Raw genomic sequence first — 72,089 nt, 5'->3', positions numbered from 1 at the left:
ACTCATGAGACAGAAACAAGGGTTGCTTTCAGAAAACGTGACATGGTGCATTTACTGAAAAGCACCTCCAACTCATGAATATTCCAGAATTTTGACCCTTTCAAAATTTCCTGTATTGATGAAAAAATGCCCCTTTTTTATGGGCTGCTTTGTTTTGACATGTGATGCTTAGATGACAGAGAAGCACAGCAACACACACAGTATTAACTGCTGATGGCACTGATGACATAAATAGGCAAGTACCTGACTTATTCATTTATTTTTCAACCTTTTTTCTATTCTAAGGTATCCAAACATATTCAAATGTTCTCAGCACTTATATAAAATAGAGATAATACAAAGTAATGACTAGTGCCTAAAGAGTTGAAAAATAGTTCTAATACTTCTTTTAACTGCAGGAAAGGTTCAGATTACACTGTTAGATTGAAAAAGATCTTATTGGGACAACCATGAAGAATTGACAGTTAAAATAAATATTTGAATTAAGTGAAGACACTTCATATTTTATTATGGCATGAAGGGGATACACTGTGAATGGCTGAGATTTATGGTCCCAGATAAAGGAGGGAAAATGCTTACTCAGTTTCCCTAGAATCTTACAATAGAAATACAAATTTACTGGCAAGATGGAACTTATCTTTTGCTTTAAGTCTTCCCAAAATAAAAAAGAAAAAATTCTTAAGTGTCTTCCTTGCAATGAGGATAACAACATGCAAAAATACCTGAACACTCAGCTCAGACATAGACCCTTGGTACTTTCTACAAAATCCTGGCCAGCCTTTGTAATACATAAGCATCAGTTCCAAGAGAACATCAGAAAAGCAAAAGCTTTATGTGCTGTTCTAGAATCCAGGAAAAAATGCATAGCCTTAGGCATTGTATTTAAATGAGCCATCCAAGATCCTCAGGAATGTTCACTCAGACACAGTTTATCTACCAGGGGGAAACCAGAGATTCAGTTTCTCTGCCAACTTTCTTAATAAACATGAGCCACTGGCATTGTCCAAAATAGAGCAGATAAGCAGAAGTTGCACATCCCACTCATTACTATGCTATATTAAAGCTTAGCACAGCTGAGGGAACAACATTTCAGAAGTTATTTACAATGATGGGAACAATTTAGTTTATAAACAAATGAGCAATAAATGTCCTTAACCAGGAGATTTAAAAAAAAAAAAAAAAAAAAGATAGTTTTTACAAAAAAGTCAAAACACATTTATTTCAAGCATTGGTTATCAAAGAAATGTTAGTGCTTTGGGTGTGTTCAGTGGGGTTATTTATTGATTTGTATTTTAATTAACTAGTGATCCATGTGAAAGACTGCTGCTCTTAGATGATACAATACCTGACCAATATCCCAGGTGATGTGAGCTCCTAAAAGCACTTGGATGCAATAGAAATGTTGAAATTTTCTTGGTTTTTACCCTTTCCACAGCACCAGTTAACACCATTCCCATCTTGTGGCAGCACAAAGTTATCATTATTCATTGCAATCTTTTCCTAAAGCAGCATTTCTAGTGTCAGACACCCTGAGCTCAGAGTGCAGATCTTTGATAGGACACTCAGAACCTCAAAGTCTTGTTGGGTTCCCCAGCAAAGTGTCTGCTCAAAGCCTGGGCTGTTAAACCAGCTGTGGATCTGGGTGGAGATGTGCAGTCAGATTCACCACGTCCTCCCCACTGACACCAGCTGGGGAAGGGCACCTCCAGGACCCCTCAGAAGGGGTTCAGAAGCATTTCTGTTGGTGACAACTGCTATAAAATCAAAGGCTGTGGCATTGTTGTCCTAGACATTTGTCCTAGAGTGCTTTTTACTTACCTTATACTACTGTATATTACTTTGTTACTTTAAATTCATGAGTTACACAGCAAAGATTTTAAAAGGCTCTGAGAACCTGAGAGAAACAACAGGACTGAGTTGATTTAAGGTTGCTTTAGTAAACACAGGATTTTGTGGGAAGGAAGTTTCCCTGTGTGGCAGTGGGTGATCTGGGTTTTATGGCATATGAGCCCAATTCTTTCCTCAGACACAGTCCTCTCTCACTGACTGTCAGGCATGATCTCCATTGCCTCCAACTCCTTGGAGGAAACCCAAGAAAAAAAACCACAAGGAAAACCCACAAGAAATCTGAGGAAACCCAAGGAAAACCCACAGGCAATCAATCACATAACGATGCAGAGCAGCATCTACAGAGCCCACCCCTTTGTGGCTCTCCAGATTTCATGTCACATCTGACAGCTCTGTCCTTCAGTGCCACACCCAATTTATCACTTACTGCCTCCAGCACCTCCTCCAGCAGTTCACTCACTTCCTTCTGCAGGTAAAATTAAAAAATTGCAGATTGCCTTGGAACTCCCTCGTGTCTGTGAAACACCTGTGTGACTTGTAAACCTTGTCTTTAGGTCTGCTACACCCCAAAAATCAGCTTTCATGGAATCATAGAATCATTGGGACTGGGAGAGACCTCCAAGGTCATCGAGTCCAACCTTTGACCAAAGACCACCATCTCCTCTCTTGACAGCCTGAAACAAAAGACTTCTCAGGTCTTGGAGGTCCTGCTTAGCCTGCAGAGAGTAATGAGGCCCTTTCTCCTGCTGATCTCCTGCTCTCCCACCAGCTGGATATATTTTGGAAGAGACAGGCATTCTGAACCTCCCTTTATTACCTTGAATGAGCATGATTGCCTGTGCAGCTATACCAATGGTACATATAAATAACCACAAGTACTTTTCCTCTTAGATCCAGAAAATTAGGCTGTAATAAACATCAGCATTTTAAAAACCCTGTTATGTGGCACATCATCCCCTTCCGACTCAGAATATTCTGTGCTTCTGTGATCAGCTCAGTATTTGCACCTCACCCAATCCATCACAGATGCCACCAACCCTGTAGTTTCCTATATAGTTTAAAGAAGTGTGTAGGGGTGCATTTTCAAATATATTATTTTTTTCTTGTCCACGCAAACTTCCAGGAAAACAACACTTCTTTGATTTATATGTTTATACACATCAAAATAAACCTGCAGTGTTTATTTCTGCACAGAAAGCTGAGTGGGTAGAGTTTCAGGAGGCAGTTATTTAGCAGACCTGAAATACCTTGATGTAATGCTAAGAAAGTGATATATTTTGGCAGCAAAAGCATATTCGTGACTTTGTGAAAATCCTGAAAACAGTAACAGAAAGAATATTGCTTTTCTGATCTTTACTCCTACGGAGTCTCTTAATTTTTCATGTAAAATATATCTGGCTTCTTTAAAACCATCAAGCTATCTATTTTCCTGAGAGGGGACTCTAACCTGAATCCTCTGATCACTGCTAATTCTATTTTTTTTTCCTCAATGAGAAAACAAATGACAAAAGGAAATGAGACAAATCTGAAATTTTGTAAAAATCCAACAGGCATTACTATTTTCCTATTTCTTAGCTTTGCTGGATATCTTTTTCATCTACCCACTAATCTAACTTTCTTTACATTTTGTTTTTACTTAAATAAACATTAAACATACTTGCCTACAGTAAGCTCTCTTGTTTTATTCTCTTTGCTCTCCTTTCCTGTACAATAAGCCCATTAATTTTTAATACTTTATTTTCTGAGTTTCTCTTTTGTTATTTGATTCTTAATGAATTCTCTCTTAAGCTTACAATATCAATGCTTATTTATTATGGATGTATTGTACAGAAACATTTTTACTGTGATTTGATTTTTCATCGGAAGACCTTGAAGTTCACTTTATATAGAAGAAATGACAAAAAAAAAATCCTTGGGGAATAATCCACGCAAAATAAATATTGATAATGCAGGAGAGAGGAAAGAAACCCCAAACAAAAAAACAAAAAACAACAATGGCAGTAAACTGGGAAAATATTATTGTAAATAAAATAAATCTATTGTAAAAGACAACCAGACATTCTTACACTTTCTTTTTCTCCTGTTGGATCCCAAGACAAGTTGTTTAAACTTTTTTAAGCCAAAGTTTTGGACTAGTTTTCATGGAGATTGTGTCAAGCAAAAGAAAGCAATTTTCTACATTTACAGTTACACCAGTAAAACAGACAAGATGTCTTGGTCAGTAGGACTGTAGGGCATCACCCCCAGTATCTGTTTCATTTGTGTTCAGTTAGGAATGTAATTAATAAAAACTATAAGGAGCAATAGACAGTGATCTCTACTCGTCCAGGAAACAGGGTAAGTGTTGTTTTGAGACACAGATGAGTAAGTCAAAAGTCTAGAGTGCTCCTTTAGTGCCTGGTCTCAATAATACTGCTCTTTTTTCCATGTTTTCTGGCTGCGTGTGGTTAAGTGGGTATAAAAAGAGATGTAGTTTTCCTCCTGGTGATCAGCCAGCTATTCTGATCAGAAGATTATTTTTTGGGAAATTTTAATGTTGATATACTTTTAAGCTTCTATAATTATTGTAAAATCATTAATGTTAAATACACCAGTGATTCCAGGTGCTGTCTGGCAGAAAGAGTTTCTTAAATAACTATTTACTCCTGGTTTGTAAATGAAATTTCTTTGGTTTATCCAAGCAACAATTCCAGCCTAGGCAGTGTAGGTTTGATTTTATATGATCTTGGACAAGTTGTGCAGCTATTCTTAGCTCCTGTACTTTCCCAGCTAACTGAGGGATTGTCAGGATGAATCCATTGATTAGGATCACAAAAAGGAGGCTGTATAGCTGGATTTTAGTCAGATTTATGGGCTGCAATAGTTTTCAGAACAGTAATGGTAACGTTAAAACATGTCAGCGGTGTTTCAGGGCATAACTGGACCATGGAATAAACACAATGAGTAAAGAAAGAGTTGGAAAACACTTGAAGAAGCTTAATGATTTTTACCAGAAAATTACCTGCTGCTCTATAGGAAGATAAGATTACAGACTTTCATAGAATCATGGAACATTTGGGGTTAGAAGGGACCTTAAATCCAGTTCCACCCCCCTGCCATGGGCAGGGACACTTTCCACTATCCCAGATTGCTCCATGCCCTGTCCAACCAGGGATGGGGCAACCACAGCTTCTTTTTGCTGCACTTTATAAATCAATCAGGTTCCCCTCTATTATACTTTCTTCCTCTTTCACAACTCTGAGTATAACCCAAAATCTTCCTTTATGTTTTCTGAATAATGGGCAGAACACACCCATGCTGTAAGCAATTAATACATTGATTTTTAATTTTTGACAGGATCAGCATTTTTTAAATACCAGTGTGAATAACTGCTTGCCTGATTTTCTAAAACAGTATTTGGTGTTTCAGAGATGCTCTGATGGAAACAAACCTTCTATTTGTTTCTTACTAGAAATTGGAAACAAACCTTCTATTTGTTTCTTACTAGAAATTGGAAACAAACCTTCTATTTGTTTCTTACTAGAAATCAGGAAAGCATAGATGTTTTCATGTGGTGAAGCTGTTATTTTAACTGGAATGGATTCCAATTCTCCTGAGTATCAGCCTGAGATCTGGATGAAGAAAGCTCAGGAGAGAACTCAGCTGAAGTTCTCCAGCCCTTTTATAGTTTCAGCTAGAAATTCACCCTGGGTCACAGTCACACCTTGCTCAGAACACAGAGCCAGCACATCTGTGCTGTTCGTGCCCCTTCACCAGCCTGTCACTGGATTTTCAGTTTGCAACACAATTCCACATGAGAGGAATTCCATTTGGATTTGAGCATCCATGTGACAGCCGAGCTGAGCACTAGTCAATAATTAGTGTGGGTAATTTTACCAGTGAAGTGGGAGGTAACTGTGCATCCTTTGGATCTTATTTATAACACACTATTTGTGTTCTTTGTACTCACCCTGGAGAGTCAGGATAAAAATTGGGTTATTTATACAAACCTGCCCTGAAGGAAGAATATTTGAAGAGGCTGTTCCATTCCTCTGTCTCAGCAGTCATTCTTTGTCACTTCTCCGTAATTTCTGGGAGTTAATTGTAACCAATCCAGTCTAGATATGAGAGAGACAAAAATCTGGACTGAGTAAATAAAACTGTTTTTCTAAACTTATGTTTCTCTTGCATGTTGCTTTGTTGTCTCCTAAAAAAAGCCTCTCAAAGTATACATATGTTAAATTTCATATAAAGACAGAGGTACTTCGTGTAAATATGTCTGATTGTTCTGTTGCAGGTGTGATTTTTCACATTTGATGTGTGTCTTGTCTGCTCTCTCATGAAGGCAACTGAGAGAGGAGAAAGGATGTCCTAAAAATTAAAGAATTTGTTTGAATCTTGAGCGAGCTGAGCACTAATCTCAGCCTGGCTAAAACTTTCCATGTAGCTGGAAGCCACACCAGGGCTGCTGTGCCACAACTGCAGGTTTGTCAGCCTGTTCTTGTTCCTTCTCCCCTGTGACTCACAGGATAATTTTTAGCTACGATTTCCAGCTGCCTTTGCAAACCCTTTGTGCCAAACTGTGCTTTCAATTAAAGCCTTCCTGTGCCATAACTTCTCATTCATACATATACACACCTACTGTTGCTGCAGATTTTTACAAGGATGGAGTCAATATACAGTCAGAAATTATCAAAATTATTCTTCATGCCTTGTGAGCACCAATAAAGACGTGCTCCTTTCAGAATCTGCTCTTTGTTAATGCAAGAGTATGGAATTTAGTGCCTGTGTAGGCTGACATTTTGTACAATTTACGTTCAATTGCTGAAAATGTTTCTTACCTCTTGGGTAAACATTATCAGCGATATACCGTGGTTTTCCTGCAGACAAGGTCATTGATGAGAAATGAACAGAAATGCTGTCAGCCCCTGAATCCATGTAACAGTTTTGACTAGTTGTTTTATAACATGCTGCTTTGCCACACAACAAGACAACTCCTTTGCCAAATAGGAGAGAGCGTAACAGTTGTTACCTTTCAACAACTCTTCATTTCTGATCAAAAGATAAGGAGGTAATTTTTTGAAATCTGTTAATCCGAAGAAGCTTAGCTGCTAATAGTTCCCAGGATCCTTTCGGTGTTGCATGCCATGTTCAGTCTTTGCAATGATCAAAAGTGAGGGAACTCTGCTGATCAAAAATAAAGGAACATGTTATTTTGACACTTCCAGATAAACTTTGCTTTCCCCGCTGATGAGAATTCAGAAATTGTGCATCACCCTACAACAATTCAGAAAGTCTGTTAAAGAATGCAAATCTTCCACCTTGTAAAACATCCTCGGGGAGAGAGGACTTGGCATTCTCCTTCAGGAGGAGAACAGGACTTCGATGCTGTATATTATGTATAGCCAGACAGGATGTAAGAAAAATATTTAATGTTTACACTTAATGTGAAAAAAGTAGAAATGTGAACCTTGCCTCTGGTAAACAGTAGCTCTTGACAGAATGAATTTCCCAGGCACAGGCAGAGTTCATGTTTGCCTTTTAAGTTTTGGTGGGGAGTGAGGTAGATTGAAATAATCACTGAAGAATGACTACTTGTTTGCAGAAAAGAGGATTTCCCTTCAGCCACTTCAAGAAGAGCAGTAGGTCTATACCTACTGTGGCTGGAATTTGTGCTGTATAAGCCAAAGACACCCTCAGTAACACCTCTGCTCACACATGGCTTTGCAGTGAGATTTTTCTGCTCATACCTACACAGGCCGACCACAAGTACTGCACTTACATGGTTCCGTTCATACACAGCATAGTGGATATTAAATTCATTTTTTTTAATTCCCACAAACCCATTAGAAATATCTGACAGAAAATGCCTGTGTGAAAAAGGCCTGTGACATTCCAGGGGTATGAGGAAACCGGGCCTGACCTTTCCCTTCGCGTCGGTCGATCAAGGTGAAAAGCAGCTCCATTTATATCAGATCTCCCACAGATACCAACTGTATGTTGTCCTATGGAGCTTCTGTGTTAAAAGACCAGTTAATTTGGCCAAATTTCTGAAGTTAGCCTGGCACCAGCTTCTGTTCACCTTTGCATTTATTTATCTGTCTTGGAGGAGAGAATAAAGGTCCCTCACAACATGATGATTGCTATCATGGCTTGGTGGTGGCCCTTTAGCTTCTAATCACTGGAGGGGGCTCTTCCCGTTTGCTGTGGTAGATATATGGATCTGACAGAGCACAAAAAGGGATTTTTCTTTTTAGTGTATATTTTTTTTTCCAGATCAGCAAGTAGAACTGGTAAAATGTTTATGTCAGAGTTTGTATTTCTCTGTGGGCTGACCAGAGCTGTTCATGAAATTACAGCCATTTCATACATCCATTTCTGAAAATATTAAAAAAAAAAATCACTTATGCCCTCTTCTTTATGTTTGAAACATCTATCACTTACTTCATCATGGAAACCCTTCTAAATTAAACTGTCCTCATTTCTGCTCTTAGGAATTGCTGTTGTGGATATGTGTTGCTGACATCCAGCAGAGCTACACTTAGGAGTGACTGCAGAGCTGTGTGCAATTTTGTCTCTAGTAGCTCGGCACTATCATGTTCTCTCCTGCCTCCTGTCCCTCTGCTCTTTCCAAACCTGTAATCACATTCTCTTGATTTTCAGTTCTGTGTGCCTGGAACTATCCTTCTGATCTCGTATGCAGACACCCTCTCTCTTCCTTTGAATTCCTTGCTGAAACATTTTTTCAGACAATTATTTCTACCCTTTATTTATAATCAGTGATCTCTCCTGAACTGTTGCCTCTTGTCTTGTCTTGTTTTTATCTCACATCAGATTATAAGATCTTTGAGTAAGGGAATATGTCTAGCTATGTCTTTGTAAAACACTTTATAAACTTACAGTGACAGCCACGATAATTCATGGTGTATTTCCACTCACATCAAGGAATCCCTGCTTACTGATTCTGGGCAGCACACGCTCCCATGGGCTAGTGAATTCAGGTTTATCCGGGCACTAGACTATCCTGATAATTAGAATTTGCTATTGTGATGATCAGGAGTGGTGTGGCTCCTCCTTGCATTAATTCACCCACGTTCCTCCTGACCTGAATCCGTCTGTCACTGATTCAGCAGGGCGGTGCTGGGGGAAGAAGACAAGAGGGAAGAGAGGAGGCTACTGCCTCTGCATGATTGTTAAACTTGCCTTTTCTTTCCTTTTTTTTTTTTTCTGCTTTTTCATTGTACTTGAAAAATAATTCCCGTCAGATGTTAAGAAAGGCAAGGCTGAGGAGCTCTTGCCTTCCATCTCCAGCTCCGTGGTGAGGGAGCTGCACAGAAGCAACCAAAACTTCCTCCTAAGGCATCATTTTCTTTAGGAAAATGCAGAAAGGCCAATTGTTCTCTGGGAATGAAAAGTTGAAGAGATATCCTGCTGTACAATTTTAATGGCTGTATATGCTGCTTGTTTTATGCTATTTATCAGAAATTCCAGCCTCATGCAAAGACATTTCAGTGCCTTGCCAGAGCGTATTCAAGTCACAGTGGCACTACAGTTCCAAAGAGGGAGGCTAATAAATTACAATAAAACATTGTATTGTACCTCCAAGTTGTCAGTGACTGAATGTTTAAATTGTACTAACTAGCAAGTGATATTTTTCTTGGTGGAAAACAATGGAATTTTTCTCCCCAGTATTGCACTTTGAGGTTTATAGCAAATCATGGGACACATTCAGTACTATAAATATAATCTGCTAGTAATACATATTACAGTCCTCATTAAACTTTTAAGAATAGCTGCAATATTTGCTGTGGAAACAGCTCTCTCCCCTCTACCAGTTTCATCTTATATCCATCAGCAGAAAACCAAGCTGACTCTCTTCATAAAATGAATTTACTCCTTCCCCTCTCCCTCCCTTGTCACCATTCTTCGTTTGCTATTCAGAAATGGAGATGGGTCACTAATTTAAGAAACTCTACATGTATTACTGATTTTCAAAAGGTTTTCTAGAGTGCAATAGAGACAAGGGTACCTTCTGAGCCACATTTGGCCCACTAGAAACTCATATCAAGAATTTCCTTGCAAACCCATTAGTAGTGATTTGCAATAGTCCAATTTAGAGGTCACTTAAGCATGAAAACAGTGTACAAGAAAATGCATAATGAAACAATATCAGTAATAGCATATTTAAATGAACAATATCAGTAATAGCATTTTTTAAATGTTTCATTAAGTCTGAATTGTTATATTGTAGTACTGCTGTGAAATAGCTGCTACTTTCTCTAAGATTTCTTTTATATCCATATTATTGAGGCACAGAAACCAAAAGATGATAAAAGTCAAAATATTTTTATTAATCATGTGGTTTAGAACATTTGTATACTGGATGACTTGTTTTATATGTCTTTATATAGTCCATAATCCTAGATTAGATCCAATTAATATAAATTCAGTGTCTTTTTTATGGAGGCAGTGTGAGACTGAACATTTTGTAGTCTTGCATATTAAATTAAAACAATTAAAATACTTTTTTGTTGCTTTCAGAAAACTATTATCCTAACAACATAGATTTTCAGTGTCCTGATTTGAAGGCATGAAATAAACAAAAATATCCCATTATAATGTATCTATTAATTTTTTTCTTGCTAAGCAAAGCTGTCCAATTTACTGGGGCTGTGCTTTCAATGTTGCTTGTTGCAATGTTGATCCTCTCCAGGTCAGTCACTCCCTGGAGAAAACTTGGCAGTGGGACATGGTGAAGACACATGTGGTGGTTAAAGTGAGTATTGACTTGGGACAGTTCTTCCAAACTCACTACATGGAGGTCTTCAGTTCTTTCCAACCTCTCTTTAGCTGAAGTAAGCTAGCAGGACAACACTCAAGCCAATAGTTAAAACCAAAATATGGCCTAAGTGGCACTCTCTCTTTTACAGCAATACTCAAGTTAGCAATTAGCTGGATTTAATTGTTGAACCACATAAATTGATCTAGTTCCATTTATACAATATAGCTAGGGATGATTCTACTAGTTGAGAATCTGGTCTAGTATGTCTTTCACTCTGCAAGTAAAAACATAAGTTTATTCAAGAACACTTTAGCAGTGAGACCTGGTTTAAAACTGTGTGGGTGGTTGGTTTGGTTTTTTGGGTTTTTTCCCTTTTCTTCAGCAAAATCCAGTGCAACAAAACCCCTGAAAACTGATTTGGCTTTTGGAAGCAGCAGTTTTTAATCTGGGAGCTTCTGAAAACTAAAGTGATTTTGGCTGAAAGCTGCTTCAAAGGAAGAACACTGTCCAAAGCTCTGGACTACATATGTTTCTATTTTTATCTCATAAGTAATAAATGCAGGGTAGCTGGGAAGATGTGCACTCTCAGAATGAACAGAGAGGCTGAACCTTGTCCTGGCTACCTGGACTGGCTCCAGCCCCACAGCAATGTTTGTGTGGCTCCTCACCAGCTGAGTTCCCAGCTGAGGTCAGCGGTGGCTCAGGCAGTTCTGTCCTCACTCCATCACGAGGTGACACAGCTTTATAAAGAGAACAGAAACCTTCATGAAGTAATGGAGATTTTACTATCTCACCTAATAAAAATACGTGTCACAGCACTGTCAGTTTACCCTTTGCTGGCTCCAGCTTCCACATCATCAGATCAATTTTGCTTTCAGCTTCCAGGACAGAGTAATCTCATAAGCACTGTCTCGACTGCACGGCAAGTGCATGCTGAGCTTTCTTGTCTTCTGATCATCTATTGCAGGCAATCAATCAATTCAATCTGCCTGAATTGCTCTGATTTTATTTAGGTCTGGAGCTCTGCATTTCCTTCCCGAGGGAACCATGGGGATGAAATGCCAGGAGGTTTGTGTGTGAAGTCACAATGTTCCTGCTCGGGTTTTAGTCTCACCAGTCAGAGATAACTGTAGTTGATCTTCGCTTCTTGTGTAGCCGATTAAGCTATAAAATACTAGCATGGAAGAGAAATAATTAAATCAACTGATGCCTATCAATATACATTTCAACAGTCATTTCAGGTTGTAAGACTCATTTTGTCCTTTTATCAATATTTGTGTGAAATATGAGCTCTTTAGAGGGTCTAAATCAAACAGGAGGATCACCCACCCAGTGCCTTCAATTTTTAAAGAATTAACTTTTGTGATTATGTGGTTGAAATGTAAAGATACAAAACATTCATATGGGTATTTCTTGTGGTTTTTAGCCCACAAAATTGACTAGCATGGGAGGAAAAAAGTATCAAACATAATAGCTTTTTGGAGCTGTTTGCTTCATTGGACATATCTTTTATCATGCGCCTCTGACAAGCAAGGTTAAAAAAAGCAATACTGAAACTGTAAAACATCTCTGCTCTTATTCACACCTAATTATACTATCTGTTCATTGTACTCAGTACCTCAAAGGACCATGGATATTATTGGTCATTTTTCATCACCTCATTGACAGTGCCATGGCATTGCTGCAGAAAATTCAACCTTCAGGTTATACCTCCTGAAATTGTGTACTGGTTAGAATCAGTCTAATGGACCTGTTTATGACACAATAATTCCTTTCCATTTGGGCTATATCTGCTCAACTTATCAAATATTTTTTGAGGACTTAGTGCTTTATGTGGTTTAGTCCCCAGGAGCAGAAGCACAGAACAGCACTGTCAACTGAAGATTACTGTAGGGAGATACTAAAAAAATAGGATGTTTTTCTCTTCTGAGGGTGAAAGGAAATAATGTCAGTGGCAGGCTGGAAAGGGGTGGATATATTTGTAAACTGTGACAATAAAAGTTAACACTGTGGCAGGAATAAATCAAGCATTCAAGCAGCAACTCTGGCAAATACACACTCTAGCAGTGCTGCACCAGAAGAGTGCACTTCACATGGCAATATCCAGCGCCAAATCTAGAGGCTAAGGAGCCTTTTGTTCCACCTGTCTGTATAAGACCAAGACATAATATTTATTGCTTGTATTGAACTGCTTCTACACATCTCCAGTAGGAAACTTCCCAATCCCCTTTTTTAAATAACAGATTGCCTAAAGAGGCACAACAGAGGTCGAAGGCATGACATGAATTCATATGCTTCAGAAATGAATAAATTAATTCAATGTTTTAACGGAAGCTGGCACAAAATAAGTGCCACAGGTTGTAACTAGATTATTTGTTTTTTGCATCCAGAAATTTTGTTTGGGCAAAGTTTGAAGATTTTGTGCAGTTTTCTAAGATTTCAGAGCACCTGGCCCGGCCGCTCCCAGAACAGAAATCCCAGACGTGTTTCCAGGGACTCCGTGTGGCACAGCTCTGTGGCAAGTCAGAAAGTTCAGCGAGCAAGCATCATATTTTTGTGTCCATGCTGCACAGATGGTTCTGCCTCTCTCTGCTCAGCCTGACGGATCCTGAGAGCAGCAGGCCGGGGGCACACGCCCAGCCCATCTGTGCGGAGCATCCCGAGCGCAGCAGACGCTTTCCAGGAACACTGGGCTCGATATTCCTACACGTGCACAGCACAAGGGCACGTTTCTGTTAGGAAAATCCTGTGCAGAAAGATGCTTTGAGTATATCTAAGTGAGGCAATGAGTTTTACTAGAAGTTGGAGGCAGAGGAATGAAGTGCAAGTCTAGGTCCGCCACAGTCACAACACAAATACACAGTTTTCTGACACAACTTCTAACAGGCTGATTCCATTCCGAGGTCAGAATGGATTTAATCTTTTTCTCCCTTACATCAGACCTTTCCCTGATCATTTTTATGGCTCCCACTCTGCTACTGCACAGTCACGAAATCCTATTTGTTTCTTTCTTTTCCCTTGTCACCTGCCATGCTTCGATCTGGTTCCTCCTGAGAGGCCTCCAGGGGTGTCCTTACAAAGGACCTTACAAAGCCTTTGCAGCCTGGCTGAGACTTCACACTCAAGGCCCTTCACCTCAAAATGCTTGGTCAGACTAAACAGCAACGAGGCAACACTTGCTAGATATGCATGTCCTGCCACTAATGATGGGGGGGAGCTATTATGTGGAGGGTCCTCTCTCTGATGCCCTTGATACATATATGGCAGGAGTCATTTTCACTGCCAGCTTATCTTTACAGTGTCAGACTTTCAGCTTTAATAGGCTCATTAATCATCTGTGTCACTCACTTTCCATTCCTTCCCTGAAGCTGCTCAGCAAAACTTCTGCTGCTGTGTTTTGCCAGTGCCTCTGTGTTTTGACAAGGGAATGTAAATGCCACTGTCTGGCGGCCGCTGAACCAGGGAAAGGTTTAATTGGGTTCAATAAGCATCGTGGTCTTGGGATGCTTATGAAGAGCAGGAACGTGTTTGCCTCGGAGATGGACCCAGGGGAGAGCAGGGTCTGTTTATCATCTGAACTTCCCCTTTCTGAACATGCAGTGCTGGATCAGGCCTTGTCTTGGCCTGTCTGCTGGGGATATTTCACCCTGAGCACCTTTCATTTCCCTCTGAGTCAGCTGCCTGCACTATTTCATCCCAGTTTGACTAGACTCATATATGGTAGGGTCTGACTCTCTCAAGATTGATGTTCATAGATTTCTACCTCTAATTTTCATTCCTGTCTTCACATTTGACCTAACAAAAATATATTTACTGGTTCTCAGTTTTCTTTTCACATTTGTAATCAATCATACTTGATGTACTACTTAATCCTGAGTTTAGTACTACTGACTCACTTTGTGGTGGAGCCATATACTAATAGTCTTATGTCAGAGCAGAAATCAAATCAGCAATATTAACATTTCCAACCTACCTCAATCAACATTTTTAGGAGATTTTAAGAATGCCAATACTTTTACCCCCTTGTTGAACTATTTTAATCTCATTTATCTTGTTTTATACTCTAGCTATTTAAAATTCCCCTCTTTGATTTTTTTTTGTTAATATTCTATTGCACTTTTATTTTTTAATATGTGTCTTAAACAACTGATGAAGAATAAAAGCTACCTTTTAAGCTTCACATTCACCTTCTTAGTTCTCCTCCTAATCCTTCTTCCTAACTCTTAAGGACAAAAACTCAAAATAAAGAGAATATTACATTGAAAAATACTCCATTAGAAATAATTGATCGATTTTACAGCATCAGGTCTCTTGAATTAGTGCCCACAGGTACTGAAATCTGAATGAGGACTGAAGATCCTTAAAGTTAGGCTTGGGAGTATTTTTTGTTATCGTTTGAATTTTAGTTACTGATCCCAGGACTGGAGTACAGATTTAAATGCCTCAGTTCACAACCATGTCTTCACATAGGACACAGGGTGACAGAAAACTTTGGGTGCTATCCAAGACAGCCAGAACAAACTTCAGATACCCACAGGAACCTACAGGATAACCCTGAGCACAGGGAGTCTGTTAAAGGCTTTAGGGAGGCGCCTTCATCTCTGTAGGATCTGGAGCACAGAAACTGCTCCTGAACAAAAATATCTGTATCTCTTTCCTTCCCTGTATTCCTCCTCCCTTCCCAGAGATATAATAGCAGGAGGAGCCCTCCCACATACTTAGTTGCAAAGGCAGCCAGATAAACATAGTGCTTCCCCAAGAGAGGTCACTCAGGGTCCTGCTCTTAGAAGAGTGTCCCAGCTACCAACTAAGGCTGCTCAGGGTAGTGACAGCCTGTAAAAATACATATCTGAATAGAAAATGCTTCTAAATGCAGCAGCTTAAGGACAAAGGAAACGAATATTTGAGTGTATATCACAGCTTTTAGGGCATTTCTTTAGAAGACAGAAATTCCCATTACATTTCTAGTTAAGGCTAAAGCCTCAAATGAACAAGTGAAGAGAACCAGAGCAACTAAAATCAACCCCAAGTAGCTCTTATATCCTTGTACCAAACAAAGATCTGGGTCTTGCAGGTTCTGAGTTTAAGCTCTGATTGCAGTAAGATCAGCAGGAAAAAAACCCCAAACTCTAGCTTAGCTAACTGATCTGTTCTAACCAGACAACCAGGTAATAAGCCTTTGGAAAACAACACCAATCTACTCCACTTGGTCTTGAGAATTCTGTGCTATATCAGCTCATTCATCTTCCAGAGGATTTTTAATTCATGCCTTCTAAAGATGTCATTTGGTTCTACCAAAAACATCCTAAACTCACTGCATTTTGAGTGGGTTGAAGTTTCTGCTGAAGCTGATGAATTTTTAAGCAATGCTCACTGTCTCTACATGCATTCAAATAAGTGTTAGTAGCAGTGTAAAGCTGAAGTGTCAAACACTTCTAAGCAGTGAATGCTTCATTTCAGCCATAAATATATGTTGTCAAAGGTCATTAACTTTCCTATTGTAATAGATTAGGCAGTTTTTCCCATACTCTGTCAGCTGGCAGCATCTTTTTAATCTCTGTGGGGCTCTGAAGTCCTCATAGGGATTTAAGGAACTACTGAAGGACCAGGGGGGTCCACAGGCACCTCAATCTTTAGTCCAGGATTTCCATGCTTCATTTTAAAACAAGAGCTTTACCACCATGACATGGAAGAGCTGTGAACTGCTCTTTCTTGGTGTTCTCCAATTTTCAAACATTTAAAAACTCCCTTCCCATTCATCTTTCTTTTCATGACTGTTGACAGGCTTAAGAACTATCACTTTTCCTAAAAGTTGAAAGATGAGTTTATTCAGTGCCCAGAAGTCATCTCACTGTGGATATGGGTTTGCTGAGGAAATGTGTGACAGCAGAGGCCCAGGGATAAACAAGACCCCAAACAGGAATGATAAATTTCCACAGATCTGTTAAAGAAAACATTGTAACACACACACAACACCGTGTTGATAATGGGTATTTGTAATAAACATGAGTTATAATGGCCTTGGTTTCACACACAAGAAAGCAAATATAAAGTAAAAGCTAATTAAAAAAAAAAAAAAAAAAAGAAAAGGATAATTAAAAACAAACCAGTCAGATTCAGTTTGTTCTCATCAGCCTTCAGTGTTTTCCCAAACCACCACTAATTCAAGGATTCCTTGGGGAGAGCTGGGAGTTTAGAGTATTCAAGACAAATTCCCTCTCCTAATGCCTTCCACTGTGTTCAGAAGGAATTGGGACCCCCAAAATATACAGATCACAGAATGTATTTTTCACCACTGAGAAAATTTAGAGGCATGAGAGAAAGACACAGTGACTGTTCAATGGACAGCTAAGAAAGGGACAAAGTAGTCAGGGGAAAAACTTCCAGATTGGGTCAGGTTTTGAATCGTTGTTAAAGAGCTGGCAAAAGAGCAGCAGGAAGAATAAGATGAATATCTACTAGAATGTGTTCTAATAAATATTCTTTTGATTTATTTTTTAATTCAAGTTCAGTCTTTTACAGCTGCATGAACTATTTTGTTTGACTGAGCTTGACATGACCTGTGTGGTTAATGATGCATATTTTCATCAAAGGTGTGTCTTAATGTGTGCTGTGATGGAAAGAATTGAGAAAGTTGCTTTATGTTTTCTCAAATTCTTAAATAGGAGGGATGTGAGCTTCCCCTAAGTGACTCCAAATTCATTCCAAAAGTTTTACAAGCCATTTACAGTAGCTAATAAATATCTGCCATGGTGGGAATATAACACCTGGCCAGCTTTTTATTCCAAAAGGCCCTATACCATATAAATATCCTCAGTGAAGGGTGGTAAGACTGCGCAGCATCAAGATGGAATAATTCACCTTATTTAATTACACTGACAGCAGAAAGTAAAGTTGAAATGAAAGCTGGTGTCTTAACTTTGTCAGGACAAACTTGAAAGACCCAGCAGATGCTGATGTCAGGGCAAATTTCTAGTAAATTAAAACCAATCCTTAGAGTAGCTGGAACTTGGTATAGCAAAAAAAGAAAGCAACCTCCCTTTTTTTATTGTAATTTGAATTCCAAATAAAATGGCTAGTGAGGCAAGTGCCATACCAGTTTCCCATTCTGAAATGGTAAATATTTAGTTTTCTGTTAAAGGTAGTGCTAATTTTTTTTTTTGTTAAAGAAAATAGAGGTATTCTTTCAGCTGTCCATTCCTGCTAGGCTCCTCCCCTGAAAAGCAGAGCTGTGGTGCTAATCAGATAATCCTGGGGAATAACTGGAGCAATGTGTCAGCCACGAGAGGAAATAAAATGAACAGCTGCAATTGGATTATGCATTCTTCTCATTATCCAGATTCAAATGCCTGATGAACGCTGTGTGTGCAATGAAAGGAATGTCAGTGTTGCATATAAAGTAGCAAATCAAAGTGTCTGCAATTCAGATAATGCTAGACTGTGCCTTGAGGCACAGCCCCGAGCGAGGGGTGCTCAGGAAGCTGCCTCGTTCCTCCACAAGCCCAGGGAGCCCTCCTGCCTCCAAGCCACGCTCCCCCCAGGCCGGCACTGCTCCTCTCCTGCTCCGGGGAAGGGAATAAATGATTGCAGCTGACATCCCTCTTCATGCCTGGCCAGCTCTTCTGATCATTAGTAAGCAGTGGTGTGGAGCCAATTCTATGCCCATTCCCTGCCAATTCCTTCGCAGGGGGAAATATCTGGGAAGCGGAGCCGGAGTGTTACACCACTGCTGAGTCCAAGATCGGGCAGGCATTAGCCAGTGGAGGAGAAACTCTGCCTGACTGGATAAGGGAATAATATCTAGAGCAGCTGATAGTAGAGGGCATGTCATTGCCATCTGAATTGCCATTTGTATCTCGGAGTTACAGATCTCCGTGAGGTGAGGCAATAACAGGAGAGTGCTTCTGCCTGGGGTGTGTATGAGAATATTCTAATTTATGTCCCCAGATTATCATCTGTGTGTCAGTGTGGCTAATCCAGACGTCTGAGAAGGATTTTACCCAATCTGCCTGCCCTTAGGGTGCAGCTCTGAATTTGGATCTCTTGGTCCTTGACAGAGAGATATCATTACAACATTCTTGTCATTGAGAAGATTCTTGATGAGTATTTCCTAGGGCTCAAAAGCACTCCTGAGGAAGGAACAAATTCTGTTCTTACATTAGGAGTAAAGGCAAGCTGCTGTTGTTGCAAAACTCAACTTTATTTCTATTAAAAAATTAATACAAAAAACCTCAGCAACGACAATTTGCTCTGCTTTATTAGTTTAATGTAGAGAAAGAATGCATGTGCCATAAAGCAACTTTCTGCTATGGTAGCATGTAACTTGTAGCACTGTTTCTATCTACTTGAACATACTGTCACATATAGAAACAAATAGCTGTTTTCTCTCTTTTATTCTGCAGGTGTGTGCTGAAGCTTCAGGAGTGTTTTGAAACTGGAAATAATACACAATAATATACTGCAGCCAACAGAAGTCTTTTATATTAGAAGACACAAGGTGAGAGTCTAACAATATGTGCACAGAGAAAAACAAATGCCCTAAATATTAAGACATAAAAATTAAGTGACATTAACTGGCCTTACCACAATAGCATCTCAGACTTTTGCACATGCACATGGTGCACAAGCTCATTAGGTCTCATGAAAAATGTCATCTAGTTAACAAAATTCTCCTTCTCCTTCATGAGAAGTGAGGAAAGTGACCTCACATCGTGAGCAAGGAATAAACAGACATTTTCTAATAAATGCAGCTGTTTTCTATTGTGAGATAATAAGAGAATTTGGGGTAATTACCAACCCTTACTGGCACATATTTATGATATTGAAGGCTACACCCCCACCGGTTTGCTTATTATTAGTTTCTACTGGTCATCTTTCGAGAAATAGTAAATTAATGCGTTTTCTCTATGTATTTCAGTGGAAGAACTGTCAGATTTTGAGACTATAACATGTGCTCCCACACCCCATGGAAGCCAACTGAAGTGGAGCTCTTTTTATGAAACACTGTATTTCTGCTCAACCTTGTTTACTGTTTTCTGACACTCAGTAGAAAAAGGCAGCCAGCCTGGAAATACCTCTTTGCTGTTTGTCTGTACAATGGTGCCATTGGATCTTTTATATTCTTCTCAATATGCAGATCAATATACAGATAATGCTGTCTGGTTTGGGCTGGGTTTTAAATCCAACATAAACAGCTTAAAACTTTGCTGCCAAGTGGCTCGTTACTATAGAGAAACAACATGCAGGAGCAGGAGACCGCACTGAGAACGGTGGAGCCTGACTAATAAGTGAATGTTTAAGAATATATCTTTTACAGAGTTTGTTCTTGCTAAAATGTACAGTACTTCTTTGTTTTAGTTCTTTTCCTCACTGAATGATGCCCAAATCTTCCAGCTACAGACATAAATCACTGCAGTCAGCAGTCTTGAGCCTGTCTCGAATTTTTGGACTGATTAAATATTTGGTAGCTTAAGTTAACAGTGAAGAACCTGTGCTGGATTAGAGCTTAATATCAAACACGTAGACGTGGTCAGTGAGAAGTTTCTCCACAGGATGAAAGGAGAAGAAAAACCTTTGTGTACTGGTGCTGGTCGTAATCCTGATGTACTCAGGAAGCAACAGAAGTGAATAAACTTTCAAAACTTGCAGAGAAATATCCACATGCAAAAAGAATTCTCTTTATGAGGCCCAAGAGACTTGCTTTTATGGGTAAGCATTCGCTAAGCAAATTGCCAGCTACTTTATACAGGTGCACAGAGCAGCCATATAAAGGAAGAGAATTGTTTTATGGAAGCCAAAGAGAGATGCTGAAATCATGCCAAACAAGGAAGGGGCAACCCCATCCAGCAGACTAAGCAAGTGATGCTAAGGATCCATAAGCAAGTAACTAAGCCACCCACACTGCTGCAGAGCCTGCCAAGAAGACAGATGGTGCTGCTTGTGAAATATCTTCAGACGTTCCTCATAGTTTACAGCATATATTTTATGGTGGAAATAAATGGGAAAAAAAGTAGGCTTTTATTCCTTACATTTTATTGGCTACAAATGTTACGTTATGTCCTTTTAAATCAACCTACAGAAGGATCTGCTCTTAATTAAAGTCTTTAAATAATTGGTAGATTTTAGCTTGCCTGTGGAGGTTTGATCTCCATACTCACAATTCAATCACAAAGGCTCAATCCACATTTAGTTTAGTTCATCCTTTGTGTAGGCAAATGCCCGATTAGGAACCCTCCAGACCTTTTGGGCCTGCTCAGGCTCAAAATACCTGTGCTAAATAAAAACACTTTTACAAAAACTGGGGTTTTTTTAAACTGCACTAATGGTGTTTGACATCCTGCCTCTAAAAGGTGATGTTCTGGCATTTATATTATAGATTTCACTGGAACAGCTACCTGTGTTTGCCTTCACAGTTTGGGGATAACAGTAAGTAGGGCAGTGGGTTCTGCAGATCACTTTGAAGATTTAGAATATTATCTTCACTGTAACGAACTGAGTTTCTCTACTACCGATTGCTTGTGCTGTGCATTCATTTTTAAAATAATTTAGTTTAAATATCAGGTCACTGGCATCCATGTGGCTAAGTTTTATAGGCACAAAAGAAAATATATGACTCTTTTATATTATCTGGTTGTGGTTTTTTCCAAGAAAATGTAATACTTATCAAGTATACCACTATCAAGTGTACAATACAAAAGAGGATTTCACACAGACAGGCTCTCAGCTTCAACAGCTCTCAGCTTCTTCTTTGTTTACAAGACAATCAGTAGAAACTTAAAGGAACCCCCCAACCCAACAAGCACCAAAAGGCAGGTGAAACATTGCTCATGTCCTGCCTCCCAGCCTGGATGGAAGTGATGTCCACACTTCTGTGCACGGAGGGCAGGCACTGAGCTGGGATCAGGATGCAGGGCAGCAGCTGGGTCGATCCCGTGGGAATGCAGGGTAACCCCCAGCTCAATCACAGAATCGCAGAGTCCTGAGGACTCCACCACCGGGACACAAAAAGGGCTGTGCTGGAGCTCTCTCAGCACAGACCAGTTTCTGTAGGTGATGTGAAGGACTGGTCAGACCTGACAAGAAACCATTACTGATCCAAAATGCTTTTAAATTGTTTTCCTTGTTTTCATTCACATTTTTTTCACATTATAATCTCTTCCCATCTCTCCTTTTGTCAGCACTGAATTCAAGTCATTAGTAGCATTCAGAAGAGGAAAAAAGGGCATGTGGCTCATCACTTCATCTTGGCACTATCATTATATACGAGTTATTTTGTTTTAGGAACCCATACACATTCATCACAATCACACTCATTTTTCCACCAAAACGAGGTATGCAGGTAGCTACTATTTTTCAACCTCTGTGCACTAAACCTGCATGTACTGTGTACTAAAGTAACAGGTTTTAATCTCATAATCACTGATGAACAGTCTGCAAGCTTTATATCAACAGACTTTGATGAAAAATATGTATATAGAGAAAGATACTCTCATGTCAGGGCTTTTTGTTCCTGTTTGTCTCCCACATCTCCCATACTGAACAGTTATGGATATATTTAAGTGCTGAAAACTGACATTTCAAAGTTCAGCTTAGTCAGCTTTTAATCCATCCAAAGAACATAATTTTCTCTGGTTCCCATTTTGGGGAGGCTGTAGTTTTTTTTAAACGGTCCTTTTTATTTTTTTTTTTTTAAGGCATTGTAATTTAAAAACCAACAGCACTATATTATTCTACTGTATATTTATGAGAAATCTGACATGAGAGGAGCTCTGTGACACAATCTGCTTTTGTGTTTCCATCCCTCTGGAGCCCACTGAAGTCCTGTCCCAAGGAGCCTCCAGTGACCAGCCACCACAGAGCCCCTGTCCAGCACAAGGGTGTCCTGGCCTTCCTCCCCAGACATTCTTTAGTCCCACCTTCGTCTGAGCAATCAGAGTTCAAAAATAAGATAAGTCAAACGAATTAAAATACAGTCATCCAGCAAGTATTTTTAAAGGACAAGTCCCAAGCCCCAATTTCTATTTAATGGTTCTTTAGCCTGTCTCCCCAGAGCTCACAGAACCATCCAGCTGTTTCCAGTCCCCAGCTACAACGGGAACCTTTTTCTTTGTCCTCCTTTCCAGCAGGCAGCTGAGCTAAAGTCTCACCAGGCTTGATGCCTGTAGCAAGACAGGGTTAATTGGTCCTCGTTAACCTGCTCTGAGCCCACGTGGCATTTGGAGGACTCTGTCTCCATGGGCCTTTCTCTGCCTCACCACCAAAAAAGTCTGCACAAGTTTCACCTTTACAAATCTCCTGGCAGTGCCTGCACCTCCCCTGCCACAGTCAGCCAGCCATAAAAGTGCTAATCAGGTGTTATAACACGACTCATTAGAATATTGGGCGCTGGTTTTATTTACTTCCAAGGGGTAGAGATGCTGGAGGCTCAGGAGTCATATTGAGCCCCTGCTTAATAATTTCTCTTCATGAAGGACAGGTATTAGGAAGCAATTCCTCTGCTGGGGTATAAATCCACTGTCCTGAGCACTCTGTTATTTCACTTTCAGAAGAGAAAGTATTCAATCCACAAGTCAGATTTCAACTTAACTTTCACTCTCTCCCCTCCCTCTGAGATTCAGTCTGTTATATTTTGTATATCCTTGTATATCTTCTTTTCTAAATAGCATATGGAACTTTACCCACCAGCATGTGCATGTTTGCATGCACTTTGTTTGCCATGTGCTTCAGTTTAAACTAGCCTTGAAAAATTCCTTACTTTAGGTGCAGTGATTAGGACTGTTTATAAGTCCTAATAAACAGGGAAAATGAAATGTTCCTGCCAAATAGTGTAGCACAAAGGCAAGGTCCCTCTCTCCCTGTGCAGGGTCACAAATGTGCACCCCGGGGCTGACACAATTTGCCCCTGGGAATTCTTCAATATGTTAACTAACCAAACATTTAACCTAATTAATTCAGACATTATAGCTTGGAAAAAATCAAACATTCCTTATTGCAGAAGAGTGGATCTTGGAGCTGTAGAGGTTGGCAAACCCAAATAATGTTGTATCTTTAAATGGTACTGAAAAGGGCAAATTGACAGCCTGGACTTGTCCCTTCATCTGCAGAAAGAGATGCGAAAGATTCCCTGTGATCTGACTGACACCAGAGCCAGCATAAAAGGACACTGAGTCATTTTTCAAGGTAGGAACAAATCAGCTGTGTTCTGCTTATATTTATTATCTCCCTGCTCATATCCAGGCCTTCTCGGAACTGGCCTTGCTTTTGCCGGGGCCATTTGCTCACAGATGTTTTCCCTCACATTTTAGGTTCTTTCTCTCACTTCCTTAGAAAAATTATTAGTTAATTACTGCCCAAATTACTCTATTGATTTCAGCAACTGTCTAAGCAAAAACCCAACAAGCAGCCTCAGGAACACGGAGTCTCCTCAGTGCCCTGATTGTCCAGACAGTATTTCCTCAGCCTTTTGTCTCCTGACAGTCTTGATGAAATTGTTCCTTTTGATTTGTTTGGAGGTATGAGCAATATCACCTGTTTTCGGGGCAGCTTCTACAAGGTAGGATGCAGGAAGCTTCTCCCAGTAATAATCACTCTGATGTCACATCCCTTTATCCAAATTCAAAACAGTAAATTCAGGAAAAGGCTGTTAAATGTAGACTCTACCAAGGGCTGAATTTTCCTGCCTACTGTGCCTTCATAAATCCATGGCAGAACTGGCAGGAAGAACAGACAGTGAACCTTCTCCTCAGAGCAGTGAGAACCACACAAAAATCTGCAAAAGAAAGGAGGCTTATTAAAGATTTAAAGAAGTAAAAAATACTCTTTATATCCTAAAAGGCCAAATGTTGTTTCTGTGAAGAATCTTAGTTAATTTTCATATAAACCAGCCCCAAATCTTTAAAAGTAGGGAAGGAATATCTGTTTCAGCAGACACACGCTTTCAGTAGACTACTTCTCTCTGTCTCAGAGATATAACTTTTATTTTGCCAAAGTCTTGTAACACATGGTGAGGAAAAATAATTTTACCTTTCAGTTTTAGTCACAGAGCATTATAACTGTGTCTTGAGATAATTTTGAAACATTATGTCTTTTTTTCAGGCCTTTGGTAACACAAGTTGCAAAGATTCGGATTTGGAATGTATTTTACTATATTTTGTAATTATGCAAATGAGGTGGCACATCAGCATTAATCACACTAAATGAAGCTATCTGTTTCAGTTTGAAATACTGAATAATTATTCATTAACAATGATGGACGAAGAAGCTTAAATCAAATAAACTTGCACTTTAGAGAAGCAGCTTGCAAAAATATTCTTTGGGAGGGCTGATTTTATTTATTTTGGGGAAGTGTGTAGGCACAAATATTTAAAACCAGATATTATTGGTGAGAAGTAATAATGTCTTTCAAATGCATTCATATTTAAAAATCCAGTGTCTGGAGTTATGAAGAAGAAGCTAAAGTGTAAATATCACTTATTTTCTATATTTTTAAAGAAAGCAGACTAATTGGCATCTGTCTCCTTTCCTAGTAAATAAGTTACTTCTAATTAATTCATCTGTGAAGGAAATCTCTAAACAAGCATCCTGCAAAGCAGACATGCCACAAAAGGAGGTTGCTCCTGCGAGTGCAGCTCTCAGTGTATTGCAGGCTCAGAGCTGCACTCTCTCAGCACACAGCTCATCAGGTCACTGGGATCTGAGGCACTCGCTGTGCCAGCTTTGGTTTGTGTGTCTTTCTCAAAATGAACTCTGTGGCTCAGTTCAAATGGTTCAGCAGCAAATTGATCTCTCCAAGTTCACACGAACCCAAACTCCTGGAAGAATTTCCTCCTTTCCTTAGACCCTGTGCCTTCTTCATTAACTTTGATATAGGCTCCCTGCCTCACTTCTGCTGTTTCTTGTGCTTATCTTTTTACAGGGTAGTCAGCAGCTTCACCCTTTTAGCAGGCTTATCCAAGCTTACACTGTAAAAGCTGTTCTCATCCCCAGCTAGGAAGAATCGCTCTGTATCAAAGGTGAGGAACGATGCAGTCAACTTCCAGTGGCCAGTCAAGCTCAGGGAGCTGGGAACTACTGCTGCTGAGTGGGGATGTGGACCTGGTCTGGGCTACAAAGTCCCTGCAAGTCTCCTCCAGTCAACATGTATTTTATGCTGACAAGTGAAGGGGGGTTTGGCACTAAGGCTCCTAAACGCTCTCTTGTTGTCTGAATAAGGAACATTTTCATTTCCCTATTCCCTGAATAGGGAAATTAAAGGTTGGATACTAGGAAAAGGTTCTTCCTCCAGAGGGTGGTTGGGCACTGACCAGGCTCCCCAGGGCAGTGGGCACAGCCCCAAGGCTGCCAGAGCTCCAGGGAGGTTTGGACAACGCTCTGAGGGACAAGGTGGGATTGTTGAGGTGTCTGTGTAGGGCCAGGAGTGGGAATGGATGATCCTTGTGGGTCCCTTCCAGCTCAGGATATTCTACTTTTCTATGAATAAAACAAGCTGCATCAGCAGTGAGATGGGGTTCCTTTGTCTTTAGAGGTCATTTTCCTCAGGGAGTAGTTCCCTGTTTTGCCAGGTTGGTAAGCACTTTCCATAAGAGTTACAGGTCTGACAGAAGGAACCTTTTGTAGTCACTAAAAAAAGCGAAGACCATCTCAAATCAGGTTCATCTCATTCAAACACTAATGGCTAGTTCTGGAGTGAGTGAATTCCTCTCTGGAATGCCATTCCCTCTCCCCAGACAGAAGGGCACAGACATCTAATTTTGGATAGACATGTTAAGTCGGCTCAGCCAATTATTCTTCAGGTACTGTGAGAGGCACAGCCATGCTCACACCCTTCTGAGTGTGCCACCCTTCCTGAACAAACCTCAGCAGGCTGCTCCACGTGCCTCTCAGCACTGCAGCCAGAGAGCTCTGACATGAGGGGGGTTTAGACCCAGATCAAAAGCCCTCTGTGATTTTAAGTTGGCTGCTTTGACTTGGCACTCAAATGGAGAGGAGGAGATGGTCTTAAACTGCTCTGAACAGGGAAGCAGCAAGGAGCAGCACAGGCTTTGTGCTGCATACCAGAGCAGCTCTTCTCTAGCACATTGTTCCTCTGGTGTTTTCCAGGCTCAGTTGGAGCAGCCAGAGGAAAGTTCCACACCCTGTTATTCCACACCCGTGTCACAAACTGTGGGTCAGGGCCGAGTTCTCCCACGTGCTGTACAAACAGCCACAAAAGGTATCACTAACCAGCCTGGAGCCTGGGGATCCTGCCAGGGAAGTGAGGGAATGTCAGTGGCTGAGAAACAATGGAGGATGAAAGCTGGGGCCAAAGGAAGCACCAGAGCTGAGAAATGATCAGAGTCCGAGGTACAAACATACTATGAACTCTGTTTCTCTTCTAATCATCTGGCTTGGATTTTTCTCTTCTCCCTCTGCCCACATTAACGTTTCCTTGTGGACAGGACTCTTTCTGATTTATTTTTCTGGGTTTGTTTTGGTTTGGGGTTTCTTTTCTTATTATTTGCAACTGTGTTTCCTGCTTGCAGACTTTGGGAACTCAACTCATTTATCTTTGCTAAATGATTCAGGACCCTACAGGATCCAACTTCAGTTATTTGACTTCTATTTTAATACTGGAAATAAATGTTATTAAATAATAAATTTGATTGTCTTCTTAGAAGTGTTTGTCTCCTCGAGCCTAATGCTAATTTCTTGTTTTCTTAAATCTTTCTTGCTAATAATATGACATGTATCATGGGAAATTGCTCACTAAACCAGAAGCAGATTTAATAAAAATGTTTCCACGCTCTCAACACCAACTGCTTTAAATCTATGCAAGCAAAAATTAAGAACCATCATTCAGATTTGTGTTTTCAAACACATGAGGGAGTTTTCTTAAAAAAGTTTCCTGATTTTAAACATACACAGATTGTATTTCTCTGTTTCACTACTTGGGTTTCAGAAGTAATAGAATTTTGATACAGCTAAGTTAGTACAAGGATTACAAAAACATTTTCGGTCATAAGACAAGAGGTTTACTTCTGGTATGTTGTGAAAAAAAATGGAATCAATAAAAGCCTTTACAATGCATTACTGGGAAGAAAAAATAATTCGTATAGAAGTTACAGTGAGCTTAAGACTAATGGTCATAACTGTAAATTATATTGAAAAACAGATAAAATTAAATAAAGACTTGCAAAGTATAAATTTGCTGCTGGCAATCTGAAAAGGATTTTCTTGTTACTCACCCATGGGATTTGGGGTTCTATCAAGAAAGCTTTCCTACTTGTCATACATCATTTCAAAGAGACATATATAGCCTGGAAACTGCTTTAAGGCAGCTGCAAGCAAGTGTCACTTTGAGTTAAATGCATTATTAAACTGTTGGGAAATTTCACATCATGGGTCATTTATCTATGCTAAATGGGTCAAAAGCCTCTACACATGCCTAGATAAATGAGAGAGAAGAGCAAAATTCTCCCTTGGGAAGTAATACGTTGACAAGCTTTTGGAGTTCATGTTGTTATTTTTAGTAGATAAGAGGAAAAACTACTTGCTAAGTATACTAATTCATAAAACTGGGTGCCAAACGCTCACAAGGAAAGGTTACCAGACATCCCCATATTTTGGTGCTGCTTTGTGCAAGTCATCAGCAAAATGAGGTATAATATGCTTGGGGGCTTTGATGGCTGGTTGTAAGGTCTCTAAAGACGCCCACTGAATAATGGTTATATATCAAAGAATCCCAGAATGGTTTGTTTTGGGAGGGACTTTATAAAGGCCATCCAGTTCCAGCCCCTGCCATGGGCAGGGACACCTTGCACTAGCCCAGGTTGCTCAGAGCTCCATCGAAGCTCCCTGGTTTGGGTGCTTGGAGAGTTCACTTTGATCAGGGCTTGGAGGTACCGACAAGAGGGCAAGGCAAACTTTCTAAAACTTCGATGTGTTGCTAATATGTGATTTAATTTAGTCACAGAAAGGCCTTTGGTTTAGTAAACCCTGCCCTGGGCGTTCCCAGGCACCGTGATGTGCGTCATCAAACAAACTGGAAGCCGACCAGTTTTAGGAAATTAGCAGCAATGTAAATCCACATGAGAGGAGAAGTGAGCTAGAAGCAGTTCTTCACAGTGCACTGGCATTCTTTCATGTTGAAAGATTATATTTTCCATTTCCTTGCACATTTGCCCATCAAGCAGACCAGTCAGAAAAATAGTTGAGCAAACAATTGCAAAGGGAGGGTCGTGCTTTTGATTAGAAGTGATTTCACTTTCTCCATAGCTGATAGAGGGGAAAAAATATTTGGTGTTGGTATCAGTTGATAGCTGTGAGCCAGCTGGGTTTACATGGAGCTCAGCATGTGCTCCTGGCTCAGAGACACCAAGAGCACAGCCCCCTCTTCTGCCAGGAGACCTCTGCAGATGGAGGTGTCAGAAAAGTCTCCTTCTCAGCCAGATTATGGGGTTGTTTATTAATTACATTCTAGATGTTGGGGAAGGATGCTTCATTTTAACACAAGAAGCTGATTTATACAACTGCCAATGTTGATGACTAGATCTTTAAGTACCCAACACATGAATTTTTAAAAAGCTTTCATTTTCAGTGAAGAAAAGTTTTCTTGTTTTGAAGTTTAGTTGATTTATGGGTTAAAACCATTGAAAAAATTAAAAGGCTGAAAAATATAAAGGATTTGTGTGTAGTCAAAATCGTTACTTCTTTCAGTTGATGTAACATGTAAAAAGGGATCTTAGCCTCCCAAAAGGCACTGAGAGTTTCAGCTTTTACTAATCAATATTGACTCAGGACAAAGATGAACTTATGCTATTGCACTGCTCACCTAGAAAATGTTCAGTCCATAGCATCTGTTGTAACTGTAAAAATCAAGTGCAATTTAAAGTTACATCAGTGTAAGTTTTCTCTTTAACTATTTTTCATATTTAGAATTTTTAAAATTCTTATCATACAAGACAGAATTATTAAAACTCCAGTACATTAAAAAACTGATGAATCAAAGAAGGCAAAACGCAGTAAGATGTTTGGCTGATGAACCAAGCAAGGCAATGCTGATCTGCTGAAGCCAGCTGACACTGTTGGCATTATCCCAAAATGTACAAACACATAGCCTGACCTATCAGTGCTTTTTATTAAGATGTCACTGAGAACAGAATTAAAACATCTCATTAAAAATTTTCTCAGACATAAAATTAATGTATATATCAAAGCCATGACACGGGTTCTCAATTAATTAATTAACCTACTTTAAAGTACAAAATCTCTGTGCTCAGGTATTCTGTCTATTGAAAGTTTCTCACGTGGTCCCCAGCTATCCTGATAGGCTTTTAAGCTAAATTGTCTTAATACTTCAAGGATAACTTATATCACCATTAATTCCTTACTTTACTCCTCTTTATAAATTTACCATGATGAGATTAGAAACAGATATTATAAAACAGCTTCATAGATCAGAAAATATTCCTGATAGTGTTCATCATGCAATGTGAATGCGGTTTCTTTGCAGAGAATTTAGCTATTTTTGTTTGTGTACAATGTTTGTTGTCATAACCTACATCAGGACATTTGCAGTATCAACAGTGGCTCTAAATTAAATAAGCCACATTTACTTAATTTGCTCCATAATAACAATATTACATTGTTTTAGCCAAACGTCGATGTCAAACTGAACAGAAATAAGAGGAAAGCAGTAATTAGTCTAGGTTAAAATATATCCTCAAAGGATATTAAATATGCAAGAGCTCATCCATGAAAATTAGACTGCAAGAGGTTACGCCATGTATTGGCTTATTTTGTTACATATCAAATTATCTCTCATGAATAAATATATCTAATAATGTTTAACTCTATAATTTAATAGTGCCCTATTAAAAATACTTTCTGAATCAACCAAGCTGTGTATTTGATTTTCTATGATTATCAGATTTTAAGTACATAATAATTAAATGTGCAATTTGTACTGACTTCTGCAAGCACATTTAGAAAGACTGCCCTTCTATCCCTTTAGTGGTTAACTTCAATAAATATGAATACCAGGACAAGATACTTCAGTTGGAAAATATTATAAGTTAAAAATCACAACAAGATGTGAAGTTTCCTAACAGAAGAAAATAAAAATTTTTGTGTATTTAAAGCAAAAGAAACAATCCCTGAACTATGAAAGGTATGTTTGATGTGCTTTACGACATGAGCACTGCTGTGTTGCCTTTCCCACACATACCACAGGTTTCCTAAAGGACTTGAAACCACATCTGATCTGGTGTAAAATCCTCACCTTGCTCATCATTAGGCAGTGACACAATTTCCCTGTCAAACAGCTCTGACTTTGACTGACCCTCCAAACCCTCTCAGAGTCACCCATAGCTGAAGCTGAGGTAACCCCAGTGCCATTTGCTGCCACAGAGCACCCAGGGATGCTCTGAAAAATGAACCTGGTTAACAGGTGCTGAGGAGAACAGGTGAGTTACAAGTGCCCCTGTGCAGCATTAACCCAGAACCATCCCTGCTTCCTTAGAGGAGCAAGGATTGCAAGGACTGCTCGAGTTGCCATGGTGAACTCTGCTCAAACACCAGATCTCTTGCTCCCCTTTTTTCCCCGAGAGGATGAAGATTTTCACAGAGTTCCCTTTTCCAGTGGTCCCTGCCCAGCACCAACCCCAAACCACTGATGCTGGGCTGAACAGAGATTTGGTGCTATTTGCTAATTCTGAAAACTCATGAAGATAAATTAATCTCCTTCCTACCATATTCCCTCCACCTCAAGAAATGAAGATGAAGAGTGGAGCAATCAGCTAATTAACCCTCTTCTCCAGGCACAAAGAGCTGCATTACAATGTGACATTGCTCTGCCCTTTTCTTTTCGAGATGTTTTCATGGCCTATCCGAGTCTGCTCTGTGAAAAGACCCTCTGCATCTGCTCTTGGAACCTGCTAATTACAATACTGTAATTAAACGTACACAGAAGCAATTACCTTCATATATCACTGTGTCTGACAAGCAGAGAGCAACTTCCAGTTGCAACACGCTCGGCTCCCCCCTCAGAAAGGTGGTGATTTGGGTTTGGCTCACCTGGTTTGACTGCTGCCTGAGGGTACTGAAAATCCTAAATGACCTACAGTTCTGTGAAAAACCCAAGCACACATCCATGCACACAAACAGGCCCAGGGCTCCAGGGGTAGGTGGTGAAGCCCAAGTGAAGTTACTGGATTTGGATGGTTCATAGAGGCCAAAGAGACTCCAGTTGGTTGTTTCCCAATTGCTGTTGCTGGTTCCTGAGTCTCTGAAAAGATTCAAAGTTACAACAATATCCTGGGTTTTCCCTGATGTTGTTTGATTCTTCATCCCTTTTGTGGTTTCAGCATTACCAACATCCTTTTCTCTGTAACAACAATAGAGCTTAGTTGTGGGGTGGTTTTTTTGCGAGTAGCACTTCAGCCTCAAGGAGAGCAGAGTTTAAGATTTTATTTTGCTTGGTAAGGAACAAATAAATGGATTTTTTGAATGATTCAGACTTTGCTGTTTACTCTACAGTACACTTGGAGCCTGCGGCTGAGCTACACTTGGTTGAGCTCCACACCCAGGATACTCAGACCTGTGCTCAGCTGTGGGATACAGAGAAAGTTCTGCAAATCACAGGCTGGCACAGTAAGAAACCACACAGAAAAAGGCCAGACAGTGAGGGGAAAAGCACCTGACCACTGCCAGCAGGTATCTGTAGGAAAGCAAGGGGCACTGAAGAAAAAGCAGGGGACTTGACAGTCCCCCCAGACACTATCCCACTCTGCTTCTGTATTCTGCCCTGATGGTGTCACATCATTATCTGAGGGGAGAAGAAGAAAAAGAACTGCTATAAAATGTCAGTACTTTTGAATTATAGACAAAATGCAGACACATCAAAATGTATTTTCCTTTTCTATACCTTTTCTTAAATGAAATATAATGGTCAGCTCCAGGCTAGGTGCTGCCACGGGTTGCCAATGGGAAGTGAGAAACAACAGCAACAAATCCATCTTTCTTCCTGAAGTACTGCTTGCAGCATGAGGCAGCACTAATCAAAGACAAATCACAAAGGTTTGGAATTCTTCTGTTCAGGACTAATACCTAGGGGCAAGGTGGAGAACAGAACTGTTTGATACTGAGCAGCCATACTCCCTACACACTTTACCACCCAATTTAATGAAAGTTCAGAAGGTTTATTCTGAAAGAAATTAGGACTAGTATTAAATCATAGCAAACCCTATTATTTGATGGCAATTCTGCAGCAGCATAGAAGAGCTGGGAGAGTTTATACCCAATACTACCCATATGCATAAAAAGTGATTTTTTTTTCCCCACTGCTGAAACAAAGAGTTTACACCTGTGAGTAAGTGTCTACAGGACCTATGAGGCTAAGAACAAAATAAGAGGAAACAAACAGCAGGGATACCCTAAGAATGGAGCAGCCTGTGCACAGCCTTTCTTTGAAGTATAATTACAGCCCCACTGAAGCATGACTGGAGCCTCACGTATTTGCAACCACTGTAATCAGTGTAATCATGCTGCCATTTCATTTCCCCTCACACATTCTGTTAAGGCATTAGGACTGCTGTGGAGACTGCTGGAATGATACAGTTAATACTGTCCATTTATTTCACTCATGCTGATAAATCGTGTTGTTATTCTGCTGTATTCATACTTCTTTTCTATGACTTTAAGGCTAAAGCAGCCCAGTTCATAGCAGCGCAAAAATGCTGTTTGTAAAATAAGAATAGAAGGTGAAACCAGGTTTTGCTAGATTTTTTAAAACCCTTTCACAGGATCTTTCATAGCTGCTGTTAATTAGCAGTATTGGGATCAAATAAAAATAACAGATAACTCCCCCTTGTAAAATTATTCCTTCCAGTTGTTATCATTTAGTTGCAGTGAAGGGAATGGAGAAAAGGAAACAGAAAAAGACACCATGAAGCGTAATCTCACTGCCATTTTACCCTTTCCTGAGTTCCCTGCTTACAGTTTTCTTTCTTTAAACAGATGCATTAGCAAAATAAAATAATACATGGGAATTGCCTTGAAGGTATAGAAGGTAATTAAAATAATATACATAGCTAGGTGAAGCGAGAGTAGGTGAAAGTAATGGGCAAGGTGTAACATCTGCTCTAGCACACAAAGCCCTTGGAAAGAAGACACAAACTGACTTAGAATAGATTATGTTGTTGATTTTTCTTACTAATTATAACCCTCCTTTCTTTCAGATGGTCCTTCAATACAGTTTGCACAAAGAATGGCCTGAAGTAAAATCACACTAGAGAAAGGGCAGTGCCTGCTGATAAAGGTGCTGGTGTCATTGTTGCTTTTCTTTTACTTAACTATTTCTGAATGTTGTATTTGCCTAATTTTTAAGGAAATATTTTCTGTGGTTCTTCCCGTATCAGATCATTTAAAAAAGGTTGTGGAGAATGGTAGAATGAATGTTTCATGACAATTCTGCACCTTGACATCTATCTAGGAATTTAAACAACTATTTAATAATCAGACTCATAAGAATGAAATCTATATAACAATTAAAATAATAATGCTTTTCTAATCACTTAAGCACCTAGAGTATGTATCAAGGTAATCACAGTCATTTTGAATTTATATGCTATGCATATCCTTGTAAGCATTTTAAAAGAAAGTGGTGCAGAAGACACAGGTGCCTAAATTAATAAACATTAGAAAATCAGCAAGAGATTTAACTACACTGGTTATTGTTTTCAATTACTAAATAATTAGTTTGAACATCTTCGTACACCTGGTCCCAAATCCTGGGATTCAATTACCTTGAATGGCTCTGGGCTGCTATTTGATCACTTAATACTAAATCTGCAAAGTGCTGGGCATTAGGAAGAATATCTGGTGGAAGACATGGAGATTTCCCAGAAGTTTTGTGAAAAAGTTCACTAATCAGAACATTTTAGTTTGCAGAGTCAAGTCTATAATTAATAATGGAAAAGCTTTATTAAGATTTTTTTTTTTTTAAGTTAACTAAGGAAAGAGGTGGCAGACAAAAGACTGAACCAGAGCATTTCAGTGTTCTCACAAAGAACCGTGTATTTTTCCAGGACGGGTACATTTGATAGAATAATTTAAGAAATGTCATGTGCTCCTCCACCTTTCCCACCCTTTTTGCTCTCCATTCTGAGCAGCCCAAGTACCCTGTCCTGTTCAGTTTCAAGAGCACTGAATTTATCTTTTACTGCAGCTCCAATAGCTGCCTTCTGAGAATTTCTATGCAATAGAAAATTCAGAAAAGCTTTATTGGAATTAAAGTCCTCCAAGAGGCTCTTAAGCAATGCACCCAGCCTCTAGTTATGTGTCTTGAATTCTCTTACTCATTTAAGCAACACACTGAAACGATTCGATATAAAATTTCAGATTAAAGAAAACATTTCATTAAAAGTTTTAGGAAAAGTTTCTCGTTTAATGTCAATGTGTTTTGCCTGATGTTCATAACGTGCAACCATTTTCCTGTAGAAATTGAGGAATGAAAGATATACTCCTATAACACTCTCTTTTAATGGCTCCAGTAGGATAAATAGGAAGTAAATAAATCTAGTCTTAGGAGGAATCCAGTATATCCCTTATTTTTTCAGAAAGACATTAAATAGCCAAATGCACATTTCTGCACACATCCCTAAGTAATGAATATAATTCCAACAGAAGTTGCAACAGGTCAAAGCATCCTTTTCCTTTCCAGTTTTTGAGCATTCATTGATTGCAAAACCCTGTAATTTCACTAGCAAAATACAGAGCAAACTTATTTTTTTTTTCTCTGCCTAAAAGCTCACTCAAACACTCTACAGAACTGTAAATTTTATCTGCAGCACTAAATGATTTCAGCAAGGAAAGTCTACAAGCATGGCTGAGCCTCTTTGTCACAATAAATATGGCACTGAAAAACTCATCAGAGACTGTCATTGGTGCTTACTGTGAGTTTTCAGCTTTCCACTGATCTCCAGCCCTTGGCCTTGGGATGTCCCAGATCAGTCATCCAAGCACAGCCAACCTACTTTGTAACCTGCTGATTTATACAAACACCCAAGGAATTACTGGGGTCATTTTATACCAAAATAATGTTAGTCCTGCTTCCCAACATCACTGCTCATTTAATACAGAATAATTGCCCAGGTGACCATCCTCTACAGACACACACTGGGATCACAGTGCCCATAAAAGTGAGATTTCTCTAATCTGTCTGGGCATTAATTAGGACAGTGAAGGTGATGGGGTATTTTCTGCAGGCGGTAGACATTGGTTTTGCTAGGCCCCAGACTTGTCCTTTATACAAGTAAAATTAAGGTGTTGGGGTTTTTAAAATGCATTCTTTGGAATGTCTTTTGGGACAACCTTTTTAGTTGGAGTTTGCAGAGATAGGCCTTGGTGAGGAGGCATTTGCTGCCAGACTGAGAAGCACATGGTGGCATTAAACTCCCATTAAAATTAGGTCAGACTCCATTCAAGTTGTATTTTCTTCCTCTGAAGTTTATTCCAAGTTCTCAAAAGCCACTTGTTGTTTTGATAAGAATGGAAGAGGAAGGGGTAAGGACTTGTTAACCCCAATGTCTTCACGGGGTTAATCTCATGCTGTAGCAAACCCCCTCCTTTGAGGCTGACACCAGAAACCCCAAGCTGATCTGGTTTTATATGGAACTCTACACCAATCTAATTAAAATGTGTATGAGGAGATGCCAGAGAAAACCCAAGACTTAATATTTTAATGTGGAAAACGTGATATAAAGATTAAATGTTGTTAAGGTCAAGATGAAATACAACTACAATCTAGTGCTGAACCTTTTTTATTCATGACATTTTCATTTTGCAGGTTATTTCTTTTATTCCTGTTCTTTTTGATCCTTTGAATTTAGGATACAGCATCATCTTATGAGATATCCCACTTAAAGGGCTTCTTCTGTAGTTATAATCATCCCAAAGATACTTGGATAAATGACTCCATCTCTTAAAATGCTTTAAGATACAATAACTCTCTCAGAATAGGCAACCATAACTAAATATCTGTCAGCTAGGCTGACTACATGCCATAAATTTTGTATCAAACCTTGATTATCTGCGAAGACTTGAGGGAACAAACTGGAATCCTGTCTGTTTTCATGTGGAAATCCTATAAGGGAATCTGAACACCGTGAAAGTTTACAGTCTGTGCAAATTCAGATGGCCAGAGTCAAATACCAAGATAAGGGTGTAAGAAATAAATTGATTCATTCTTGGGGGTTACAGGTTTGGTTAATGTAGTCCTGTCTCTGCTGGGATTAATAAGCGAGGTCACTTCTTTTTTTTCCCCATCTTCTGTCACAAATTGACTTGCTGTTTTGGTTTGCTACATCAGCAGAATCAAATACAAACCAATTTTCTCAGTACAAGGGGGGGTGTACCAGCCAGAGAGTGGGGGGTGGTATATTACCATTCTCCCCTATCACCTCTCTCCAGTACTTTCCCGAATGAGATTTTGCCTCCTCCATTTCCAGAGCACCCTTCTCGTGCCAGGTTAGCACTGAGAGAGAGGAAAAGCGAGGAGCTTTAGGATTTCCCCATGTTGATTTTGCTCCACCTGCCTCGAGCTGCACCTCAGGTATAAGAAAGGCAGATGTGACATGAGAGCTGTTATGGTAAATGCTGGACACTGCTGGAGGAGTGGCTGATACCCGTGTGTCACAACGTGTCCTAGAGGTAACAGGCTGGGAAAGCTGCATCTAAAGCCAGTCATGACTCCTTCAGTAGTAGGTTGCTGGCAGCATCCACTGGCAGAAAGTGAAAGATGCAGAAAGGGAACAGCAGTCCCTCTTCTTTATATACAGTCCTGCTGGATGTTTGATGTTTCTGATAGATTCCGGGGAAGAGTAAAAATGTGGGAATCTGTGGTGCTTCCTATGACTAAAATAAACTCTCTGTGTGTCTCTGCACTGGTGAAATGAGGGTAGTGGTTCTGCCACTTTGAACTTTCACGTCAAAGAAACAGCGAGCATTGGCCAGAAAAGCAGGGAATCTGCAAGTAACTAGAATAAAACAAAAGGATCAGGGGTGGCTCGTCACCCCATCATGGGGAAAGTCACCCCACCAGGAAAAAAACTCTTTTTGGTGGGAGAGAGCAGTAGCAGTGGGCATTTATATCACTTGGAGCTCTTGTGTAGCTGCTGACAATAACGTCCTCAGAAGGATTTCCTGCCTTTGAAGCTCCTGCCTCTCCTGCACAGCAGACAGCTTGCTTTCTGACTGCTGTCTTGCCTGTCTGCTCCCCTACGTGCTGCTCTGCTCAAACACCCTGTGTCATTGCAGTCACTCTCAGCACTTGGCTGCAGGACTGAATCAAAGTGTTGTGAAGGCAGCACATCAATTTGGGTTTGTGCCATGGTAATAGTTACCTGACGCTTGAGTGGGATAGTTTCAAAGGCACTTTTTCTTCCTTTTCCCTATTTCTCTGTGCCCAGATCGCTGCTGGAGCTGCCTTCCACTTAAACACTATGTGCTCACCTTTTGTCACTGTCTAAAATAGGAAAACCTCTGCTCTTGTCAAAAGGGTAAACTGAAACAGTCTCTTATGTGGCTGAGGAATTGCACCAGTGCTCCATCAGCATTTCCCAGCTACCCACAGCCCCTCTCCCAGCTCGGCCAGGCACAGCCAGCAGTGACACCCTGCACACCCATCACTCTGCAGAGGGCAAGCTCACCTCCCAGCTGTCACAATCCAGAAGAAACAAATAAAAGTGAACACAAATAATCAAAAAAATCCATTTTTAATAGGTTTTGAGCCATTAGTACTTACAGAATCACCCTAAATAAAGAAAAAAATGGATTATATGATGGTCGATTTCATGCTGCTGCACGAAGAGTTGTTTTCATAGAATAGAATGGTTAGGGTTGGAAGGGACCTTGAGGATCATGTAGTTCTTTCTCTCTTCTCTTTCCAGTAGCTAGTTACAGGGGTGCACACCTGAGAAGGGAAATCTGTATGTTCTCACAGTCCATGATATCTGCATGGAGAATACACAGAACTCACAGGTTCAGCTCTGCAGGTTTGCCTGCAAGTTAATAAGATTTTAGTAAATTCAGAAGCCTGGAATGTCCCCAAATACAAGCCAAATTAATTCATATTTAAAAAGATTCCTGGCTACAATAACAGGAGTAAATGCCACATAAACCCCAGTCCTGCTCCCATCAGAGACAATGGGAATTAAGCCACTAACTTCAAAGAGCAGGGCTCTCCCTGTAGAGTGTATTTCATGCTTCTGCAGCCTTGGCTAGATTAGTGCAAATTAAACATTGGGTTAAGTTGCCAGAACCCATAAGCACTCCATTAGGCTCTGGAGGATTTGGCTAATTTTAGTCAAATACTTACCTATTTCACAGAACACATGCAAAATCCATCCATGGGCTAAGCCCTCTGAGCTCCAGAGAATGCCACTAATGAATTTGGCCTTCCAGCTCTGCTGTCTCTGCATTTATGCAGCTCTTGAAATGCATTGCAGGCTTATGCACCTTATCAAATCTTAAGAAACAACTCTTTTATACCAGAGCACACACAATAATTTAATAAGAGTTGTAAACAAGTGGCTTTCACGAGCGCTAAAGGATCTAATCACCAAATCACATTCTGAGTGCACACAAGGCTTTCCCTGCCTGCAGGGCCATCATGGATAGGGCTGCTGCAGCCTCCTTCCAGAGCTGCTCACTGTCCTATATCTTGTGAGTGGCAAACTGCCCCAGGGAGCTACAAGCTACATTTTTCAATCATCTCTGCTTTATGTTAAATACACTTACAAGCAGCCAAGTAGCATCCCCAGAGGGTCTTACTATGACAGAGGGATGTTAGCAATATACTTCTGCCTTTTTTCTTTCTTTTTTTTTTCAAATATGCTTCAGTTATAGCCATCCCTGAATAATCTCCTAATTAGTGAGGAGGCCTTGAGTTTAGACTTATGGACTGCAGAGATAAAGACCTGAGGTGTCTTTTCCAAGCTCCATGCTGTAGAATTTTAGGGCCAGCATGGACAAAGCCTTGCCTGATTTTCAAGCCTCATTTCCTCCCTGGCTGAGCCCAGCCTCCTGGCTGAGTCCAGGGAATCCCATCACTGCTGTGTGCCTCAGTTCCCATCTCTCCAAGATGGACCTGTACCTGCAGTAAAATGTCCTGACATCTGATGAGAAGCACTAGAGGAGCTCATTGCCATGTGTTTGTACCATGGCTGGAACCACTGCCTTTGCAATCCCTGTCGGTCTTTTGGGGGTTAACACAAACATCAGACTAATTAGTCCATTTTTTTAACTTATGAATCAGGCATTTACTAGAAGGATATAGGTAATAAGTGCAAAAAATACACAGTAACACCCTCTGGGAAGGCAGAAAAGGTCAGGTACAGTGCTGCTCTTTGCTGGAGTAACGCACAGAATTTGTATGTGGGAACTTGACCACTCAAGCAGCTAATTGCCAGTGGGAAGCCTTGCTGTACACATCTTCTGAGGTACTTTAATTATGCAAACACACCTTGTTGTCACACAGATATAAATAATGTTGCAGGCTCATGTTTGTTTGAAGTAAGTGCTGTGGGGATTATGTGGGGTTTTTTTCATTACGATTCCCCTTTTGGGAGAATACCATGTGATAAACAACACAGCACACCAGCATATAGGGTTTTTTTGCAGTTGGGTTCCCCCCCTCCCTCATATTATTTAAAAAAGCTTCTGGCTCTGTTTCTGACTCTTCTTGCAGAATTGAGTACTTCAGCAAATTGCTCAGTTGACAAAAGGGAAAAAAATTGTTGCTTCGAAACAAACAATTATGATGACTTTGAAGCATAACATGGAATGTCTCATTGATTTTGTCCCAGAGGACTGGTGTAAAGAATGAATAACCAAAGATGCCAACGAAGCATGTAATATTAGTGCATGCACCATTACTTGTGCAGCATTGTTTTAAATCCATTGCCCACCTTTGCCCTCTGTGATCACCTGCTATCACTGGGAAACACACACGAGTAATCTAAATACTTGATTGCTTGTAAGAGAAGAAATTTCTTCCTATTCAAAGATAAAGTGGCTAAGCAGTGGCAGGAAAATGTACTATTCCTTTCCCACGGTCTTTAGTGGAGCATTAGAGACAGAGATTGTAATTTCAACCTGTGGTGCTTGGATTCCTGGCCACCAGAATTCAGCATTTGTTTTCTCCTGGAGAATAAACTTTACATTTAAACTCTGATTACACCACAGAACTGGTGTAATCAGAAGAAGCATTTTTCCCTTTTCTGCTCTCTATATTCATGATGTTAAGTGCACTCTGATGGGACATTGTGCAAAAGGCACTGGCAAAGCCCAGTTCTGGAGACAACCACGCACTCGGGAGCTTTTTTTTCACACAACTCAGCACTCAAGAACCAGGATTTTTGAGTGTTAAAGCCAGAAAAGGGAGCAGTAAATGATCAATTGTAGCAAATGTTCTGCAGTCATTTCTTCAAACACAAGTGATGCAGTATTTAGTCCCTGGGCTGAAATATCAATTCCCTATTAGGCCAGAAAAAACTCAGTACAGCTGTTCTGCTACCTTTGGATACCGCTCTTCTCTAGCAGATCAGCTTATCTTCAGCCAAGGTATTTGCTTTTCTGGTGGAGAATCTGTGTCCTCTAAGCTTTCTTTCAGCTAGGCAAATTTAAATTGCTTTAAAAATGACATTAATCAGACGGTTAAAAATAGCTGAAAACAATCAAACAGGTGCTGTCAGTCTGAAAGTTTGATTCCTAACAGATTCGGAGCTGAAATTCTGTTAATCATATTTATCTCTCTAGATACATCTGAAATCAGTTTTCCACCACTGAGTGGAACAGATAATTTATTGTTATGGGTTTCTCAGCATCTTTTCAGTGCTCAAATAATTCTACATGTATTTCCACTCAGCTTCACTGGTTTGGGATATCACCCTGCTGTGAGACAAACCTCAGTCTTTTGGATGTAGTGATCAGATCCATTTTTAGAGAAGAAGATTCTGTCGAGAAACTGCAGCTATTCCTTTACTCCCAAAGATTCAGCCACGCTGTGCCATCACCCCTGCCAGACGCTGTGGGAAACAGTATTTTTGTATTACAACACGTACAAATGTAACAGAGCCAAGACCATCCTATTAGGGAATCCACCTTCTATGGGACTTCATTGCCCAAATACTTTGGAAGATTTCAGCTTCTGCATTTTTATGTTTCTGGGGTTCCTAGTTGCTCTCTACAACTACATCACCGTGCAGGGAAAATAACCATTTACTGGGGGAGTGACTTGACAATTTTTGTTTTCAGGGTTGCAGACTGACAGCAGATGGATCTATCCAGCTCTGCTGGGCAGCAGGGCTCAGCAGTGAGATAAATTAGCCCACAACATGTTATTCTACCCAGACTTTCCAACAATCAAAGCAGTTTGTGTAAGGCTAACACACACAGTTACATAGAGCACTCAAAGGAGAAAGATAAAATATCAGCATGTTTTCCTTCTTGGGTTGATTATTCCTCCAATATTCCAGGTTCTGCTCTATGGCAATTAAAATACAGTACCTCATTCCATGCCCAAATCTACCTGTCCTCACCTCTACAGGTTTACTTTAGCTTCTATAATAAATAAGAATGAAAAAGAAGTAATAAATAAGACTGTGGAGCTCGGGAATACGCAAGACTGATATTCAAATAACTGCAATAAGTATTTGTAAAAATGTAATAAGTCAAGTGTATAAATGGAGGGAATTAAATGCCATGGTAATTTACATAAAACAATGTTAAAGTAGGAAGTGGAATAAATATAATATAGATAAGTAGTAATCCTCTCCTTACTTAACTAGGCCATTAATACAATTTTCAAGGACAGACTGCAAATACCTTTAAAAATGGAAGGTCTATTCAAGTCTAGAAGGGACTGATCTGGGAAAAAGCAAAGAGCTGGGCCTGTTCTTGCCTCCAGCTCTTCATCCTATGTGCAATGGTTCCTTCTGGAAGCCTGCTTTCCTAGCAGTCACTATATCCTGAGACATAATGGTGATACCCATTTACTCTGTCTTTTTTTCTTAAAGCATTTTCAAGGTGTTTTTTTTTTTAAACATTCACTGTGGAACAGCATAAAATATTTGACCGTTGTTGTTTTTTTTTTTTCTCGGAGTGGAGCAGAAAAGGCTTTAGAAATAGAAAGAAAATAAGCTATTCAGTTTGGTCCTTTGAAATTAAGCCACTTGCAATTCATAAAGAAGCTATTGGAGATGACATTCCTGACATTTTTTTTCCTTGTATAAAGCTGCAAAGATAGCTGCTTTACAAAGACAATCATTCCTAAGAGTGTGAGCATTATTAGGTTTTCTCTGCTGATCTTCAAGGTGTAAATGACAGGTAACTTAAATACCCTGCCAAGTGCAAAATTTCTTTGCAAAACATCTCAAAAAATACGTTTTCCTGTTTAACATAAGACTTCACAATCCATATTATGTCTAATCCTCTAATGTGTATTCTTCTGTTTTCTCTATACCTGCAGGATTTCTTGTGAGCAGTGCACATGGCTTTAGGTATTAAAAAAAGTAAATGGTGTCTTGAATAGCAGAATTAAATTCAGAAGCATCCTGCACTGATAGGAAATCACCTCTAAAATATATTCCTGCAGGCAGTTGTTCTGCTAATTCCCAGGTACAGGCAAATATCAATCTAATCCCAAAAGCAACAACTGTCAGTAGAGAGAGTTGTCTACGACCCATATCGTGTCTCTGTAACTCTGACAAGACAGGAGAAGAGTTCTCCAGCAGGGAACAGAATCATGCTCCTGTTTTCTGACATTCTCTTTGATTTTTTTCCTGCCAGCCTCGTTGATCAGTAGGTGAGTATTAACATAAGCCACCCAGCAGAAGCAGGTTCAGAATCTGAACTCTGTGAAGAGAGACTGGGGGAAAGAGAGTGGGTCAGGTTGACTTAAATGTGGGGGTTTTTTTTCTCATGGGAAATCTCCTCAGGCATAAAGGATGACTCCATGGTCTCTCCTTGTACAACACTGGCCCCAGTGACAGATTACAGGCAACACCAAACATACATTTACCAAACAAGCCCTTTGCCAGTGCTCTAATCTGGGGTGGATTAGGGTGCTCTGATAGAGGTAGGGCAAACAGTAAGAACAACCAGCTGGTACTTCCATCTTGGCTAAGCAGCGTTTGGATCAGCTTCCCAGAGCAAACAACACAGGCTGGAGGGTCCTAAGGTACTGTCACAAGGACATAGTCTGAATATAGGACTTTTTTTAGGCAGCTGAGGTATCCCAAATCTGAAGAATTAGTCATTTGGAGTCTCTGAAAACAGAGAATTCCAGATAGAATCTGTCAGAATCTGAATTTCAGTTCTGAATCTGTCTGAAAGGAAAAAATCTTCCCAGATCAAAATAAGATGAGGAGGAAGGAGGTTCCACACCCTCTAACTTCATGCACCTCACGCTGCAGCCAGCAAAGACTCCAGAAGAAGCTGTGCTGGAAGCTCAACTACATCGGTCAGGCAACCTCAGAAAACCCTGCAAACCCAAGCTGAGCTGCGCAAACCTGCCTCTTGTCCCCACTGTGCCTACAGAACAGAGCCCAAGCATCAGCTCTGGGAGCAAATCCATGGAAGTTTCCTGTGCTCTTTGAAGTTCCCCAGCCAGATGTGAGTTCGAACGGAGTCAAGCACTGAATAATATCATCTCATTTTGGATGTAAGTATGAAGTGAGATTGAATCTTGCACATGGTAACACCTTTAATCAGAGCAGGAGCCGTGCCTGTGGGCGGCAGCACTGATGGCACAGCAGGTCAGCAGCACTGGGCCCTGGGCAGGGGTCTGCTGTGTTTTTAGAGAAACTGCTCGATCCAGGATTTCTTATTATTTTCCAGTGCTTCACTCGATGAAATGTACTGATTTACAAGGAGGTTTAGGACTTGAGGGAGAGAAATCAATAGCTTTTTAGTGAATACTAAGTGCTGTGTGTGACAATTCCGAATACAGAAGAGCCCCATGCTGTCCAGCTCTCCCAGCCAGAGCGAGAGGAGCAGGGCTCAGGGCCTGGAAGGGGGAGGAACGGGTGGCAGAGTTCCATTTCCCCGGTCCTTCGACCCAGTGGTTGGACTGGGTGATTGTGACCACTGGACAAAATGCAGAGCACAGAGAGGCTGGAGAAGTCACAGCTTTATTTAGGTCTGACATGTACGTTCTTAGGACTCCCCAGGCAGGCTCAGTGATGAATCCGAAAAATCGGTCCAAGAAACCACTCAGAGACTTTTCTTATCTTTAAGCAGCAAGGTATTTGTTTATTCAACGTTGGGAGCAAGCCAGCTCACGCTGGACAAACTTGCTCGAAGGCTTCACACAAAATCAGCATTTTTATACAATCTTCAGATGTGATTAAATGCATATTCAAGTGATTACAACATCTATCTATGCATATTAATAATAGGAGGAGTATAGGTGGAGCTCAGGCGGGGCTTGGGGCAGTGCTTCTCTTGGTCCTCAATTTTGGTGGGTCTGGGGGCTTAAACTCATCTTCCTCAGCCTGACCTTCTTTCTCTTCCATTGTTCTTGACCCGCTCACTGAAGCTTGGAAGAAGCCCTGGCTCCAGGCCTATTTCTCCTATTCAAATATCTACCTGATCCTGTTATATTTCTAATTTATTGCCTCTAGGCCTATTACATGTTCCTGTACTATTCTCTGAAGCTTTGGTCCAATAAGTAGAACAGAACGAGCACAGATCGTTTTGGATGTTGGTAACTTGTTAGCAGGCCCAAATTTCTTAGTTAACTCTTTTGGGCCTAACCTCCTGTTTCAGTGAGCATTACTGAGCCACACACAGTGCGTTAGGACACGCACAGTCAGCCTGAAGCTTCTGGGAGGAAGTTCATTGCACGGCACAGCCAGGTTGTGTGCAAAGTGGGATATTTGAGACGCATCAGATTTAGTGTGTGCACATGAATAGGCTGTTGCAGCCTGGCTGCACAATTGCACAGTTTCTAGACAAAAATGAGGGTTTCTGCAGCCATACTGCATATTTCAATTATGCACTGGGTCGGTCTGATGCTCTTCTGAAGTATATGACCTGCTTTGCAAGTACTTCATGCTGTATGCAAAATTCTTGGTAGTCCAACACACTTTGGACTAAGTGAATCAGACCGTGGATTAGATTTATGAATGAGTTGTAGAAATGCTGTAGCAAATGCCTGCTATGAATACAATGCAGATCTGTCTAAAACCAGTTTTGTTTGGTTCAAAAGGGCTGAATCCTCCTCACGTACACAGAATTCACAGTCCCAGAGGACTAAAGGAAGGAAACAAACTTGTTTTCACTCCCTGGGTGCAGAGATATTAATTAAAATAGATCAATTTAATTAACAAGAGCCACGTCTTTCTTAGGAGAATTTGAACAGCATTCCCAAGTAGTTTGCAATTCACTGAAAACATACTCAGCAAATAAAAAAAAATTGTATTGCAGGGATAGATATTAAAAAGGGAAAAATAGCTTGTTATAAAAAAGAGAATTATTTGCACTTAAGACCATCTGTTTCTTGTGCTCATGTAGTTTAGATTAAAGTAATTTATTTCTGTCTACTAATTAGGACTATTTATTACTGACTTCGTACAATTTGGAATTACAATTCTTACAATACTTATTTTAATACGGTATCAGCACAAATAAAGGATGACTCTTGAGAATCTCTGGAAAACAGTGAATAGCATCAAATCCTAATGAAAGTGGTGGCAGATATCACTGGGACAAACTCTCTGCAAGCTGTAAAATCAGACTGTGTCAGCTGAATTCTTGTTTCTCAGAAAGTTGCCAAGCACAGTGCACTGGGGAGGGCTAATCCAGCAATCCCAACTGGGAGATCAGCTGAACAGGAAACCTGAAAAGCCTTCTAAAGTTTGTTCTAAAAGTAATAACAGTGAGTATAGAAATATTTATTCCTGAAATCTACTTAGAAATTAGCAATTCAGCTAAAAACTGTGTCGAAGTAAAAAAGATGCTCGAATATTCACCAAGTTTCAGGAGCAATAATAGACAAGGGTTTCTTTGTGGTTGCTTTCAGACCCACATCATCTTATGCATGGAAAGCAGAGAGGGAGACAAATACTTAACTGGCATAAATCTTTTAGCAGCATTAGAGGTGTTTGAGCTCTCTTTGTGCTGTGGTGCTTCCCATAGTCGTGACATGCTAATTGATGGATAAGAGTCACATGAGGAACCTTGATACTGGGTGGAAGTGATATCAGCAGATGGAGGTACAAAAACAGAACAGTTATAAAATATTCCTGGGCCTTTAAAGCAATTTTTCCCAACTCCTTCTGAGTCCTGATGCCCAACAAAAAGGTATCCAGTCTCACTGAGGGAGGCACACCAAGGGAAGCCAAGAAGTAAGACACAGTTTTCAAAGTAGAGCATGAACCCTGGTCTGAGAAAAATAGAGAACTTAAGTTATAAAAAAATAAATAAATAAATAAAAATAACATTAAATGAGCTGAGATAAAGAAAAGTATCACAAAAAATACATCAGAACAAAATATTTGTGAACTTAAGGGTTACTATATTACTATGGATTACATCCTGTGACCAGTACTAACTGTCTGGTCTTCAAAGGAGGATCAATTTTCCTAATATCTGTTAGGTTTTAGGTGAAGAAAAATCTTAAAGCTTTTAAAAAAATTAGTAAAGGAGCAGTAAGTAATGCAGATTAGAATATTTTTTGTCAATACGTGTGTTTTGAAAAAATTCTAGTTCTGTTAATTGGGCCTATTTCCATACGGGACTTAAATGAGCTATTTACTATTGGCAATATGTCATTAACATCATCCTAATCATTCTCATCTAATTCCCTGAGGACTTTTTCCTCCGGAGTAATTGCAAGTCTCATTCCACCAAGTGGAAATACTGAATCAGGATAGACTGTTACCCTACAGCCCTTCAAATAACTCTTGCATCATTTCTTTTTCAATTAGGCTTAACTTGAACAAATATCCCTGTTTATAGAAATGCACGTACACAACCTCTGCAAATTGCTAAACAAGATGCTTATTAGAAGCACAATTACCATTATTAAAATAAACAGCTATTTTCTGTGGTGTCCTTCAAAGAGAGAGCTGAGGGCATTTGCCACCAAATCTGTTATATTGTTAAAAGAATTTTAACCAGTTTTTTATCTCAAATATAACCGGTAATCTTCAGCTATTAATCCCAGTGCTGAAGAGCATCAGTCTGCAAGGTAAGCAATGAACAGAAAAATGCATTTTGGTCGGATGGCAAGTGTGTGAAAGCTCTGTGGTGGCTGCTACCCAGTGTTCTTTATCACTGGGAGAGTAAGGATCCATAACTGGCCATGCAGAGCGGACATCAGCATTTACAAATGCATGATAATACCACAGGAATTCAGGGAGTAAGGAACAGAGTGGGTTAGATTAGGATCTGGAGAAAACCTCAGAGCAGCTCCCAGGAAAATTTAGATCTGAAAGCTGCCTTGGTGAGGGACCCTTCAGAAAGTGTAACAACATCAGGCAGGGGAAGCAGAGCACTCAGATTTCACACATTAGCACTTCATATGCATCTTTTTTGCCTTGTGCTGAGCGTGGTTTCAGGATCCCTGAAGAAACCAAGGCATTTCAGATTTGTGGCTGCAGCAATCCCCAGAACAGGTGTCATAAAACACTTACCAAAAATGATCTTCCTAATACAAAACTTGTATTGTATGAGGAATAAGGCACGTGTTGGTTCACACAGTAACTCCAAACATGCCCCCACTGAACACTGCAGGCGAGGTGGGGGGCTGGCAGGGCAGGGCTTCCTGCAGAACTGGGGTCTTCTGCTGCAAAGCATGAGCCAGGTGCTCCCTGTTAGCAAATTAGTAGGGCAAAGTGTAAGATTTTATGGTAAAAACCCCATTCCTAACCATAGGTAAGGACGCACCAATGTGAAAAGCATTCTCTCACAGTTCCACGTGGTGCTGCCAAGGTTCACTGATAACTGTGTTAGAATGATTTCAGTGTAACTTAAGTCAACAACTAACAGGAAGAGCTCCCAAGCATTTACTGAAGCACACTTCTAACCAATCTGCACATAGAGGAGTTTTCTGATTCAAGCAGTGAGCAAGTTACTTTGTAGATGAGGCACAATACCAAAAATCAGGTGATCAGCTTCACTGAGAGTCCCACATGCCTTTAAAGAGCTTCTCATTGCAGTGACTGGTTCCCCCCCCCCCAATTAAAGGTGGCTGGAGCTCTGATCATAAGACAACCTTCCCTCATTGTAACCCAGAGACTCAGCTTGAACTTTGTGTGTGTAAATCATGAAAATGAGCATGTGAGCTTTCTGACTGCAGGTTGACCTGGTCTCCACACTGAACTTCTCCAAAACACTTCCTAACTATAAAATTAGCAATCCCTTCTCTCCTGACATCCTGTTCAACATCTGTTCTCAAGTCTGGACAGAGGCTGCCAAATCCCAGTTCGTTTGCTTTAGGGCTGTTTTTGTCTAGTCTCTTCACAAAGGATGAATAACCTTCACTCAACTGCTTCAGCTGTGAAACATGTGCCAGAGACCCCTTTGATTTCACTGCGTATCTGAAAATTTCCACTCTATGGATAAGAGTCCTTGAATTTATGACATAATCTTCTTGCCTCAGGAAGATCTTGTTCTGCCACGGTTTTGACCATTAGACAAGTCCTGTTACCAGAGAAGATGGATTTTCCAGGCAGTTGCTTTCTGAGGGGCAGAGGCAGCACCCTTGTGGTTAACTTGAGCGATTTGGCACTTGTTCCATAACAAGAATGCAAGGAAGGGCTAGTGGGCAAAATTCTTGGCAAGTCTGTGCCTGATGGCACTTTTATCCAAAGCTTCAGATATTTCTATGCACCTGAGCTGATGTGGCAGAGTTCAGGAAGTGTTGAAATCAGGTCTAAGCAAAAACAGAGGGTTTAAAATCCTCTCTCATTTAGGAACAAAACTTTCAGCTGACTCATGGTGTAACTTGCCAAAGGCCATACAATGATTCAGCTGCAGAACCTTCAAGCAAGGCCAGTCTTTATACTCTGCTTCAAATTGTAAGGCCTGTATGTTAACTGCAAATGCTGATATGCCCAGAGGAGACGTACAGGGAGCCTTCCTACAGTTAAAATCGCAGATACTTATGAATCACTCATTAGTCTTTAAACCTATTGCCTCCTACTTATTCAATAATTTTCTTTTCCTTACAATATGGCATTCAAGGAAAACTGTGTAAGAATGTTGGCAGTACTCAGCATAAATACACAAGAGATAGAATTATAGGATGGTTTGGGTTGAAAGGGACCTAAAGCCCATCCAGTTCCACCCCCTGCCATGGGCAGGGACAGCTTCCACCAGCCCAGGTTGCTCCAAGCTCCCTCCAACCTGGCCTTGGACACTTCCAGGGCTCCAGGGGCAGCCACAGCTTCTCTGGGCAACCTGTACCAGGACCTCCCCACCCTCACAGGGAGGAATGTCTGAATCACTCACAGCTGAATCAAATCACTTCTGTAAATGCTATAATGGGAAGGATGAAAACACATAAAAATCTGATGGCACAACAGTGAGACATTTTTGCATGTGGAGGTAGGAGTGCTGATGCTCCCACCTTTTAGTGGCCATCAGTGGTTTTAGCATCATCCTTTTCTCTGCTCCTTTTACCAAAGGCATTCCAGACAGATTACAAAGCAATACTTGATGTTCATTTTCTTCCTAGGAACATAACAGTGGCTGTACTGGGTCAAAAGTACATCTGACTCTGGATTCCAGCTTTGATGGATATATAAGAGAACCATACAGTGATATTCCTCCAATACACTTTCCCAGCTGCAGGAAATCACAACTTGTATTAATAGTCCTAACAGATCTTCCATCAAGGAGTTTGTATAGATGTTCTTTTAACCATCTTACAACTCTGATCTCTCCACTGTCTTGCAGCAATGAGTTCCAGAGTTTAATCAGTCTGCTTTTGTGACAAAGGGTTTTGCTGTTGTTGTTTTGTTGAGGTTTTTTTTTAAAATTCCTGTCGTTGGATAATTTCATTTGATATTGACTTCTTTTATCATGATAAAGTGAACATCAGTTTCCTGTTCCCTCTCAATAGCCACTCACACTTTTATCATAGACATCATTGTGTTCTTGTGTCCATGTGTTTTTTCTGTGCTGAAATTATTCACCTATTTCATCTCTTCTAGGACATGTGGCATTCAGTGCTTTGTCACCCATCTCTGTACCTGGAGTACTATTTTAGCCTTTCTGAGGTGGGTAAACAAAGTGTTTTGAAGGTGGAAACAGACCTTTCCTCCTAATCAACCAGAGGGTGCTTTTTTTCTTAACTAAACGCTTGTAAAGGTAGAATAGAAGTCAATCTGGCCATTTCATTTCACTGCCTTCAAAGGGAGGGATTTGATCAACATTTTGAAAACGTGTTTCCTAAGCTTTGAGAAATCTGCTAAGAACCCTTGAACTGCATTACCTTGAGAAAAGCCAGCATTTCACAGGATCAGGCTGTAAAACCTTATCTACATCCAGTTCCAATGACCCTTTTATTACTCTGCCTTTAGATTTAGAAGAAAACAAAATAGAACCCTGGAGAGTTAATATTTTCAAACCAGCCCTAGCTGAAGACAATCAGTACAGCTTTTGATAAAAGTGATCAAAGGACTATTCTTGACAGCTTGGAAACATGAAATGCTATTACTTGCCCTCTTTTAGTTTTGCTCTTTCTTCTCAGAAGACCAGTGTTTGTTTTGCATAGTACCAAACATTATTCCTGTGGTGTTTAACTTCTGCACATGAGCCCTCCTTTCATTACACCAGAGTAAAAGCAGTGTGAGATTAGCAAGAGGTTCTTTGTCTTCTGCTGTAGTAAAACCCTTTTTTGTAATTTATCTTTCTTTTCTTTCACTTTCTTTTACCTCTTGGCCACAATTTACACATCAGCCTCTTCCTCTGTTGTCTTATATTGGATGAGAATCCCCTTAAATATTCCCACAGAGTTGCTGTTTCTCCTCTTTTCACTACTTAAAATTGAAAGTGTTTAAGATAATGTATTTGGCATCAGACTTAGAAAGAAAGTTAAAAAAAAAAAATAGAAACTGTAAAAAAGGCAGGGGGCGAATTGCTGTGATCATCTCAAGGACAGTTTGTGTCAGGGCACCAGGGCCAGGGGAAGAGGGCAAATTCATGATCCCTTTTAAATCATGGTACTAATCAAGGGATATAGAAGTCCCCACAGACAAGTAACTAGGAGCAACTTAAAACTGCTTTCCTTTAGGCTTAGTACAAAAGCTGCAGGACGTGTCTCAACTCCCTGCCCTCTCACGGGAGAGGATATGTCATTTGGCCATTTAACCCTGCAGAAAGGCCCACAGGATTTTAATCTCTCTTTCATAATCTCTAATTAGTCCCCTCTCTCAGCACCTCCACAGCTCTCTCTCATGCCATTTGAAATCAGCACTCTTTGCAGATACTGGCACAGAGTCTAAACCGAGCATTCAGTTGGTAGCAGTCCACAGGCAGTGCAAAAAGCTTTTTGGGCAGTATCTGCTCTCTTACACTGGTAAAAAATGACAGGAAGTCTGAAGATCTCAGTGGCAAACCTTCCTCCATACTCAAGGATGCTGAGGCTGTAAAGCACAATGCAGCTCTTGTAACTCCTGTAAACCAAAAGACATAACTAATACAGAAATGCTTAGCTGAGACACCACCTAACAGAGATAATTTCTAGTCTATCAGATCCTTATATTAGTTATTGCCCTCAGTTTAGATGAGAATTGCTTTTTAAGCTTCTCTATTTAAGTTAGTAGCTTTAAAATGCAAGTCTCTGCATTCTCAATTCACTGCTTCTTATTGAGCATTTGGGGTATAAAAAAACAGCATTATTTCCTCATTTTAGTTTAGAATAGGGAGCAAAAATACCTTACAGATTCTCCAAAGATATTCACAGTGAGGACCTGAAAAAGCCACAAAGATCTTTCTGCTCCTCAGTTTCCCCATTCATATAAGGGAGTTGAAAGACTTACCCACCTGGGTTACTGTGCATGAACCAGCTGGTGTTTGGTGTTTGGTTTCAAGAGGAAAAATATTTTCCAAATGCCAAACATAATCATTCATGAACATCAATTCCCTGGGCAACTCATCTGTGAAAGCTCTTTAGGTAACACCCTGCCTCTGAACACATTTACAGAGGACCTGACTGGGCACATTTCCTATCCAAATGCTGTTTATTTGTTTGGTTTTGGCAAGAAGCTGCTCCTGCTCACACCCCAAAGGGATGCAAGTCACAGTCCTGACTGACTGGGGGAAAACCATCAGTGTCAGTGGCATTCCTGAAAAAAATGTCTTCTCTTTCACAGGAAAAGGGCAAGTCTACCTAGGAGGCAGTGTGTTCTCCCCAGAGTCAAGGACGTGGATAACTGTGCAAGACTTCATTTTCATTTTTCATTTCCATTTTTCTTAAAAACCGAACCAAAAGAAAAAAAAAAAAGAATCTTCCGACGTTTTTAAATGATTGATTTTTTTTCTATTGGAACTGGCATTTTTCATTAAAAATGTTTTTTTGGCAGCACTGTATCTTTCAATTGGAAAGCTTTCCACATGAAAAATCTCAGGCAACTAAAACAGAACAAATGCTGCACTGGTGCCTTTCCTGTGAGATGCAGGGTGATTTCATGACAAGAAATACAGAGAGCTTGCTTTTCTAACAGGGTATTCACTTATGTATAATGTTCATGATTAAGTTGTCTGCTTGAGCACGTCCCTCTTTCAGCATGTAAGGATGTGTGGAGTCACTCCCTGTGGGTAATGCCCAAAGAAACAACATGTTTAGGGGGAAACAAGGAATGAGCTCTTTGTGTCCCCTGTCAGGAATATCCAAAAAGGGCTGTTACAAGTTAAGATTGAGCTTGGAGTTGGGTTTAGTCCTGCTCAGGTATCTTTTGAACATTTGTGGCATCCGAAAAATATGATCCAAGGAAGGTGCTCCAGACCCAAAAAGGACTTGAATTCATACAAATGACAGTAGGTCCAGGTTCTGTGCCCATATGCTAGAAAACCCTGCAGCATAGCAGGGCAGCAGGGAACTTCTCTGATTCCAAGTTTAGAAAAAAAAAAATAAAAACAATGAAAGGATCTTTTAGGCCAGTTCTACAACTTCCTTGCCACCAAATCTGTGGAGCCACTGAAGAGTTTCCCACTGACATTGGTGGGACCTCGGTCAGACTCTGGAGGTTATTCCTTTTCAAGAAGGTTGTCATTTCAAGGCAATTAATTTCCAAAATGAATGGATTTAGATGTAATTCCCTCTCACTTAAAACAGAATGATCCTATAGACCTATGTGGTTTTATTTCCTACCAAAATCACCAAAATGGATTAGACTCTATTTGCCTTCTACTGTACATGGCATTTGAACAAATTCTATCTAAATTCCTTTCTTGTTTTAATAGTGGCTTTGGCAATTGGATTTATAGGCTATCTCCATTCTGGCATTTAAAGTCTCTTAGTATGAAAAACAATAAAATAAAACTCCTTAGGAACGAATCTTTCATCCTTCCTTCCTTCCTTCCTTCTTCTTTACCATTCAATAAACTTAATGACATAATGCAGAAACGTACATCCAAAAAGTAACATTTCATTCTGCAGCAACTAAATAAAACACAGGGAGTGAGAAAGCAATTTAATTACGTGGAAGTCAACATACTTCTAATGCTGTGCTTAAAAACTAGTGGTGTCTTCATTTTTCATGCACATATTTATCCATACTGTAGGCTATACATTACTGTAATTATTCTGTTTACTACAAACACTGCCTATACATCACATTGTATTCTCTGATGATGAAGCTCAGGAAGCAAGGACTTAAATTTACCTGCTACAATTCTCAAGGAGGCTCCAGATCCTTTCAATGTATCTTTATGACCAAGGAACAAATAGCTGCTCCGTTTTTTACCCCATCCACCCACATCCTCCCAACATTATCTCTGTCTTTCCAGCTGTCAGCCTCATTCCAAACTCTTCATGTGTATCAGTCTCTTGCTGGAATAAAAATCCCACCCTCCTCTCCAGCTTCCCAAAGGTTTCTGCCCTTTACCATGAGCTTTCTTCGTGCTTGCTCCTCTTGCCCTTCCTTCAACCCCCATGATTTAGAAGTCTGTTTCTCAGTGGAAGTGCCATTTTCATGTAATCATTGGTTTAATCCCTTTAAGAGTCTGCAATCTCTTCACTGGATAGGTATTGAACATCTCTGTGAAAAAGTCAGATTTTCAGATCCACTTTCCCTCTCTAATCTATAGCTGTTAAAGACATTCTCTGCTTGGCTTTTCAGCCCCGTGCTTTTCTCAGACCAGGAATTGATGGAGGTGGCCTCTTCTATTTTTTACTTCTCCTGAGCATTGATTTTTCGTGATAAGGCCAGCTCTCGTCACTAAACCAGGAGGTTGCATAGTCCTGTCACCCACTAAAGCCTAATCCTCCCCTTTTTGTGCAGACTATTGGATTTTTAGCTGATTTAAACCTGCACAGTTCCATCGAAGGTGAGTCCATGCTCTGGAGAGGTGTTTGCTTCACTGCTGTCAGGAGGAGTTTGGGTGGACAGGGCTTGGGGGAAAAAAGTATAGAGACTCATCTTTTAGGTGCTTTAGTAATCAGGCAAAGAATTCACTTGCTGAAATGCTTGAGACAGGAAAAGGTGTGTTGAGACTGATTTTCACAGGTCATTTTTGTTTCAACTATGGTAATTTGTTTTGGAGTCACTTTCAATGAACACCCTGAGTGCATGAGCTTTATATAATGTTGGTACTAATAAAATGTGTTATCAAGTTACAATATTCACATTCCCCCCAAAAAAACCTAGGCTGCACATCTGATCACAGTCTGTACAATACTAAATGATTTGTTAAATCACCAGTCTAGAAGCAGAACTTGAACCCTGTGCTTAAGGTGATCAGAGCCACAGTGTCCAATTGTACTGACATTTAATTCTGTCCTAAAATACCAGGGCTATGTATTTGTTTTGTATTTGTATGGAACATCTGCACAGTATGATACAGTAAATAGAAGCAGAACCTCACAAGGCAACACTATTTGAACTTGCCAGAAAAATTCCTTTGTGGAGAGTGACCAGTGCAGTTTTCTGCCAGGAGGGCTGCAATGGCTCTCTGAAGTATTAGAATTACACCAAAATTAGACCAAGACTGATCTGTCTGGTAACAGCCACTTGATATATTGGCCCAGTCATTTCATAAAAGTGCTTCAAGTCTAGGAAAATTGGGGAGCTGTTCCCTGCAACTCTGCCATTTTTAAATTACCTTAATCAAGTTGTTTTAGTTCCAATAACCCTCAAGTTCCTCCTCTGTTTAGTGGTAGTGAGAACCCAGTGAATCTCAGGAGCCATCTAATGCCCCATAAGAACCTGCCTGCCAGTGATGTCTTTGTTCACTTTCATAATTCAAAACTTTATGAAGTTACTTCCAATACAGATCCTTGAGACTAAAGTCAGGTGAGAAGGATGTAGTTAATCAATCCTTCATAGATCCAGGTTTGGATACTCACAACAAGCTATTTATAGAGAGCAAAGCACAAAAGATGATGAAAAAGACACTGCCATGTCCATAGGGTGCTCAGAGAGATTTCAAAGAAAATAGGGGGGAAAGTGATTATGCCAATGACTTATTTGACAGCTAATTTTGGTTCAATTCCTCTCATAAATCATAAAGATTTTGCTGGATAATTTTTCTAAAGAGAATGAACTACTGGCATGACATAGTCCTTCCAACACATTTGCTAATACTCTTCTCTGTCAAACTGTGAAGTTAAGTGTTTTCATTGTTGAGCTAAAGAGGCTTAACATTAAAAACTTATGGAAATGGCTTTAATACTGAGATTTACTTCTAGAATACTTTTGAAATGCAATATCCCCAGGTACTTTACAAAAAAGCTAGACTCCATTTTCAATAGCTTTTGCTGAGTTTTTATCTGTATTCATCCTCCAGAATGTGCCATTATAAATAATTAATCAATCAGCATCTGCTATGCTCACAGAACACTTATATCTCAAAATTGACTGTTGGCCTGATTCTGCACTTCTGAAGTGGCTGAGGACTTTGCTCCTAGCTTCTGTCAGAAGAGGATAAAGCACAGAGCATCAATCCCCACCACAGCCTTTGGGTCTGCAGGTACATTAACAGTCTGACCCAAGCCAATGGAATCACTCTGCTGGCTGGTGCCTCAATGAAAATGTCAGCTTAAAAGTTGCATTTTTTAACTGTGTTTACTATTTGCAGAAGTACAAATATAGGTTTTTATTTATATATATCAGGGAAAGGGTCAGGGAGTATTTCAGATTAGTCTCAGTTTGAGACCTTATGTTATAACCTCAAGCTGTCCTTCCTCTGTCTTGGCCACACAGAGGGCAAAACAATGTTTTCCATGTGACACTGCTGGTCCTGTTGTTCCTAGGGGTGACATCCCTCTACTCAACCCTTTGTTGAGGGCCATCATGCTTGGATGAACACTAACCACTCATCTGCTTTGCCCTGACCCCTTTGCCATTGATGGACTGCAGCTGAAGTCAGCAAAGCACAATTATCAAACTACCACGAGCCAATAAACGCCAATAAAATGTCCTGTATCAAATCTTCCCTCTTGTCTGTCTGTCTCAGTTGCTTTTTCAGCCTCATACATTCCTTTAGGCATTCTGTCTACGCTCCGAGTGAAGTTAAACATCCTCTAAAGCACAGATGGTTTTTACAGTCTGTTGTAGGGGGAAAAAAAAAGGAAAAAAAAAAAAGGAAAAAAAAAAGGAAAAAAAAAAAGGGAAAATCCAGCAGAAATGCTGAATTAGCTGATACAGTAGAAAACAGCAGTGCCCTTGGACAGATTAGCTACCTTGGACATGTATAGGCCAGAAAAACAGTCGTGTTTACATTACTTTATCTTCAAAGTGGCTGTATCTGCTTGTGTAACAATACACATGGTAGTGCCTAAATCAATCTTGAAAGAGTTTTCTACTAAGAAGATAACCAAACATGATAAAAATGAGAGTGGCCAGCAGCTATCTTCTCATCTTATTACCGTTTTACCCACAGTTATGCAGTTTTCTTTAATTAGGTTTTGTCACCTTTACTGCCATCAAACTCAGGCAAATGTTTTTTACCTGGCTTTGCAGAGTTCACATTATTTCCTTTCGAGAAAACCCTCGCAGTGCATTGACCTTATTATCAGATGTACTGCATAGTGGTGAGTCAAAAGCCATAGGGTTCTTAGATTCTGAAATTCATAGATTCTTAAATTCCTCAATGCAGAGTATGGAAGTCTAAGATTTTCAGTGGATTCTTTTTTTTTCAGACTGAAGATGCTGTAGCTGGCTTAACATAAATAAGAAGAAACAAAGATTCCTTCTTTAAATCCTTGTGTAATACAGCCCAGATTGGGAAACTAAAGCCACAGCTCTCATGCATTCCTTTCTCTCTCACTTTGTCACCTGCCAAAACCTTGTTCTGGGTTACCTTATGAACTAATACTGAGCTTGATTCACGTTCTCTTTTATCACTGTTTAATCTTGCCACTTCTCCACTGTTCATTTTTGTCCAAAAACCTCTCTTTGATGGCCAACACAAGGAATCTTATGTTTTAAATGGTTCCACTTTCAAAAAACCCTGCTCCTTTGGTCACTTACTCAGCAACAGCTAATACACAAATTTGGAATTTATATTGGCAAGAGCTTAGGAACTAAGTCTGCTGCAAAGGCATTGCACATTTCTTCTCGTTATGCCCCTCATTTTGCTAGTTAGTCACATATTTAATGGCAGCAGGGATCTCTTCAGAACTGGCTTTGCTTATTTTGCTTTGTGCAAGATACTGCATGATCATTATTCAGGGTTGTAAATAATTCCTAATTACATCTCAAGGGGTCCATTTTGCCTACCTAATTCCTAAAGAAACGACTCTCTTCTGTTTATACAAGCTTGGGCCATATATTTAAGCCATGGTGGTACAAATGTTTACCTGTGCAGGAACATCTCATAGGGGGACTGCTCCCATTTCTGCACAGCTCACCTGCACAAGAATACAAGGAATGAAGATATGGATATGAGGGTTTCTATCCTTTACCAAGAAAAGGAGCTTAAAAATGATTTTGCCTTCAGCACATAATGCTCACAATGAAGAACATGTGGTTAATGAACAAAAAAGCCTTTTACTTTTTCCCTTTAACTCAGGCTGTCAGTATTTTCATGTTTATTTGCCAGATGCATCCCAGCTGCTAATTAAGCTTGAACAAATTAAGGTGAATTGAATCTTGCCTGAGCATCTGCTGTTCTCCTATTAGTATGGCAGGCAATGAAAGGAAGATGATGCTACATCTTTAAAAAGGCCATTTATACTTAAAATTACTTCTTACGATACACTAATACAGAATGTTTTTTCATGAAGTGTACATAACAATAAAATGTGCTGTAGAATATGCCAGTGAGATGACCTGGGTTATAATTCTAGCAATTTTCTTGGTAGATTCTCACAATATACAAAATTAAGGCTAAGGTTTTAAATTATATTGAGAGGTGAAGAAAGAGCCAGGTATCAAACAATCCACAAGCTGAGTGGCTTGAACAGGAGTGATGAAGGTGTAGCTTCAGTGTCTCTCTGGTTTTGGCAAATCTAGCAAATAAAAAATACAAGGTAGTGCCAGGCACTGTTCTGTGGGGCTTCTTTCCTACAGAAAAGAAATGGCACTTGTGTCAAAACAGTCCCCTAAGTAGACCTTAAAATGGGAAGTAAAACAAGATGCTTGTGCCAAATACATAGGTACTGCTTAAAGAGCTCAAGAGTCTTGGTTCCTGTAAAACTGCAGTTAAGATGGTATTAAAAAAAAAAAAAAAAACAACCAAAAAACCACAATATTAAAAATAGTTATGAAAGGGAAGCAAAAAGTAAGTCATTTTGATCCTGGAGACACTTTTAGGTTATTTTAGATGCAAAGAAAATCTCTTCATAAAAGAAATATAAAAATGATTAAAACTCTGTGCCTTGAGAAGGTGCAGAGTTTGCTTTTACACAATTTGCAGCAAGTCTTTAAAGTGATAAAATCTTGAATATTAAATGTGCATCCCTTAGGGCTTTCATTTCATTTTTATACTGAAAAAAGGCTAATACAAGTTCATAGTAATCAAAAATTGTGATAATTGCCACTACAAAATTTCTCTGTAAAAAAGTTGGGGCTGTCTTACAGAAAAGTCACTAAGAATTCATCAGAGTTAATAAATTTACTCATTGCACAAGAGATGGTTGGAAAGTGAAGTTTGTGAATGTAAATGTGTAGAATTTGGAAGCACAGGTAATAATGATACATGCAAGTTCAGTAAATGGTGGATTGTGGCAATTAAAACTAAGGATGCACAACGGTTAAAGCTGCTGAAATGATGTTTTTTGCTCCTTGCTGTCCAAGGGGAATATGCTGTTGAAGGAAAATCTAACAGACTTTATATCCCATAATGAATGTTCTTTTGCTTAACAGCAAATGAAAGAGCCACAGAACCATTTCTTGTCTAAAGATGATTAAGTGTTAATGCCCATTGAGCTAAAGAACAAAACAAGAGATATTGATCCAAAAGTGGACAAATGTGGTTTTATTCAGCCCACCTGAATTTTGGCAGTTCCTAATGGTAAAGTCAGCACCATGAGAAGGGGAGTTAATGATGGGGCTCTGGAGATCTTAATGATGCTTGGTTTGCTCTGAGCATTACCTGAAACACATTTATGTACTTGGATAAATTAATCTTCATCACTAAATTCTGTCTAAGCAAAATAAGCCAGGGAAATGGCTTTAATATGCACAACGAGGGAGTCTTAAATATGGGCTGCAGGACTTAAATATATCATCTGTACTTGAATAAAATCTGACTATTCCATCACATCAGAATCCTCCATTTTTTTCCACCAGACAAAAACCAGTAAAGAGCTGACTGTTTTTCCTCTTCCATGAGGGTATTCTGACTTGAAATAAGCATGGAAAAGAATATCAGATGGAATCTCAACCCTTCTTTTTGAGTCAAGGTTCATGAACTATTTTTCATAATTTATTTTAAAAGTTTATCCAGAGTGAATCTGACTTTTTTTAACCATGCCATGCAGAATTCCCTACAAAGCCTTCTGGATCCTTTCTTGGGACTATTTGTGTTGAACCACACAAATGACACCCATGACAAATGACACACATGACAAATGACAAGAGCAGCAAGACACCAGTGTGACAAACAGGAGACAAAAGAGAGTACAGAATCTGGAGGACTAGCTGCCAATGAGCAACACAGAATGCATTTTGGATGCTAAATTTCAAATTTTAAGCTATTCATTAATTCATGAATAATTCATAATTCTCACTTAATAACTATGATGAATAATAATTACATATAAAATGGAAAGTGCAGGAAAAGAGATAACAATTGATATTGAAGAGATAACAATTGATATTGAGTTGATGAGAGATAAGAAATATTCAATGTCTTCCTTATTGAACAGCTAATGTCTAAATTAAAACTTTTTTATGGCTGTCTCAAAAACAAAGCACATTTTCTACTAACACTTCAACGTTTTAATAAGACATAGATTCTTCATACCTGCCTTCTTCATGGACCAGTCCTGCTTAAAAAGGAGGCATTTGTGAAATCAAAGCTAGAAAAGAAAGAATTTAAATTCACAACAGAATAAAAGACATTGTTATTGTAGAAGCTTTATTGTCAGATGAAAGAAAGAAGATAGGACAGTGTAGGAGAGGAAAAGCCTTGTGCAGTTAAAGTTATATATATGGAATGATATCAAGGCAAAGATACCTGGAAGAGCTGCACAATGGAGTTCTACAGAGAAATCTGCATGAGACTTCAGTAAGTGAAGGATGGTTTGTCTACTCCTTTTCAGAGTAACACAATACAAGAGGGGATGTCTTAGCCCCCTGCCAAGGTAAAGCCAGACTAAAGCCATGCCTAACTTGCCTAACTTGTTTTAAAAGTCTGCAGGAATGCAGGTTTTACCACCTCAACCCATTCCTGTGCTTAACCACCCTTCTCATAAGTCTAACTAAAATTTTACTCTTTGTTGAAATTTGAGTATGTTCTTGTTTGTCTGCCATAACCACAGAGAATAGTTTAGAGTGATCTGTTGAGAGCATTTGGAAAGGAGACTTCAGAGGAAATCCAGCTGAGAGAGATAGAATAATTACACTTGGGGAAAAAAAAATCCTAGAAATTACTGTGTGTTAGAAAAATTATGGCAAAAGTAAAAACTGGTAACTCCAGGGAGTTAATTTAGTAATGGGGACCTCGGCCAGACTGAGGCATTTGCCTGTACTGTGGATTACAGGTAAAGATGGGATCTTTGGAGCTACCAGCACCTCTTGGATGCCTTCAGGTCCAGCTCTGAGCCTCAGAGAGGAGATCTGGGCATGACAGCAATCCATATAAATGTCAAAGTGGCAATTATTTCCCAACACTTTCTAGAGATATCATAACACACACTAGAAGGGGCAAAATGTAGAACTAAAGAATTAAAGAATTACAGCTGCTAATTTAAGCAGGACAAATTTTAGAATAATATGTGAAGTGTTGAAAGGAATGGAACAGGATGCAGAGAGAGATGGACATGAGGAAGGCAGAAAATGGAAGTGTTCACAGATAATTTAATTTATCCCCAAGAGGCATACATGTCATCTCAGAAAAAAGTATATAAAAGATTAGGTATGACATCCCAGAAATACTGCAGGTGGAGATAAAAAGGGCAGCCAATATGGATGACATGCAGAAGGTAACCCCGGGAAAGAAGCAAACAAGATCCCTTGACATATGCTGTCCCCTCTATCACTTACAGGAGGCTCGTGGCCCCTCTGGCTTTTCCTGTAACTATTAATTTCAAAATAAAGATATTGTTCTTTATTATTATTTCTCAATGGTCTCATTTGTATCTTACTCTTAAATTCTCTGTCAGTTTTGATAATATGCATTTAGTAGTTCAAGCCTTGTATCCAGCTGGTTTACTCTTTTATTTTGCCTAGGTTTTACTGTTCCACAAAATAAGCTGGCAAACAAGTAATGTGAAGTAAGGTAAAGTTAAGACCAGCACTAACTTGTAGGAACAAAATCATATTTATTCTACCTTTTTTTTCATCACAGTGACAACGTGTGTTTCAGTAATCACAGATGAAGGAGGTTCAGGACTTCACACATTCAGTGTCTGAGTCTGTCACTGATCCACTCGTGACTGCGGAGCTGCTACTTACAGTCACCAGTAAAACAGGAAAATAATGTCCCTTAGCATATTTTGAGACATGATTAAAGTTTGCAAAGCATTTTGTTACCTTTGATGAAGGATGACTAATTACTCTTAAATATCACCACTGAGTCCAAGACTCCAAGCAGCTCCCTGTTCACATCCGTCGGATTCAGCAATTCAGCATTCTTCTTTGTTAACTCCAGGGGAATCTGCTTGGCACTCCCACTGCCCCTGTGCAGCAGCCCCTTGTCACAGCCCCTGCACCCCTTGTGGCAGCTGCACTGGCCAGGCTGGGACTCCTTTGGCCAGCCCTGCTCATGCTACAAGCAGGGACCTCCCAGACTTCCTCCCAGTGCCATCCCAAAGAGCTCAGCTGTCAAATACTGTCAGTGCTGGAGCTGTCAAACCCTGCTGGACAGAAGGCAACTGAAGAGGAAAGGGAATCACTTCACTGGTTCTCCTTCCAGTTCATGTCCTGCCAGGTTGGAGCTGGGGGGGGGAAGGGCAGGAAGAAGTAGCCGTGTCTTTCCTTCCTCTCGTACACTGGGTCTCACAACTGCTGTTCCATTTAGTTTACCCGGGAATTCTTTTTTCTTAGCTTTCCTAAAGGACAAGTAATGTCGTGCTTGTTTTGCCTTGAAATTGGCCTTAAGCATAGTCAAAGTTGCAGTTTAGTTGAAGAAATACATGCATGGCTAAACTAAAATACTCATAAACTTAAAAAAACCATGACCACCATTGCCAAGGATGTCTTCATAGTGGTTTAATTATACCTAATAAAGGAATTCTTTTCAATGCTCATCTGTGCTGCACAAGTTCAAAGAGGTATCTCCCAATCAGGTATTTCCCAAACTGATGCTGGTTTTCATTGAATATGAAATCAGTTTTAAAAAGTCTGCTCAGATAGAAGTGTCAGTGACAAGAAAGGTATTGGTTTGAAACCCAACTCCCATAGGCCCTGCAGTAATAGATATTCTAAATTTTATCTTCTTTCTGCTTTTAAATATGTGGATTTTGCAGGTGAGTGAAAAAACAACTGAAGCATAGCATTCATGGAGCAATTTACTTATGTGGATTTGCAGAATAAATTGTTAATTGAGGTCTCTAATAACAAGTTAGTCTAAAAATGAAGATCCATGAGTATTTTGTTATTTAACTAATAGTAAAACATTTTGAAAAACAATTAGGAAGTCATGTCCAAATCACACAAGCAGTTATTTTTGTTTACCATTCAGTAACTAAAATGGTATTGATTTCTATACTGCCAAAGAACTGAAGCCAATGACAAACAAAAATATATATGAGCATGAATAGGCATTTTATTTAGACATGAGAAGTTTTTATTTCATTTTTTTTTCTGGTTAAATTTCAATGTATCTGTGAATATGTCAGGATGACAGAATCTCATTTAAAAACTGTGAAGACAGCTGACAGAAAGTGCATTAAAAATTAGATTTTGAATTCAAAGAATGAAAGCTTTAAATCACTACAGGCATGTCTGTAGGACAAGATGATACCAGATGCTATTTTAGTACATGTTATTAACAAACCATTCAAGCCTTGAAGGGACCTTGTCACTACATAACTTCTGTCTATGTAAATAAGATTGAAGCAAGGATTTATACTGCCAGCGATATCGAGCATCCCGTACATCAAAGAAACAGGACAGAAAGTATTGCTCAAGTTAAAGAAAGTACTAGAGAATACTAAAACCTGTGACTTTCTCCTGACTTTGCTTGCACACATAAATCACTCGACAGTGCCACACAAAATCTGCCTCACGGAAGCCCTGGCTGCCGGAGCAAGAACAAACACCTACAGTTGTCTCTGCGCTGAGGGAAAAGTGTTGCATTAACCAAATGTTGTTGGATTGTTACAAAGCAGACATTAATGGAAACTAAGTTAAGTTTTAAACTGAAAACAGACCGTCAGGAAGCCCTTCTTTTCTGTCTCCCTCTTTCAAAGGTCTCCTGCTCTTGTTATGCATTCACTAATAACTGTGGTATCGAGCGCTCGGTGCTCCAAGGAATATTGTCGTGGCAGTCGGAACAGCTCGACTCTGCTCTCCCCTGAACTTCTGGTCCACCACCTCCACTGACATTTGGACACTCTTGCCTTTTCCTGTGGCCTTCCTAATTTACCAACAGCAGTTCCCCCTTGCTTTTCACCTTATTACATGCACACTTATGCACGAGTCTCTTCAAAGGCATTGCACGTGTACCAAGGACAATAATATCTGAGACCAATTCTACAAATATTTTCTCAGACTCAAAGTTTCAGTACTGAAGAAACCAGTGGGAGATCACTCTGACCTTCTTCTCAACCCTTCTGGTTGAACTTAAAGGTTTTCAGAAACATCCAGTCTGGATTTTAAGACTTGGTGAAAGGGAACACATCTCATCTTTACAAAAATTTCTGAAAACATAGTTATGCGCAATACTGACGGTTTTCCCTTTGTTTTCTTGGCTTGATTTGTCTGAAATAATATTTTAAGCACTAAATAAATAGCTATTTGCTATAATAACTTGAGGAATCCTGGTCATCAGGAGTTTTGAAAGTAGAATTTTGATGGTTAGTATTTGATCTTTAAAGTCTTATGTGATTTTTCTTTTTTTTTTTTTGTCTGTGATACTGTTTTCTTTGTGCTGACCTACATCCCTGACAACTACAGTAAAATACCTAAGCTGCAATCCCACTTTTAAAAGATGAAATGGTGGCTGGCAGATCATCCTCTGTGTGAGAAAACTTTGGAACTTACTTTTCTAGAAAAAAAATTATATTTATCTCCATTCATTGCCAGGATCCCTTACTGGGGTTGTTTGTATTCCATAAGTAAAACTGCATCAGGAAAATGATGTGTTTTGGAGCCCATGAAACTGATGGAAACCTCTGAAAACAGATATTCCAACTCCAGGCTTGGAGCAACCTGGGCTAGTGGAAGGTGTCCCTGCCCATGGCAGGGGGTGGAAAGAGATGAACTTTAAGGTCCCTTCCAATTCAAACCTTTCTGTGTTTCTGTGATTCTTCTGCTGGAGGGATGAGAAGAAGGTCTGCAAACAGATCCTCACTAAGGTTCACTCCTCCAAGCTCCTCATGCTTTTTAGCAAGGTTGTCTGGCTTACATTACTTTTTGCTGGAAATATTCCACAGTTATCTGTGTCTCCACATGACAAATAAGGGACTGTTCTTTCACTGAAATTTAAAGTTACCAGAAACTCTTCTTGCTATCAAAGACACGAATCCAGCCCAGGGACTTACCTTAACATGATGCCTAAAAACTGGATCTGGTGCAATTCCAAAATGTCTCCCTTTTAAAATTATTGTTCTTATTTTACTTTAACCTCCTACTGATCTGTCAATTTGGAATTACAGTGTTGCTGGATTTACACATATTATTGAAATACAGTGATTTATTCAATGCTGTGTTAGAAAGGGTGTCAAAACACAGGAAACTAAATTTCCCCTGTAGATCTGGATATATACATGACGTGTCTTTCTCTTAAAGCACCTTCTCTTTGTAAGTCTATTCATTGTTAGCTCATCCCCTTACGTGAATATTACAGTCTTATCCCAGGCTTCACTGAAATCTGCATAAATGCCCTTGATTTGAACAACACACAGCAGGTTTAAATTCCACAATAAATTTCAAATGGCAGAATTAGCACTTCAAGTTCTTGTGAGTGACTGAGACTGCAAAGAGCAGCTGTGTTTGATCTAGTCAGCCCACAGGCCATATTCTGAGACTGTTGGGGGAGAGGACACTCCTGTTTGTTTTCCAAGCGCTGAAAATAATTTAGCTTTATTTTACTACGGATGGAGAGATTTGGTTTGATGTCTAGGACTGTCATAAAACAAAGATGACCTTTCTAGGAGCGTTGATGCTATAAAACCTCAACCCCTGAGTGCTCATGCAGCAGTGCTTCCCTTGCCCTCCCCGGGTTATGGGTGGTTTGAAAAAGCTTTTCCAGTTGCTGGCAAGGCCAGTGGGCTGGTGCTGCAGCCAGGTGTGGGCAGATTGCAGATTCATTCCCACCTCATTGGCATTCCCCACGTGGCACTGAGACAACACACCAGCCTGAACTTTTTCTCCTCGTCACAGGAGGTGAGCCTTGTCCTGGGTAATTCACACACTGCCTTTTACTGCTGGAGCATGAAGTGGCTCCTGTACACCGCTGGCTTAATGAAAACCTGACAATTTGTAGCGTTTCCTGGCCCTCTGATCAGATGCCCTGCCTAGTTGAATTACTGCTGCAACAAACAATGAATTTAAAGCATCAACTTAAAGCTTACGAGCTTAAATTGCCTGCCATGATTCATGCAAAAAATTAGGATCAACGAAATGAAAACATATAAACCCAGACCTCCTCCCTTCAGTGACTGTTATTAAGCAGAGATTTACAACCAAAGCCCAGTCATGTTAAGGTTGGATGCACTTTTCAACTAACAAATATTTCAGCCATTAAATGATATACTTTACAACATATTGAAAGATTGCTCTAATATGCTGGTAATATATATTTCACTGAAAAAGAATAAATTCCTTTTTTGGCAGAAGTAGTAAATTCTAACCTGATGAAATGGAAGTTTGAGCTTTGAATACTGTGGTCTCCCATTTATTGATGGCAGGCTGCTTGATAAGACAGTATAGTTATTATTATCTTCTATAAAACAATGAGAATCTCGTTGCTTCTGAAACTTTCCAAACAAAGTTGACTCTAAATTATGTAACATAACTTGAAATTGGCACACAGCCTTTTCTATATGATAGGGGACAATTAAATCAGAGATAATGGAAGGAATAAAATAATCCAAGCACAAATCACTAGAGAAATTACTGAAGAAATGTAGCATACCAAAACAGGTGAGAATGAGCAAATAAATATTATAACTTCAATTAAAAAATAGAGTATTTAATGAACTGGAAAGGGATGTGGGAATTAACATTGGCTGATATTTTTCAAACCACTGAATTAAATCCATAATATCAGTTTGTGTTGCCATATTTTAATGTCTGTGGTTGCCTGGAAGTCATCTTCTAGGAAACAACAATAAAAAAAAGATATATATTTTTCAGGATGATTAAAGCAGTGCTATTTACTGCCACCAGAATCTAACTGGAACCATTTTGTGCAGCCACACACATCAGAGGGAACACTTATGCTTTTTAGAACAATATTGGTGAAAATCCTGCTGGTGGTTGGGCAGCAGAGCTGTTACACTCCGGGCTTTGCACATGGGGGGGACAACAGACTTGGAGGAGTTCACAGGTTTCTCCAGCAATGTTGCAGCTCCCAAAGGAGGTGTTGGAAAGAGGTGCCAAAGAGCCCATATGAACTGGGAAGGGCTGTGCACGGATCTGCTCTTCCAGGAGCTGCCTGCAGTGGGGATTAGAGTGGATTTCTGAGCTGCCAGCTCTTGCCTTGAAATTACTTCAAACAACAAGAAATATCTTTGCATCTGAACAAAAACATCGCAGAAACATTTGACTGGCAAAGGGATTTTGACTCCACAGCAAATTGATAGAAATATTCACTGATGATTCACTCACAGGTGGAGAAGAGTATTTGTTTTGTCTCATTTATTCAGATTGCTAAATATTCCCTGGGTGCACATCCAATGCACTGGGTGTCTTTTCCAGTGCTTAAAGAGAAAGCACAGAGCAATACAGCATAAATGACTGTACCTCTCCTCTTCAGGGTATCATTGAACAATGTTTAATTTTCCCCCTCGGGAACAATAATACGAGCCCAGTGGAGACAAATAACAAACTCTGGGAGTTGTTGAATTCCATCATGTGGACTTAAACTCCATATTTCAAATACATTCTGTAGTTAGTGTTTTGTAGCTCTGTTTGCTGCTTTTCTTTGAAAGACACAGATTCACTCTCTTTCTGAGTGTTTCACACACTAATGGAGTAGCATAAAACAATTTTTCAGTGTCTCCATATATTGTGCATCACTGAAATCTGAAGTTTTCTTTTCCTGATTTTGAGTGTCTCCCAGACCTTGCTGGTGGTTCTTTGACTGTTCAGTCTGCAGGAGCAATTAGCACTGATTTAATGACATGATGAATGCAGTCTGTGAGGAATGACTATTTTTTATATATTTGAATACCACTTCCTCTTCTCTAAGGCACCGATACATACAAGGAGAAAAAACTACTCAAAAAGAAAATAAGACCATTCAAGAAGAGGTCATTCAGAATCTGTTTGCCTGCTTGCATTTTTAGAAAAAAAAGGAAAAAATTCACCACCTCTCACCAGGGAAAGCCTTTGTAACACATCAGTTTTCCTTAGATTAATGTTATATTAATACTGATCATCAAGCCTGGAAATATATATTGCCTTGCACTTTCAACACACTTATCTTTTTAATGCTAAGTACTTTTTCTGGCTCTTTTTTTGTTTCTTTTCAGACTTGGTTGCTGAACTCAACAATGCATTCTTTTGCTGCATTTTTTATAGTTTGACTTGTCTTGGAAAAAAAAAAACAAACAAACACCAAACCAGCAGTTTAGTACAACTTAAATATTCACTTTCCAAAGCTTGACCAAATACATTGTACATTCAATTTCTTCTACCTTTCAGGAAAAGCAAATGGAATGTGCTGTGTTGTAAGAGGAATAATTGTAGTACTTCTATAAACTTCAGTATTTTCCTGTTACCAAACCACCAGCTTGTTAATTAGAGATGATGGAATCATATGGCCTGGAGCAATGTAGAGAAGTTCAACTATTGTACATGACCTGGTCTGGAATTAAAACTGCAGCAGGGAAAGGAGCCAGAGGGGAAGAACATAGTTCACAATTACTTTTTATATCTATATATAATTGGAAAAGCCCCCTGACACTAAGGGTTTGGGTTTTTTTTATTTTGGAGGATGGAAATTAATTTGCTCATTTTTTTTTTTAATTCATTATTGATAGCAAACCTGCAGAACGGGTTTTGGGAGCCCTGACACCTTTGAATGAACAGCATGACATGGGTGTCCAAACTGAACTCCAGCTCCTGTGATGGGAACAGAGCTGAAATTCACCACCTGTCCAAAAATGCTGCGTAGTTAAAAAGATATACTTAAAGAGTGTTCTGCTCTGGATGTACCTCCCCACCTTAGGCACTTCTTTGACCCCTATTTCTGTACTATCAAAGCACCTCCAGCCTTGTGGCTTTATCTGACAGCCCCCTGTGAGGGTTCACTATTATCTCTGCACTCACGCTGGCACTTTATGTTTCAAGGAAGTACAAAATCAAACTGATTCAAATGTAATAGTTTCCCTTTGGCCTTGGAGGCCCAAGGCAGCTCTTTCTAAACATGGTTTCAATCATGCTCCGCAGATTAAATGAATATTCAGGTCTGTAAATCTACATTTTGCAGAAGATTTTGCTCAGCTTGAAGATCGAGTTATAAAAAGTCATATTTCTCTAAACTGCCTCTTAATGGTAGTTTTGATTAAAAAATCATGTAGGAAGTATACAGCTTTTTAAATACATGGTAGTTTTACACGAGTAAAACTGGTTTTTCTTATGTTTTTGGGGGAAAAAAAGTCACCACTTCAAAGGAGAATTTGTAATTTTAATTGAAGGGGGGGGGCAAGCTTGTACATCTGATGGTAAAAGGAGATTACAGGTAGGATTGGCTATTCCCAGTTTTTTCATACCTCTTTTATGGATTCATTTTATCCAGAGTTGGACACACATCACATGCAGTGCTTGATAAACTTGAAAAGAATACAATATTCTGGGACAGAAAAGAGAGAAGAGCAGAGCAGAGGAGAGAAATGATTAAAGGGTTAAATTCCAGCTGGTGATATTTACTTGTTGCTGTTTTGTTTTCCAGATAAACCATTGCTTACAGTTACCTTTTCATGCTGCTGGATGCAAAGGGAAGAAAGTGAGAAGAATTTACTGCGGTATCCAAGATGGGATATTTGGAGACAGCAATTCTTTCAAAGGCACTGGAATAGACAAAGGAGATACCTTTTTGGTTTTTTTTTCCATCAAAGTTAATGCAGTTTTCAGTGGAGTAAACCATTAACCGAGGTGTAAAATAACAGAGCAGCTGAAAAACAAATCAGCTGGAAATTTAAACTCTTCAATATTAACAGTGGTTGCTGTTTTATCCTTTTCAGGCTAAAGATGATGAGCATTTTCCTCAGGGGAAATGCTGACTTTGGCTGTCTCTCCTGATCTTATGAATGGACTCCTGGCCCATGTTGTGTCCTCAGCTGAGCTGGGACAACTGCTTTGGGAACTGAACAGACAATGGGATCAGGGAAGTGACAAGGTCAATAATATAATTACTATTATTATACAGGTCTCCATTTCCTTTGACTATTCAGTCTCAACTCCTCGTGTGCACTCAAAACCCAGGGTTTAATGAGACAGGGCGGAAAGGACACCAAAGGGGTGGCTGGATTTGCTTGGAGAGGGCCCTCCAAAAGAATATGTAATGCCAGGAAGGAAGGAAGGAAGGACATCCTTCCACCATGGGACCAAGTCCTGGGAGCACCAGCAGATCTGAGAGTCTGTCACTGCACATTTTTCAGGCAGAAATGTTAAGTATTTCCTAACCTGGCCCATCACCGTCTGTGGGAGCTGCTGCTTGAATCTCAAGGAGGGCGTCACATTTAATTGTGTACCGTGGCCTTTGTTTTGATAAACAGCTTCCAAGGAGCAGCTCAATCCGCAGCTTTCCTGCAGCAATCAGCTGGCTGGTGGGTTCAGCAATCACTTGAAGCAGCTTGATTTGGAAGGATCTTTTAACTGACAACAAACCTACCAGCTCACAGTTTTACTTGCTGTTCAGTGTTTAGCGGCCGGTAGGAAAAAATATAAACATTTAATCAACACTTTTAATTTTAAAAGCTTTTTTTAGGGATAGCTCTGATTTAATGCCCTACTAAATAGAGACTGATGGAGTAATTCTTTACCTGCAAAACTTGGGATGGGCCATGTCCCAGGCAGCACCAGGCAAGCACTTCTTCCTATGATTTCTTACTGCACAGGGAGAGTCAGAACTGCCTATTGTCCGAAGTGTCTGCTCTTGCAACTCAGTTTGCCACTTCCTATTTCTCTGTGTTTTACCTAAAAAATGCCACAAGATATTGTTTTCCATGAACAAGTGTAGTTTGAATATATTGATGGAAAAAACACCAAGCAAACTAATATTATGCCTCTTGCTTCCTGATCTGTTTATGTTGTTACCGTTTATGCTGAGAGGC

This window comes from Chiroxiphia lanceolata, chromosome 13, assembly GCF_009829145.1.
Source record: "Chiroxiphia lanceolata isolate bChiLan1 chromosome 13, bChiLan1.pri, whole genome shotgun sequence".
NCBI lineage: Eukaryota > Metazoa > Chordata > Aves > Passeriformes > Pipridae > Chiroxiphia > Chiroxiphia lanceolata.
The sequence above is the reverse complement of the archived record's forward strand: the minus strand, read 5'-3'. Positions refer to the sequence as shown.